The following is a 72,089-nucleotide window of genomic DNA, read 5'->3' as shown; positions in this document are numbered from 1 at the left end:
CAGATGAGAAGTTGCCAAAGGAGGGCGGTGAGGAAGGGGTGACTACTACAAGGGAATTTCTAAATCCTAACTGTAGTGGTGGCCACACAACTGTGTGTGCTTGTCAAGACTTGTAGAACTATACACTGAAAGGGTGAATTCTACTATATTTGTGTCTCAATTTAAAAAGTAGGGGGAGAAAGGGCAGCTTTTAACTCTAAGAAAAACAAATTATACAGAACAAATACAATTGTTGTATACTATATGGCTCTGCTATAAACAATTATATCTCATCACTATCATCATAATGTAAATACCTAACACCAACAGTCAAAACTGATATAAATACATAAGGAGAATGATGGAGACCAAATGTGTGGCACAGGGTGCTGTGAATTAAATCCTAATCTCTACAAGAGGAAGAAAATAGATAATCTCTAAAACTGTAAAGTCAAGAAATAGCCTTATAAGCATGTTATTTACAATGCTGGCTTTCCTGTTTCCTGGACTCTTCCTCTATAAAAGAAAACAGCTACAGTGTGGGCAGTGGTTGCCTGGGGAGGGTGGAACTTGGGGTGAAAAGTGGGGGCACTGCTGTTATTTGTTACAAGGTTCATGATACCCAGAGATCCTCCAAATTGTATTCAAAATACTCAACTTCACATGGAATTTCTTTTACTACTACTAGTTTGTCTCACAAGGCATTTACTCTCATTTAAAAATAAACATCTGGGGCTTCCCTGGTGGTGCAGTGGTTAAGAATCTGCCTGCTGGGGCTTCCTTGGTGGCGCAGTGGTTAAGAATCTGCCTGCCAATGCAGGAGACATGGGTTCAAGCCCTGGTCCAGGAAGATCCCACATGTCGTGGAGCAACTAAGCCCATGAGCCACAACTACTGAAGCCTGCACTCTAGAGCCTGCGAGCCACAACTACTGAGCCTGTGTGCCACAACTACTGAAGCCCGTGTGCCTAGAGCCCGTGCTCCTCAACAAGAGAAGTCACCGCAATGAGAAGTCTGTGCACCTCAACGAAAGAATAGCTCCCGCTCGCCGCAACTAGAGAAAGCCCATGTGCAGCAACGACCCAACACAGCCAAAAATAAATTAATTAAATTTTTTTAAAAAAGTATCTGCCTGCCAATGCAGGGGACATGGGTTCGAGCCCTGGTCCAGGAAGATCCCACATGCTGCGGAGCAACTAAGCCCGTGCACCACAACTACTGAACCTGCGCTCTAGAGCCCGCGTGCCACAACTACTGAAGCCCGCGTGCCTAGAGCCTGCGCTCTGCAACAAGAGAAGCCACCGCAGTGAGAAGCCCGCGCACCGCAGGTAGAGTAGCCCCCACTCGCCACAACTACAGAAAGCCCACATGCAGCAACGAAGACCCAATGCAGCCAAAAATAAATAAATTTATAAATAAATAAGATAAAAATAATCATCTGGATTTTGTTTTCCTTGTGAACAGCTGAGTAGCGTGATGAAAAGAGCCACCATCCAGGCATCTTCAAAGTTGAATTTTTGGCAGATGTTGTATGGGTTTCTTCTCTCGGAATACTTGTGGTTTAACAGTTTACAGGAGTGATAATCTCTTACATCATGCTGCCTAAGCTGTCAACCTGTTTAGTGAATGTGACACTTCCAGACATTTACAGTTTTCATTGACTTATTTTTGTCTTTACTGCTTTTCTTTTTAAATAATTAAAGGCTGAATTCCATAAACATAAAATGTATATCTTACTTGTTTAGTCCTAAGATATCTAATGCCTCAAAATGCATTAAGTGCAAGTAAATACCCTTCTTAAAGAATAATTAATGAAGATTAAATACCTTTAATTAATGAAGATTAAATACACTTATATTATTCTGATAACAAACATTAACCAATGAATGCTTGTGTCTACTTTAATGGGATTTGTTTTAATAAAAGAATGAATTTTATGGTTTGCGAATACAAAAACTGTTTAAATATTATTCATATTTTTAATTAATGAGAATTTATCCTATCTACAGGGTTTTCGATATCAAATTATCCTTGACAGGCAAAGAGACTGTATTTGACTTGAACCGCTAGGTTTCAAATGCTAATGCTCAGAACAAGGTTAAAACAATTGTGCCAACTGAAATTAAAAAAAAAAAAAAGAGGAGTCAATCTAAAAAAATATATATGAAGTAACACTCAAGTAGAATTTAGATATGCCAAAAATCACGAAGGACGCAATGACCGGAAATTTGGGAAACAAAACAGGATGCCAGGGGCTTCCCTGGTGGCGCAGTGGTTGGAGTCCGCCTGTCGATGCAGGTTCGTGCCCTGGTCCGGGAAGATCCCACATGCCGCAAACAAAACAAAACAAAACAAAACAAAACAAAAACAGGATGCCAAAACCTAGCCTCTCACCAGATTGCCAAACTGAAGTAGTATCTCTAGGTGCGGTAGGTCATGACCTGTGTGAGTTGCTTTGCCTAGTCTATCCCTTTCCCTCAATTCCTACTGATTGTGCAGAGTCTTGTGCACCCCTGGAAAGGAATCTGGATTTGATTCCAACTGCAATGGGATGCCATTGGAGGGTTTTAAGTAAGGGATTATAAGATCTGATTTGCTTTAGGGATCAAATGTGCTGATAAATGTGAACAGGCTCTGTAAATGCTAAAGCATCATACCAGCATATTTTATTACCTTGATAGAGGTCAAACTGAAAGGGAGAGATGAAAATAAGGAACATTAAAATCCAAGTAGGACAAGGCCCATTCTAAATCATGTGGCCTGGGGTCTTCTCCCAGGCTTCTCTCAAGTTCTGTTTGGGACTTGAGGAAGATCAGGTTTGGTGGAAGAGGAATTAGGAATTGTATTTGCCATATTAAGTTCGAGGTGACTATTAGACGCCTAGGTGGAGATCCTGAGAAAGTATCTGGATATATCCAACTGGAGCTAAAGAGAGAAACCAGGATGGAAATAACAGATTTAGGATCTATCAGAATATAGTTTTGCTAAAAACGATAGTTGCTAATCTTTATAGCATGCTTACTATATTTTAGACACCATTTTAAGTGCTTTATGTATAAACGCTCTTGGTCCTTACCACAGCTTTAGCAGGTTAGGTCCCATCATTATCTCTATTTTAAAAATGAAGAGGGCTTCCCTGGTGGCGCAGTGGTTGGGAGTCTGCCTGCCGATGCAGGGGACGCGGGTTCGTGCCCCGGTTCGGGAGGATCCCACATGCCACGGAGCGGCTGGGCCCGTGAGCCATGGCCGCTGAGCCTGCGCGTCCGGAGCCTGTGCTCCGCAACAGGAGAGGCCACAACAGTGAGAGGCCCGCGTACCACAAAAAGAAAAAAAAAAAAAAAAAAGAAGAAGAAACTGAGGCACAAAGAGATTAAGCTACTTGTCCAAAGACACACAGCAAGTATGTACCAGAGCTGGAACTCAAACCTAGGTAATCTGACTCCAGAACTCCTTAAAGCCATGGGACTGTTTGGGATATACAAAGAGACAGGACTGAGGAAGAGGAGGACAGAGCCCTCACATACAGTATTTCAAGTCAAACAATTTCCTGAGTCCTGAAGATCAAGTGACTGGCGCTGTTTCAGGCTCTGCAGACACAAAGAAAAATAAGACACAGTCTCTCAGGAAGCCCACTCTGATGGCTATGAGCTGATGGCAACTATTTACTGAACATTTACTATGTGCCACACACTGGCCAAGCTTTTTAGATATGTTATTTCACTCCTCCTAACAGCCCTATGAGGTAGATGTTACTACAGCCATTTTAGAAATAATGAAACTGAGGTTCAGAGAGGTTAAATAATATAACCTAGTTATAAGTGACAGAACTAGGATTCAATCCAGGTCCATCTTACTTCAAAATCTGGTCTTTTCCAAGGAAATCCTGTTACATGCTATAACATGGATGAACCTTGAGGATATTATGCTAAGTGAAATAAGCCAGGCACAAAAAGACAATGTATGATTCCACTTATATGACGTATCTAAAGTAATCAAATTCATGGAAACAGAAAGTAGTAGAATGGTGGTTACCGGGGGCTGGGGGAGGGGAAAAAAGTAGTTGTTTAATGGGTTGTTTCAGATTTGCGAGATGAAAAAATTCTGGAGATCTGTTTCACAACAATGTGAATACTTGACACTACTGACTGCACACTTAAAAATGATTAAGAAGGTAAATTTTATGTGTTTACAACATAAAGAAAAAAAATTTTAATCTGGTCTTTCCAAGTATACCACATGCCATAATGGATATGCTTACTGTGCTATGGAAATACTTGTGAGGATATAATTTATTCTGCAACGTGGGGGTGTAGCAAGGAAGAGATCAAAGAAAGTGACTAAGAAAGGACACATCTGAAAGATGAAGGTCCCCACTTTATCTTCACTATAGTTTTGGGAAGGTACATCCATCTCAACCTCTGAAATAGCTCCCATTCCTGTCTGTATACAACTACTGATTACCACAATAACCAGACTAGATCAGGCTCAAGAACATTCCAGCACCTTCTATCTGGTGAGCTTCTTCAGTCTCCTCCCATTTCAAGTCATCCAGCACTGGAAACAAATTAAGTGTACTAAATTTCCCCATTCATTAAGTTAACTTCCGTGGCTCCCTATTGCCCTCAGAACATAGAGGATTATCAAGATGAGTGCTTAGGAGCAAATTACCTAATTTTTCTGAGCCTCAGTTTCTTCATCTGTGTTGAGATGAGTCCCGACACTTGGTTCAAAAGATTGAGAATTAAATAAAGACACTGTATACCTTGCACAATGCTTGATCCAAAATATGTGCTCAGTAAAGGTGAGTTAGTTCCCTTTCTGCCCATTCCTACATACCCAGCTCAGTAAGGGTCTTTGGGTTAAAGGATAGAGCAAGTATTTCCAGAATCTTAAGGCAGACAGAGAAGAATGCAAAGGGAAAAAAGTTGCTCATCTATGGTTAACTGATGTTCAGGAAAATACTGTTCACCCAGAACTGCTTCTTCATCTGTAACCCTCCACAAACACAGACCACCTGGTCTTTATCTTATATTCTGTCCTTTTAACCATATGAGTAATATTGAAGTGGTTCAAAATTAAGTTCATATATAAAGTTATACTGTGAAAAGTCTCACTCTCACACTCTCCCTCATCTACCCAATTCCCACTCCACTCCCACCAATCACTTTATTACTATTCCTGTATTTACTTAAAAAGTTTCTTTACGCAAAAGCTATCCTTAAATTAAACCAATGCTTTACAGGTGTGTTTGCAACGTAAGTTCTGGGAACATGGGGGCGGGGGGAGTAGAGCAGCGAGCAGCCTAGGTTTATTCATCCCGCTTTACCCTAAAGCAGTGTCCTTCATTCATTCAAAAAAAAAAAAATGCTAATCATATATTGGGCACTATTTAAGCCGTATAGCATTAATATTAACTGATTATTCTTCAGCTTTTTACTGTGCACCAGAAATGCATTTAACGCTTTTACACAAATCAGGAAACAGGCACAGAAACGTAACTTGCCCAAGCAAGAGAGAGCAGGGTTCTGAATCCAGGCCTGACTCCAGAGCCCTAGCTCTTTACCATGACGCTCTACTCTGGCAAACCAGATACAGTCCCTGCACCCGCTGGAGCTCAGCCTAACGTGGGACACACGCGAGAAAAAGGACAGACAACAAAGAAATATGTAATTACAGACTAAGAAAGTAATGTGGACGGAACGAATTCAGGGCTGTAACTGAATAACAATGGGGACCCACTTTTGAAGAGGGAGGGTTGTGTCGAGGAAAGGCCTCTCTGAGAGAATGACATTTATGATGGCTTGGGAACCGTTTGGGGTTTGCAGTGATGACCCACCGCCCAAGTCACGGGGAAGAAACTCGCGGCCCGTAGAGGCTACAGCAAACTCGCCCAGGGTCCCCCAGACGTGCAGACGTGGCGCAAGGAAGGGAGGATCTAGGAGCTGGGCCTAAGACTCGTACACGCCATCAATGCCCGATGCAGCCCAGCCCTGCTCGGCCCCTAAGCCGGAGCCTCTAGCCTGCCGCTGCCCACTGCCCCGCCGCGGCTGACAGCGTCGCGACAGCCCACAGGGAGGCCCCGCGGCCAGCCAAGAAGGGTCGGGCCCGTACAGTGGCGGCCTGAAAAGGCCTCTTGCCCGGCCCCCCCGCCAGCTCCCGCCCGGTCCACCCCGCCCCGCCCCTCCGGGCCGGCTTCGTACCTGCACGGCCCGGACCAGGCCCCGGCCGGTCAGCTGGCCCTGCCGCAGCTGCAGCAGAATGTTACCAGGCCGCGGCCGGCCGCCCCATCCGCCCCAAGCCGCCACAGTTGCCGCCGCCCGTCGCCCTCGGCCGACCCCAGACCCAGCAGCCGCCGGCGCCGCCGCCATGTCTCCTCGTCCGACAAACAGGAAGCAAGCGGCCCCGGGGCCGCGGAGATTCCTACGGGGCGGCGGACGGGTCGCCGCAGCGCCCCCAGTAGGCCGACGGCGGAGGCGCAAGCCGCGTGGCAAGGGGCCGTGCGCGCCGCGGGGACTGCTGGGAAATGTAGTCTTGCTCTCAGGAGGGCAGGTGCGAGAGAGCGATGTGGCGTTTCTTAACGCCACTCGTCCTTCTGGCCCCTCAGTCCAGCATGTCAGTGAGGTCCCCCGAGGTCGAAGACAGGTCCTCGCGTGTGCATTCTCCCATTTCTTGCCTATTTGGGGAGGTTACAGCTAACTGGCTAGGAAAAGATCTTGGATACCAGACCAGGAATCTGGCCGTCTGGTCTGATTTCCCGCCTGCTTCTCTCTGCCTCTGACTCGCCACGGACCTCTCTGAGCCTCAATTTCCTCATTAGTTCATTCAGTCAGTAGTTCCTGGGAGCCTAAACAGCCAGGAAATAGTTCCTTGGGGCCAGCTCTGCGCCCAGCACTGAACGGTCCCTGAGAAAACAGTGGTGAGCAGAGCGGAGTAACTAGGTCCCTGTTTTGAAATGCTGGTTACAGGGAAGACAGCACATCCATACACAGACGCACAGTAACAAACTGGGTAACTTGTGTAACTGGGTAGGTTGTTGTGATGTTAAATGGAATAATGGAAGGGAAAAGGATTGGTAAATTGTGACATCATATTCTCTGTCAGAGGACTCTTGTCCTGATTTCTCCCCACCAGATAGTATGTTCTGTTCTACTCTGAGCCCAGGTAATCATTTTTTTGGCAAACTTCTGTGCCCGGATCGTGGCATCTCCTCTCCTTTTTTCTTCCTGGGAGGGGGTCTTGTAACATAAATGAAAGAGGAATGCTGGGTGTGATGCAATAAGGAATGGTGGAGATTGTGACCCATAACTTACTGCCCAAACCAGAACTTTTAAGAATGAAAGGATGCTATTAATTACAACGGGACAGCAGGCGTGTAAAGGGACTGTTCCTGGCAAACTGTGATTGTGGTCACCATCCCCATGCCCATCTACAAGGAGTGGTCTCTACTCGCCTCCTGCAGATTGTTGCTGAATTGTCTAGTTTTTCCAGAAAGGCCAAAAGTCTGGGTTTTTATGTGAAATCCCTCAATTTAAAAAACTCCATGGGCCAAATAAAACCCTATTTATGACCCCTGGAACAGGGAGACCAGGATCAGGTCCAGGTGTACATGGAAGTTTAGCATGTGGTAAGGGAGACATTTCAAATCAATGGGCAAAGAAAAAAAAAGTTAGGTCTTAAACTTTACACCAAGTTAAAAGGAATCTCAGACATACTAAAAGCTATGTATAACAAAATCAAAGTGTAGTTCTAAAGCTGGATTGTGGTAATAGTTATACAACCTTAAGTTGACTAAAAATCATTAGATTGTATACTCAAAATGGGTGAGTTTTATGATATGTAAATTATACCTCATACATTTATGATATGTAAATTATCTGATATATTAAAAACCAAAGTATAAAAATAGTACAAGTGGGAACTTCCCTGGTGGCACAGTGGTTAAGAATCTGCCTGCCAATGCAGGGGACACGGGTTCGAGCCCTGGTCTGGGAAGATTCCACATGCCGCAGAGCAGCTGAGCCTGTGCGCCACAACTACTGAGCCTGCACTCTGGAGCCCATGAGCCACAACTGCCGAGCCTACGTGCCACAAGTGCTGAGGCCCACGAACCTAGAGCGCGTGCTCCACAACAAGAGAAGCTACCGCAGTGAAAAGCCCATGCACTGCATAGAAGAGTAGCCCCTGCTCACCGCAACTAGAGAAAGCCCGCACGCATAGCAACAAATACCCAACGCAGCCAAAAATAAATAAATAAATTTACCAAAAAAAAAAAAAGTAGAAGTTAATCTATGGGAATACTTTTACGATTTGGGGATAGAAAAGTTCTTCTCAATCATAAAACCCAGAAGTCATGGATAGGAAAAGATTGACAAGTTTGACCTTAACAATGTTAAAATTTTCTGTACAAGACACTATGCACAACCATAAAAGGCAAGTGATATTCTGGGAAACAGTCAATATCCAGAATGTATGAAGGACTTACTGCACCCTCTGCCTGAAGTTCTCATCCCCAGGAAGCTCTCTGAATGGCTTGCTTCCTCATGAACTCCAGGTTTCTATTCACGGAGAGATCTTCCCTACTATCCATATAAAAACAGCACTCCTTAAACTCACCATCTTATTACCTGCTTTGTCTGTTTCTATAGCACTATCTCCACATGACATAGTTGTTTACTTTTTGTACCCCTCCCCCTGACTGGAGTATAATCTTGGTCTTTGTTCATTGCTGCATTTATCTCCAGCACATAGAATATTCAGCTGACACACGGTAGGTGGTCAAATATTTGTTTATTGGTTCAAAAAATTAATGAACAGATGCATGAACACCTACAAAAATCAAGGTAAAGGGTTCCTGGTGGTCCAACGGGTAAGACTCCGGGCTCCCAATGCAGGGGGCCCGGGTTCGATTCCTGATCAGGGAACTAGACCCCGCATGCATGCGGCAACTAAGAGTCCGCATGCCACAACTAAGAAGTCCACATGCCGCAACTAAAAAGATCCCGCATGCTGCAACGAAGACCCGGTGCAGCCAAAATAAATAAATCAATCAATGCTTTTTAAAAAAATCAAGGAAAAAACCAAACAACCCAATAGAAATATAGGTAGAAAGGAAGAGGCAATTCGCAAAAGCTAAATAAATGGCCAGTAAATGTGTAAAAAATGCCCACCCTCGATTTTATGAATAGTAGAATGTTTATGGTGAGAACATAAACTGATATATCTTTCTGCAAAGAAATTTTTTAGCAATATGAATTAATCATAAAGAAATCCAAACTTTTTGACTTGATAATTACTCCCTAATGATATTATTTGATATGATGATGATTTAATGCAAAAATGCTTATTACTGTATTATTTGTGAAAGCAAAAATAGAAAAAAATGTAACAATAAAGTAGGATCATGGTTAAATCTAGTGTTTCAATATAATGGAATATTTGAGCCATCGAACATCATCGTTTACAAAATAAAATACTAAGATTTCAAATAAAATTAAATATTCATATACTTTGATCTGCTTCTAGGAATTTATGTCTTAGCAACAGCTAAACAAGTATACCAAGATGTATTACTAAAATATTCAGTGAGATATTTATATATCAAAATATTGGAAAAATCTGAATAGCCATCAATAGGTGACTAGTTAAACGAACCACGTTTCATCTACTCAGCAGAATATTGCACAGTCACCGAAACGAATAGGACACACACACACACACACACACACACACACACACACACACACTGACATGGGAAGATGTTCATGACACAGTTAAGTTAAAAAAGCTCATAGAGGGCCTTCCCTGGTGGTGCAGTGGTTGAGAGTCCGCCTGCTGATGCAGGGGACACTGGTTCGTGCCCCGGTCGGGGAAGATTCCACATGCCGCGGAGCAGCTGGGCCCGTGAGCCATGGCCACTGAGCCTGCGCGTCCGGAGCCTGTGCTCCGCGACGGGAGAGGCCACAACAGTGAGAGGCCCGCGTACCGCAAAAAAAAAAAAAAAAAAAAAAAAAAAAAAGCTCATGGAGGGACTTCCCTGGCGGTCCAGTGGTTGAGACTTCGCCTTCCAATGCAGGGGGTATGGGTTCGATTCCTGGTCGAAGAGCTAAGATCCCACATGCCTTGCCGCCAAAAAAACAAAATATAAAACAGAATCAATATTGTAACAAATTCAATAAAGACTTTAAAAATGGTCCACATCAAGAAAGAAACAATCTTAAAAAAATTGTTTAAAACAAGCGCTCATGGGGCTTCCCTGGTGGCGCAGTGGTTGAGAGTCCGCCTGCCCATGCAGGGGACACGGGTTCGTGCCCCGGTCCGGGAAGATCCCACATGCCACGGAGCGGCTGGACCCGTGAGCCATGGCCGTTGAGCCTGCGCGTCCGGAGCCTTTGCTCCACAACGGGAGCGGCCACAACATTCCTTTCATTTTATTATAAGCGTAGATAACTTTAATAATTTAAAATATAAATTTAAAAAAGTACATATCTATAACTGGATAGGAAGGTGCTCACCACACACTCTTGAAAGAAAAATAAAGCAAGTTATAAAGGAAGAGGTATATTATGACCCCATTCATGTATAATTAGACATTCATACTCTATATGGTTATATGCACAGAATTACCTGAAAGAAATGTTACCAAAAATGTCAACTGTGGTTATCACAATGTAGACAGACTTCAGGTAATTTTTACTTTATTAATATTTTTCTTAATTTTTTACATAGTCTATGTATCATTTTTACACTCAGGGAGGAAAAAAAGTTCTTTTAATGTTAGAAATTAAGAAAAAAGAAAGGGGGCTTCCCTGGTGGCGCAGTGGTTGAGAATCTGTCTGCCAATGCAGGGGACACGGGTTCGAGCTCTGGTCTGGGAAGATCCCACATGCCACGGAGCAACTGAGCCCGTGAGCCACAACTACTGAGCCTGCGTGTCTGGAGCCTGTGCTCTGCAACAAAAGAGGCCGCGACAGTGAGAGGCCCGCGCACCGCGATGAAGAGTGGCCCCCGTTTGCTGCAAATAGAGAAAGTCCTTGCACAGAAACGAAGACCCAACACAGACAAAACTAAAATAAATAAATTAATTAATTTTTTAAAAAAAGAAAGGAAAAAAAATCCATTCCAGGGCCACAAAGCTGGACATTGGTCAGCTGTCTGTGAAGCAGCCAGCCTTCCCTGGACAGCCCCAGGATTTCACCCAGAGCTCTTCCTGAGGCATATGGTGGAATATACTCTCATCCTTGTCACAGCAAGGAGACAGGATCCTGACAAACCTTACAGTTCAAATGGCCCTTCAGGTTTCCCTTGGCACTCATGATGCTAGGAACAAGTCTTCGCACCTCAGTTTTGACCCAACTACAAATGTCACTTTACATTCCTAAATTTGAACCTTCCTCAGCCCAGCCTGGCCCAGGCATTCCCCAAAGCTGGCTATTCACTGAGTCAAAAATGATCACATCAAGTTCAGTCCTAAGGTCACTACTGACTAGGAAATAAGGAGATAGGTTTCCAGAAACCTCTGGGCAAAGGTACTCTCCACTTCATCTCTGTTCTGCTGGCCCGTTCTGTAGAAACCAGATGAGTGTCTTTCACCACCAGAGGGCAGAGCATCCCTCCAGTAAGAGGCCAGTTGATGTCAATTTAGGTCAGGGTTAGAAAAACTGAAGCTCCTTAATAGGCTAATTTCTTCCCCCACAATAATCCCAAATGGCTTAACGAAACATGCTGATATTACTCAGAGAGTATCACTTCTTGTAAATGAGTTACCAAACTCAACTAGGCAGATGGATTTTCTGGGGCAATTTTTTAGATCATATTTTTGAATCATAGAAAAGTCATTTTAATCAAAGCAACTGGCACAGTTATATTCAGACCACAGAAACAGCTGTTCGTGCATCGTCCTTTGGTGTTATTTCCGACTGTTATATTCTTTCACATTACATTTCTAATGTACAATCTCTCAAGGATTTGTTTCAAAAAGGTTTGTTGAGTACCATTTCACCTGCCAGGCACTACTGTAGGTGCTAAATAAAAGAAACAAAGTCCCTGCTCTCATGGAGCTTATACACTTGTGTAAGACCCACCCTTCTTTCAGCATGTACCGTTGGCCAAGCACCTTATTTGCAATATTTTATTTTCCCTCAGCTTTTTGGGGGGAAATTTTCAAATCTACAGAAAAGTTGAAAGAATAATACGATGAATACTCATATATCCTTGCTTAAACTCACCAATTGTTAACATTGCTTTATCTATTTCTTCTCTATCTACATGTGTATATATACATATATATCACATTTTTGCCAAACCATTTGAAAGTAAATTACAGATATCATGATACTACACCCCAATATTTCAGCATCTATCTCCCAAGAACAAGGACATACTCCTAATAACCATGACACCATCACACCCAAGAAATTCAGTGTTGATATAATATTACCTTACATTCAATTTTCTGCAATTGCCCCCCAAAATGTCCCACAGAGTCTTCCCCGCACATTCAGGATTCAATCAAGGATCACTCATTGCTTTTGAATGCCATGTCTCTTTAGTGTCTTTTAATCTCTAAGACTCCCCTCATCTTTTCTGTCTTTCATGAAAGTCCCTTTCATTTTTCTGTCTCTTCAGTGTATGACAGTTCCCTTTTCTCTACATCCTCAATAACATTTGTTTCTGTTTTTTGTTTTTTTTATTTATTTGGTTGCACAGGGCCTTAGTTGCGGCAGGTGGGCTCCTTAGTTGCGGCTCACCGGCTCCTTAGTTGTAGCATGTGAACTCTTAGTTGCAGCATGATGTGGGATCTGGTTCCCTGACCAGGGATCGAACCTGGGCCCCCTTCATTGGGAGCATGGAGTATTAACCACTGTGCCACCAGGGAAGTCCCATGCCAACGTTTGTTATTTGGGTTCCTTTTGATGACAGCCATTCTGATTGGTGTGAGGTGATATATCATTGTGGTTTTGATTTGCATTTCCCTTATGATGAGTGATATTGAGCATCTTTTCATGTGTCTTTTAGCCATTTGCATTTCCTCTTTGGAAAAAATGTCTACTCAGTTCCTCTGGCCATTTTTTAATTGAGTTGCTTTTTTTCTTGATGTTGAGTTGTATGAGCTGTTTATATATGTTGGATATTAACCCCTTATCAGTCATGTCATTTGCAAATATCTTCTCCCATTCAGTAGGTTGCCTTTTCATTTTTTCAGAAAGAGAAATTAAGGAAACAATCCCATTAACCATCACATCAAAAAGAATAAAATACCTAGGAATAAACCTACCAGAGGAAGTAAAAGACCTGTATGCGGAAAACTATATGTAAGACACTGATGAAAGAAACTGAAGACAACACACACAGATGGAAAGATATACTGTGTTCTTGGACTGGAAGAATTAATATTGTTAAAATGACCATACTACCCAAGGCAATCTACAGATTCAATGCAATCTCAATCAAAATAAAATGGCACTTTTCACAGAACTAGAAAAAATAATTTTAAAATTTGTATAGAAACACAAAAGACCCCAAATAGCCAAAACAATCTTGAGAAAGAAGAACAGAGCTGGAGGAATCATGCTCTCTGACTTCAGACTATACAACAAAACTACAGTAATCAAAACAGTATGGTACTGGCACAAAAACAGAGACATAGATCAATGGGACAGAATAGAGAGCCCAGAAATAAATAAACCCACACTTATACGGTCAAGTAACCTATGACAAAGAAGGCAAGAATATACAATGGAGAAAAGACAATATCTTCAATAAGTGGTACTGGGAAAACTGAATAGCTACATGTAAAAGAATGAAATTAGAACATTCTCTAACACCATATATAAAAATAAACTCAAAATAGATTAAAGACTTAAATGTAAAACCAGATACTATAAAACTACTAGAGGAAAACATAGGCAGAACACTCTGACATAAATCACAGCAATAATTTTTTGGATCCGTCTACTAAAGCAAAGGAAACCAAATAAAAATAAACAAATGGAACCTAATTAAACTTAAAAGCTTTCGCACAGCAAAGGAAACCATGGACAAAATGAAAAGACAATCTACTGAATGGCAGAAGATATTCGCAAATATGTCCAATAACAGGTTAATATCCAACATCATTATTGTTTTTAATGCTCAAATTGTCCCAAATTTGACCAGTGGTAGTCCTTTCAAGCCAGTTCCTGTGTCCTTTTGATATTTTCTGGGACAATCCTAATTTTAAATGGTCCCTGTGAGACTTGAACTTGTTCAACTTTGTCACCTGATCTGAGTTCAGAAAATACAATCACTCTAGATCTCTGCTCCAATCCCCACCAATGTAGATTCTTTCCTCGCTTCCAGAGCCAATCACTCCTTAATCTACAACAGCACTTCCTAACTTTTTGAAGGGCTGAGGACCCTTCTATGATGAAAGCTTAAACGCCTTCTCCCCAAAAAGATACATACACACACACACACACACACACACAAATTTTGCCACAAGGTTCTTGGCTTGGGCTTCAAACTAGTTATCTCAAGGCTGTTCATGGAACACCTGCTATGTATCAGAAATTATGGTAGAAATGCAAAGGGAAGAAAGGAAGAAAATTAACATTAAAAAAGACCTACTATGTATGTTCCAGACACTGTGTCAAAAGTTAGATACATGTTATCTCAACAAAGAGACATAAAATAGGGAGTTAATAAACTAACCAACAAATCGTCATAGCAAGATGGAATACGTGCAGTTATAAATAAAGGCATATGGTCATTAAATTTCATTCACTCACCAAATATTTATTGCAAACTTACTATGTGCAGGCACTCTCCTAGGAACTGGAGATATATCTGTGAATAAGATAAACATGGTTTGTGCCTTCCAGGGTCCAGAGTCTAGTGGAGGAAGACAGATAGATAAGCAATTCCAATCCACACAAGCATTATAACCTTGAACAAGTTACTTAACTTTCTAAAGCCTCAATTTGCTTATGTGTAAATGGAGAAAATAGCAGCATCAACCCCAATGGATTGTTCTGAGTTTTATATGAGATAATAGATATAACACAGGACCTGGCACAAAGTAGACACTAACAAAATATTAGCTATTATTATTACATTATATTTATCACATAAATTTTCTTGTTCAAAAATATGTAAAATTCAGTGGCTTTAAACTGGCATTTTTAAGGCTCTACACAATCCATGTTTACCCCTAAGTATTCAATCCTGATTCCCACTGTTCTTCCACATCCCCCTCCACGTTCCAGGCAGACTGGGATCCTTAGAGACCTCCTGTCATGCTAAGGATGAGAGCCTCCAACTCCTGCAAATCCCACATTTTCTTTAAGACTAAGCTCCTACCCTTTTCAGAACTCTGGAAGCATTTCTGATCAGACTCTCACAACTTAACCCTTGCTCACAAACCGTTTTAGTATTGTTCAATACTTAGTTCTTATGGTTTCTTTCAATTTCGTAGATAGATTGCATCTAAGAGCAGGATAAAGTAACAAGATTACTTTCCCCTCCTTTTAACACACATATAGTTCAAAAGATATTCAAAGCCTTATTTCCTTGACTTGTATAATTATCCCCTTTAAAAATCCTTTTTGGAAAGAATCCAAAAAAATCTCTTTTAAAAAGAAAGAAAATTCTGAGTAAAAGCCACTGCCTCTGAGTCTTTATTACAATTCTTGGGAACCTCTTGACAGGCAACAAATTCGAATTCTCTGGTGGATTCGAGTCTTACAAACAGCCCAAAGTCCTTCTGAGTGGAGCTTGATGAATAAGTGGATTATTAATACCGTTTTTTCCTGTTCTTTATTAAGAAAACTTCTAATTTGGAATAACTTTAGATTTACATAAGAGTTGCAAGGATAGTACAAACAGTTCCCGTACTGTTTGTAAGGGAACAAACACACCTGTAACCCAGCTTCCCCAAATATTTACGTCTTACGTGACCATCATTTTTCTGTTTGTTTTTTAAGCTGCAGTACAAGAAATCCCACATTGACTGTTGTGCTGCAATCCCAGAAAGCAATCAATCAAATTAGAACAGACTCTGTGAAAAAAATAGAATAGATTCCAACCAGGAATTAGTGTCAAAAATTGAAAGGAGGAACATCATTTCAGATTCTTCAGCAAGATATAATGAACAAGAAGAAGATTGTAAGAGGATATAATGAACAATTTTATGCCTAGACATTTGAAAATTTAGATGAAATAAATAAATTTCTAGGAAAAAAAGCCATACCTAAATGGACACCACAAAATTGGAATAATCCCATATCTATTAAGAAATTGAATCTATAAATTAAAAACCTTCCCACAAAGAAAACTCCAGCCCTAAATGGCTGTGATATCTACTAAACTTTCAAGGAAGAAATAATACCAGCAATACACAATTTCTTCCAAAGACCAGAAAAAGAGTTAACATTCCCCGACTGATATTACGAGGGGAGCATAACACTAATACCAACATAGGAGATAAGGTGCAATAAAAATCTCTAATTTTATTTCATTTAATTCAAACTGCTTTCATTAATAAGGTCTCATCAATTTGTTGCAACAATGATGGGGACATCCAATACCCTGGTTCTCAAACTTAAGCTTGTATCAGAATCACCTGGAAGGCTTGTTGAACCACATATTGCTGGCCCTACCCCAGAGTTTCTGAATCAGAAGGTCCAGGGTGGAGCCCAAGAGTTTGCATTTGTAAGAAGTTCTCTGGTGATGCTGATGCTGCCGGACCAGGGACCACATTTGAAAACCATGGATCCAGTGGCATATATATTGAAATCTTGTTGCCATAGCAGTAATATTATTTGAAATGCTTGGATAGGCTTGAAATGTTGGAATGGGTTTCCCAAGAACTTTCTAATTTAATTCACTAAGAATGTTAAAAATATATATCAAATAGGCCAACATTGTTACTCAAAAAAAACTTTGAAAAGATTTTCCAAATGAGATTGCTTTTTGACTAGAAAAATATGAATTTCACTCTTGTATTCCTACAATGTGCTTTGGACTTTCCTTTAAGACAACCAACTAACTTTGATATGATAAACTAAGTGGTAGGTCAGCTCTAAGCCCCGAAAAAGTGTTGTTTTTTTTTTTAATTAGCTATTTTGTCAGCTTCCTTTAACAAAATTAACAAGAACATACACATGAATTTCAGCAGAATCTCTGTTTTCCAAAGATTTACAACATATGAAAGAGTATGCCAAATAACATTGTTTTTAGATGCTTCTAAAATTTTTAAATGCCTTTGTTATATTTTCATTTTTCCAGACTAATTTACATTGACCAAAATTGCACTTGTCAATTCTGTAAACATTTTAAATCAAGTTTTGTGTGAAGAGGTTAACTAAACACCTAACAAGACCCTCCTTAAAATGGCCTTACCACTCATATCAGACATAAACTAAGTGTTGTGCAATTTGCAACTTGTCTTTCTCAAGTTGGATCACAAAATCTATACCAGACTGTAATAGCATAACAAACATTGCTTCTAAAATCTGCAACAGCAAAGATTCAAGGAGAAATCGTCTTATTGCTAAGACATATTTTTATCAGTTGATCTACCATAAAAACAGTACACACCAAAATACATACCAGAAGATTAAAACGCTTTTGCACAGGGAAGGAAACCATCAACAAAACCAAAACGTCACCTATTGAATGGGAGAAGATATTTGCAAATGATATATCCAGTAAGATATTTGCAAATGATGTATCCAAAAGATACAAAGAACTCATACAACTCAACATCAAAAAACAAAATCACTTGATTAAAAAATGGGCAGAGGATCTGAATAGACATTTTTCCAAAAAAGACATACAGATGGCCAACATGCACATGAAAAGATGCTCAACATCACTGATCATCAGGGAAATGCAAATCAAAGCCACAATGAGATATCACCTCTCACCTGTCAGATGGCTATTATCAAAAAGACAACAAATAACAAGTGTGGGTGAGGATGTGGAGAAAAGAGAACCCTCGTGCATTATTGGTGGGAATGTAAATTGCTGCAGCCACTATGGAAAAGAGTATGGAGATTCCTCAAAAAATTAAAAATAGAACTACCATACAATCCAGCAATTTCACTCCTGGGTATCCAAAGAAAATGAAAACACTAATTCAAAAAGATATATGCACTTCTATGTTCACTGCAGCATTATTTACAATAGCCAAGATACAGAAGCAACGTAAGTGCTCATCAATACATGAATGAATAAAGAACACGTGACATATATATATATTTTATATATATATATATATACACACACACACACACACACACATACATACATACACACACACCATGGATATTACTCAGCCACAAAAAAAAGAATGAAATCCTGCCATTTGTGACAACATGGATGGACGTAGAAGGTATTATGCTAAGTGAAATAAGTCAGAGAACGACAAATGCTGTATGATTTTACTTATATGTGGAACCTAAAAACGAAAACAAAAGAACAAACATAACAAAACAGAAACAGAGTTATAGATACAGAGAAGAAACAGGTGGCTGCAGAGGGGAATTGGGAAGGGGAGGAAAGAAATAGATGAGGGAGATTAAGAGGTACAAAATTCCAGTTACAAAACAAATGAGTCAGGGGTATGAAATGTCCAGTGTGGGGAATATAGTCAATAATTATGTAACATCTTTGTATGGTGGCAGGTCGTAACTGGACTTAGTGTGGTGAGCATCTTGCAATGCACAGAAATATCAAATCACTATGTTGTGTAACAGGAACTAACATAGTTTTATAGGTCAAGTATACTTCAGAAACAAACTAACTCAGGAAAAGAGATCAGTTTTGTGGTTACCAGAGGCAGGGGGTGAGGGGTGGAGAACTGGATGAAGGCAGTCAAAAGGTACAAACCTTCAGTTATAAGATAAATTAACACTAGGGGTGTAATGTACACCATGATAAATATAATTAACATGGCTGCATGTTATAGAGGAAAGTTGTTAAGAGAGTAAATCCTAAGAGTTCTCATCACAAGGAAACATTTTTTTCTATTTCTTTAATGTTGTATCTATATGAGATGACGGATGTTCACTAAACTTATTGTGGCAAACATTTCATGATGTTTCTAAGTCAAATCATCATGCTGTACACCTTAAATTTATCCAGTGCTGTGTGTCGATTATATCTCAATAAAACTGGAAGAAAAACAAAAACAAAAAAATATATATGCCTAAAGAATAATTTTTTTTCAGGAGCCATGTGAGCAATTTTCCCTTTAGACACATAATATACAACCCAATACAATGATAACAAGGTTTTCCCACTGACAGGTACATCATGACTCAGAAAAATTTGCCCATCACAATATATATATTTTTTCTTTTTCTGAAAATATTTAAGGGACTAAGTCAGCATGTCATGTTTCCAAGTATATTTTTAATATTGGTGGCTTTAAGTTTTCATTGGCAAGTGTATCATTACAAATAACACACTAGTATATGTCACTTTTTGGTTTTGCACATTTGATAAAGCCATATATATATATATATATATATATATATATATATATATATATATATTTGGCTGCATTGGGTCTCCATTGCTGCGTGGGGGCTTTTTCTAGTTGTGGTGAGCGGGGGCTGCTCTTCATTGAGGTGCACGGGCTTCTCATTGCAGTGGCTTCTCTTGTTGCAGAGCATGGGCTCCAGGCACACGGGCTTCAGTGGCACGTGGGCTCAGTAGTTGTGGCTCGCGGGCTCTAGAGCACAGGCTCAGTAGTTGTGGCACACGGGCTTAGTTGCTCTGTGGCATGTGGGATCTTCCCGGACCAGGGCTCGAACCCGTGTCCCCTGCATTGGCAGGCGGATTCTTAACCACTGTGCCACCAGGGAAGTCCCAAAAGCCATATTTTTTAAGAGCTGTCTTACTAAACTTACCCTTTCCTTTTTTTTTTTTTTTTTTTTTTTTTTTTTTTGCTGTATGCGGGCCTCTCACTGTTGTGGCCTCTCCCGTTGCGGAGCACAGGCTCCGGACGCGCAGGCTCAGCAGCCATGGCTCACGGGCCCAGCTGCTCCGCGGCATGTGGGATCTTCCCGGACCGGGGCACGAACCCACGTCCCCTGCATCGGCAGGCGGACTCTCAACCACTGCGCCACCAGGGAAGCCCTACCCTTTCTTTTTAATGAGGCACAAATAAAGGCACCATCTGCTGACTAAGGTCAGTACTTTCCCCAATATCACTATTCACTGTTCCCATATTTTTCACCTTCTCATTCTCATTTTTTGTAGCATTAAAATAATTATTTAAGGGCAATTTGAAATAGTGCAATAAAAAAATGCTACATTTTTCCACACATTCAAGATTTTCCTGATTATGAACTTTCTGAGAAACCACACTGCAAATTCCTAACCAAAACTCACTTGAAAGTCATGGCAATGTTGCCAAAAATAAAATTCTCCCACACTTTCATTCACAACTAACTTCAAATTATGTTGCTATAAAGTTAAACAATACTCAATTCTCCCATTGTAGGGTGATGATCATATTACTGACAGTCATAGACCAGAAAATCAAAGTAGATGCTAGTCCACTGAATAAAACAATCTGCTCCTAACCAATGTATATATTTTTCACATTCCATCTGTGTCTCTCTCCCACAGCATGATGCAGTTAGCCTTAGTATTGCCAATGCCCTTGATTCTTGTCAAGGATCAACATGATACACTCTAACAATTTCTAATCCATTCTATTTCATTACTGTAAAAGTTAGTTGTGACTCATTATATTTATTTCTTGACCCGCTGAAGGGTCATAAGCTGAGTCTCAAAAACACTGCTCTAAGGCACTAAACAAGCAAGAAAGTTTGAAAGTATATATAAACAGAATAGCTTATGTCTGCGCATGCAGAATGCTTCCTTTGGTAAATTTATTTTCCAGGTATGGATTTAGACCACTCTGTGCCTGCAAATTGCTGCTGCTTCTTGAGAGAGTGTATGTTCTTTTTCGTTTCCTTGTTTGTTTGTTTTTTTTTTTTGCTTTTAAAAAAAATTGAGATATAATTCATATGCCATAAATTCACCCTATTACAGTGTACAGTTCAGGGACTTCCCTGGTGGTGCAGTGGATAAAAATCCACCTGCCAATGCAGGGATTGGCAGGTTTGAGCCCTGGTCCGGGAAGATCCCACATGGCGCGGAGCAACTAAGCCCGTGCGCCACAACTACTGAGCCTGCGCTCTAGAGCCCGCGAGCCACAAGTACTGAAGCCCTTGCTCCTAGAGCCGTGCTCCGCAACAAAAGAAGTCCCCGCTCACCACAACTAGAGAAAGCCAGCGTGCAGCAACGAAGACCCAACGCAGCCAAAAAAAATTTTAAAAATAAAGTGTACGGTTTAGTAGTTTTTAGTATATTCACAAAGTTGTGTAACCATCAACACTCTCTAATTTTACATTTTCATCACCCACCAAAAAAAACACAAAAAACCCTATGCACATTAGGAGTAACTCCCCATTCCTTCCCCCCTCCCCCTGGCAACTAACGATTTACTTTCTGTCTCTATGGATTTGTCTAGGTTACGTGCTTCATATAAGAAGAACAATATGATAAGTGGTCTTTTGTGTCTGGCTTCTTCCACTTAGCATATATTTTCAAGGTTTAGCCACGTTGTAGTATTTATCAGTACTTCATTCCTTTTTGTGGTTGAAAAATATTCCATTGTATGGATATGCCACATTCTGTTTATCCATTTTTCAGTTTACGTATATTAGGGTTTTTTACACCTTGGGCTATTATGAATAATGCTGCTATAAACATTGGTGTTTAAGTTTTCATGTGGGTATATGTTTTCATTTATCTCAGGTATATATAAACCTGGGAGTGAAATTAGTGGGTCATAGGTTATTCTATGTTTAACTTTTTGAGGAACTGCCAAACTGTTTTCCAGACCAGCTTCCCCATTTTGTATTCCCACCTCCAACATATGAGGGTTCCAAATTCTTCTTAACATTTGTCTTTTTTTTTTTATTATAGCCATCTGCAATGGACTGAATGTTTATGTCTTCCCAAAATTCACATGCTGAAATCCTAACCCCCAAGGTGATGGTATTAGGAGGCGGGGCCTTTGGGAGGTGATTAGTTTCACCCTCATGAATGGCGTTAGTGCCCTTATAAAAGAGGCCCCAGAGAGATCCCTCATCCCTTCTGATGTGGTTACGGTGGAAAGACAGCCATCTAGGAAGCAGGCTCTCAGCAGACACGGAATCTGCCAGCACCTTGATCTTGGGCTTCCCAGCCTTTGGAACTGTGAGAAATAAATTTTTATTGTTTATAAGCCACTTAGTTTATCGTATTTTGTTATAGCAGCCCAAACAGACTAAGACACTGTCCTAGTGGATGTGAAGTGGTATCTCATTGTGGGTTTGATTTGCATTTCCTTAATGACTAATGATGTTAAACATCTTTTCATGTGCTTATTGGCCATCTGTATACTTCTTTGGAGAAATGTCTATTTATCTCCTTTGCCCATTTTTTGATTGGGTTGTCTTTTATTGTTGAGTTGTAAGAGTTCTTTATATATTCTGGATACTAGACCCTCACCAGATATTTGATTTGCAAATATTTTCTCCCATTCTGTAGGGATAGTGTCCTTTGAAGCACAAAGTTTTTAATTTTGAGAAAGTCCAATTTATCTGTTTTTCTTTGTCTACATGTGCTTTAAGGTGTCTTCTAAGAAGCCATGGCCTAATCCAAGGTCACAAAGATTTATGCCTATGTTTTCTCCTAAGAATTTTATAGTTTTAGCTCCTATTTAGGTCTTTGAGTCACTGAGTTAATTGTTTTTAATATGGTGTTAAATAGTGGTCCAAAATCTTTCTTGTGCAAGTAGATATCCAGTTGTCCCAGCAAAAGTTGTTAAAAATATTCCCCATTGGATTGCCTTGGCACCTTTTTCAAAAATCAGCTGACCACAAATATAAAGGTTTATTTCTGCACTCTCAGTTCTATTCCATTAATTCATACATCTATCCTTATGCCAGCACCGCACTGTCTTGATTATTGTATCTTTGTAGTAAGTTTTGAAATCAGGACGTGTGAATCCTCCAGCTTTGTTCTTCTTTTTCAGGATTGTTTTGGCTATTCTGGGTCCCCTGACTTTCCAAATGACTTTTAGGATCAGCTTGTCAAATTCTCTTTAAAAAGCAGCTGAATTTTGATAGACATTGCATTCAATCTGTAGACTAATTTGGGTAGTAATGCCATCTTAACAATATTGTGTCTTCTAACCCATGAACATGGAAATATTTTTCTATTTATTTAGGTCTTTAAAGTTTTCTTTTAACAATGTTTTATAGTTTTCAGTGTACAAATCTTCTTGTACTTCTTTTGGTAAATTTACTCCCAAGTAATTTATTCTATTTTATGCTATTATAAATGGAAATGTTTTCTTAATTTCATTTCTATATTGTTAATTGCAAATGTATGGAAGTAAACTGACTTTTGAATATTGATCTTGTATCCCACAACCTTGCTAATCTAATGTTTTTCTTTTATTTGGGAGTGGTGTAAAGATAATGATTAACTTTAGACTTTAAATTAAAAACATGTACCAGTCAGAATGGTCTCTAGGTGTAACAGTCAGGCACCTGACAGGAAACATATGGCTCATTCAAATTAGGAACATTAGAGGAGGGTTTAATAAAAAGACTATTTACAAAGGTATGGGCAGAGTGTAAGAGAACCACAAAGGATAACTCAGGAATCTGGGGCTACTAACAGCACAGCAATTACCATACCCAGCCTGAAAGAACAAGGGAATGGAAAGGTTACCATTTCCTGAAAAGAAGGAGTTGAGAGAAACAGTGACCTTCAATTGAGAGACTAGCCAGCCTGAAGCACCCCGGAAGGAAGGAAGCCAGGGGGGACAAATATCATGACATCATTCTACTCCCTTTTGCCAAATTCCTGCCTGGACGCCCCATTGACTGGACCCAAGTAGAAGCCAGAAGGAAAGTGAACCCACTGGGGTAGTTCATACAGGCTACAGGAGTAGAGAACAATTCACCCTCGTGGGGCACAAAGGGTGGAGAGTACTTCTGGAGGAGCAAATGGAAGATACTCTACAGACTAGGTCATGCCACAGTAACCAGCAACCTCATCAGAATCACTCAAAGAAAGTATAAGAAAGAAAACAATAAAAAATACTGAATCACTATGTTGTACACCTGAAACTAATATAATATTGTAAATTATACTATACTTCAATAAAACATAAAGTACACCTGATTAGTAATAAAATATGAAAGTATTAAAAAAAAGAAAGAAAATAATAAAATAAAAGCAAAAATTAGGACAATAGAAAATAAATATAACAATTGACAGTAACAACCAAGTCAAAAGTTTGTTGCTGGGCTTCCCTGGTGGTGCAGTGGTTGTGAATCTGCCTGCTGATGCAGGGGACACGGGTTCGAGCCCTCGTCTGGGAAGATCCTACATGCCACGGAGCAACTAAGCCCGTGAGCCACAACTGCTGAGCCTGCGCATCTGGAGCCTGCGCTTCGCAACAAGACAGGCCACGATAGTGGGAGGCCTGCACACCCCGATGAAGAGTGGCCCCCGCTTGCCGCAACTGGAGAGAGCCCTTGCGCAGAAACGAAGACCCAACAGAGCCAAAAATAATTAATTAATTAAAAATGAATATCTGTTTATAAAAAAAATGTTTTTTGCTGAAAAAAGAATAATAAAATTAAAAATCTCTGGCAAGACTAATCAAGGCATAGATAACTAATATTAGGAATAAAAGAGAACAACTTTAGGGCTTCCCTGGTGGCACAGTGGTTGAGAGTCCACCTGCCGATGCAGGGGACGCGGGTTTGTGCCCCGGTCCGGGAGGATCCCACATGCCGTGGAGCGGCTAGGCCCGTGAGCCATGGCCGCTGAGCCTGCGCTGTGCTCCGCAACGGGAGAGGCCACAACAGTGAGGGGCCTGCGTACCACAAAAAAAAAAACAAAAAACAACTTTATGCTAATAAATTCCTAGAAAAACACAAATTTCTGTGGTGATCATTTTGTTATATATAAAAATATTGAATCACTATGTTGTACACCTGAAACTAGTATAATATTGTAAGTCAATTATACTTTAATTTAAAAAATGCAATTTTGTAAGTTGGGGAAGTCGATGGGATTTGGGGAAGGACTTTCCTTCCTCTCTCTGGCCTAGAATCTAGTGTGTTGACTGATGATCAAGGGTGTCCCTGAGTGTGGGGTGAGCTGGCCTCGGCCACAAAGAAGCCCTGAATAACGAGTGAGGTGGATTGTGGTTCTATGAGCAGCCATAGCTAATGGTAATTGTTAGTTTCTAGATGTTGTCATGTCCTCAACTTTCAGTCAAGTCTTGTTAAAGGTTATAGCGGTTCTTATATGTGCTGTGGGGAATTAAGAGTAGGTCTAGGTCCCTATTCTGAGGCAAAGTAATAAAAGGAGGGCAACAGGTATCCTTGTCTATCAAAGTGGCCACAGAGGCTTGTCCTGGAACTGCAGAAGATAATCAGCAGCTGAATTAATGAAGGTTCAAGGGCAAAGATGAGGCTGGCAGATAAAACCAGACAAGCTGCTGGTAAAAAGTCACCTCCCCAGCTATTAGAGAAATGGTCAATTCTGGGATGGGGCAGGAAATATATAAGATGAGCCTGAAACATCTTCTTTTACCAGAAAGCAAGGAAGCTATCAAGGATGACTGGGGTTGCATTAACAGGACTCAGGAGCTAACTTGAAGAGAGGCTTCCATTGGCCAGAAATGGGAAAATTTGAGTTTTGATTCAGTGGACTGAAAACCATCAAATGAGTTTAAATCCAAGTTTGAAGTACTTTTTATAAAAACTTCATTGTCACCTTTGGAGGATGTTAGGGAATCTGCTCATTATTTTGAAAACTGGTAAATAAAGGAAAAGAACCAAGACTTTTCTGTATGAACTATACCTCAAGGTAGCCAACTAGTGAATAAGGAAAAGTCTTTCTTTAGAGAAGTATTCTAGCCAAATCAGAATATCATGATATTGTAACCCCTACTGAAATAATGAATGTAGGCAATGGTCAACAAAAGGCTGTTAGTAATTGAGACAACCAGATACATGTGCCTCCTGATTGAAGTACACAACACTATTTATGAAACATTCTTGAAAAATAAAAACAAAATGTAAAAATCTGAATCTGGGGACTTCCCTGGTGGTGCAGTGGTTAAGAATCCGCTTGCCAATGCAGGGGACATGGGTTCGAGCCCTGGTCCGGGTAGATCCCTCATACCGTGGAGCAACTAAGCCCATGTGCCACAACTACTGAGCCTGCGTGCCACAACTACTGAAGCCTGCGTGCCTACAGCCCGTGCTCTGCAATGAGAAGCCTGCACACAGCAACGAAGAGTAGCCCCCGCTCGCTGCAACTAGAGAAAGCCCATGTACAGCAACAAAGACCCAATGCAGCCAAAAATAAATAAATATTTTTTAAAATGGCTCTTAGGATAACATATTCTAAATGGAAAACTTAAAAAAAAATCTGACTCTGATTAAGTCTCTAGATCTTAATATCAATTTACCAAAACAAAAACACCAGGGAGACATTAAACAATCAATTCCACAGGGATGCAATTAGCTAAACCCATAATATGGGAAACTATAGGACAAACAACCCAGTTTCTTCAACAAATAAATTGCTGTGAAAGTAAGAGAGAGTTCAAGAAAATGAAAAGACAAGCCACAGACTGGGAGAAATATTTGCAAGACATATACAATAAAGGACTGTTTTCCAAAATATACAAAGGATACTTAACAATTAAAAAAACCCAACAACTTGATTAAAATGTGGGCCAAGAACTTAACAGACACCTCACCAAAGAAGACACACAGATGGCAAACAACCATATGAAAAGATGCTTCACATCAAATGTCATCACGGAAATGCAAATTAAAACAAGGAGATACCATAACTGAGTCACTTCGCTGTACAGCAGAGATTGGCATAACATTGTAAATCAACTATACCTCAAAACAAAACAAAACAACTCCCTCCCCCCTCCCCCCCCCAAAATAATGAGATACCACTACACACCTTTTAGAATGGCCAAAATTCAAAACACTGACAATATCAAAAGCTGACAAGGATGTAGAACAACAGGAACTTTCAGTGCTGGTAGAAATGCAAAATGGTACAGCCACTATGGAAGACACTTTGGTGGATTCTTAAAAAAAACTAAATGTACTCTTACTATAATATCCAGCAATCATGCTCCCTGGTATTTACCCACAGGAGCTGAAAACTTATGTCCACACAAAAACCTGCACACAGATGTTCATAGCAGTTTTATTCATAATTGCCCAAACTTGGAAGCAACCAAGATATCCTCAGTAGGTGAATGATTAAATAAACTGATATATCCAGACAATGTATTTTTTTTAAAAATGAGCTATTGAGCCATGAAAAGGCATGGAGGAGACTAAAATGCATGCTACGAAGTGAAAGAAGCCAATCTGAAAAGGCTATATATTGTATGACATTTTGGAAGGTAAAATCATGGAGACAGTAAAAAGATCAGTGGTTACCAGGGGTTAGAGAGAGGAAGGGATGAAAAGGTGGAGCACAGAGGGTTTTTAGGGCAGTGAAACTACTCTGTATGATACTATAATGGTGGACACACATCATTATACATTTGTCAAAACCCATACATACAATGTACAACACCAAGAATGAATCATAATGTAAACTAACAATGTACAACCTCCCAAGACTGAATCAAGATGAAATAGAAAATATTAAAAGATCGATTACCAGTAATGAAATTGAATTAGTAATTTAAAAAAAAAAACTCACAACAAACAAAAGTCCAGGACCAGATGACTTCACAGGTGAATTCTACCAAACCTTTAAAGAAGAGGTAATACCTATCCTTCGCAAACTATTCCAAAAAACTGAAGAGGAAGGAATGCTTCCAAACTATTCTACTAGGCCAGTATCACCCTGATACCAAAACCAGACAAAGGCACACACAAAAAAGAAAGGTACAAGCCAATATCACTGATAAACATGCAAAAATCCTCAACAAAATATTAGCAAACTGAATTCAACAATATATTAAGAAGATCATACACCATGATCAAGTGGGATTTATCCCAGGGATGAAAGGATGGTTCAATATCCATAAATCAATGTGATACATAAACAAATTGAAGGATAAAAATGATATGATGATCTCAATAGATGCAGAAAAAGCTTTTGACAAAATTCAACATCCATTTGGCTGCTCTCACCTTCTGAGACAGCCCACACTCTGTGGAGACTGTTTCTCCCAGGGCTGCTCTCACTTTTTAAAAAAAAATAAATCTATTTATTTATTTATTTTTGGCTGCATTGGGTCTTCGTTGCCGTGTGCGGACTTCTCATTGCGGTGGCTTCTCTTGTTGCAGAGCATGGGCTCTAGGCACACAGGCTTCAGTAGTTGTGGCGCACAGGCTCAGTAGTTGTGGCTCGTGGGCTCTAGAGCACAAGCTCAGTAGTTGTGGTGCACAGGCTTAGTTGCTCCACGGCATGTGGGATCTTCCCGGACCAGGGCTCAAACCCACATCCCCTGCATTGGCAGGTGGATTCTTAACCACTGCACCACCAGAGAAATCCTGCTCTCACCTGCTCTCACCTTTTGAGATGGACTGCATTCTGTCTATGGAATGTGTATCTCTGCTTTCACTTTACTATGGCTTGCTCTTGAATTCTTTCCTGTGTGAAGCCAAGGACTCTCACTTGGTGGCCTGTCCCAGGAACTTGCCTGAGACCTGAGACATGACCATCCTCTTGTGCCCCATATTCCTGCAACATCTTTACAAAGGAAGAGGAAGAAGTTGGTCTTCTCCCCCTCCCAACTTTTCCTTTGATTATAAAGATGTAGCCCACTTAGTTCTCAGGGCAGAGCCCTCTTGCCTGCCCACTTGTATCCTTTAAGAGCATCCTAAATTATAAATCTACTTCTTGCCTATCAAAAAATATTCAATATCCATTTATGATAAAAACTCTCAACAAAGTGGGTATAGAAGGAACATATCTCAACATAATAAAGGCCATATATGACAAATCTACCATCAATATCATACTCAATGATGAAAAGCTGAAAGCACTTGCTGTAAGATAAGGAACAAGGCAAGGATGCCCACTCTTGCCACGTTTATTCAACATAGTATTGGAAGTTCTAGCCACAGCAATCAGACAAGAAAACAAAATAAAAGGAATCCAAATTGGAAAGGAAGAAGTAAAACTGTCACTGTTCATAGATGACAAGATATATCTATAGAATCTATATATAGAAAATCCTAAAGATACCACCAAAAAAACTATTAGAACTAATAAATGAACTTTCTCATACCATGTTCAAAAAGAAACTCAAAATGGATTAAAGACTTAAACATAAGACCTGAAACTGTAAAACTCCTACAAGAAAATATAGGCAGTATGATCTTTGATACTGGTTTTAACAATATATTTTTGTTTTGGATATGTCTCCTTGGGCAAGGGAAACAAAAGCAAAAATAAATAAATGGGACTACATCAAACTAAAAAGCTTTTGTACAGAGAAGGAAACTATAACAAAACAAAAAGGCTGCCTACTGAATGGGAGAAGATGTTTGCAAACAATATATCTGATAAGGGGTTAACATCCAAGAGATACAAAGAACTCACACAACTGAACATCAAAAAAACATACAGAGATTGGTTCAAAATGGTGGAGTAGAAGGACATGCGCTCACTCCCTCTTGCGAGAGCACCAGAATCACAACTAACTGCTGAACAATCATCGACAGGAAGACAATGGAATTCACCAAAAAAGATACCCCACATCCAAAAACAAAGGAAAAGCTGCACTCAGACAGTAGGAGGGGTGCAATCACAATAAAATCAAATCCAATAACCGCTGGGTGGGTGACTCACAAACTGGAGAACAATTATACCACAGAAGTCCACCCACTGGAGTGAAGGTTCTGAGCCCGATGTCATCCTTGCCAACCTGGGAGTCCGGCAATGGGAGGAGGAATTCCCAGAGAATCAGACTTCGAAGCCTAGGGGATTTGATTGCAGGACTTCGAAAGGACTGGGGGAAACAGAGACTCCACTCCTGGAGGGCACACACAAAGTAGTGTGTGCATCAGGACCCAGGGGGAATGAGCAGTGATCCCATAGGAGACTGAACCAGACATACCTGCTAGTGTTGGAGGGTCTCCTGCAGAGGCAGGGGGTGGCTGAGGCTCACCGCAGGGACAAGGACACTGGCAGCAGAAGTTCTGGGAAGTACTTCTTGGCATGAGACCTCTCGGAGTCCACCATTAACCCCACCGAAGAGCCTGTAGCCTCCATTGCTGGGTCGCCTCAGGCCAAACAACCAACAGGGAGGGAACTCAGCCCCACCCATCAGCAGACAAGCAGATTAAAGTTTTACTGAGCTCTGCCCACCAGAGCAACAGCCAGTTCTACCCACCACCAGTCCCTCCCATCAGGAAGCTTGCACAAGCCTCTTAGATAGCCTCATCTACCAGAGGGCAGATAGCAGAAGCAAGAAGAACTACAATCCTGCAGCCTGTGAAACAAAAACCACATTCACAGAAACATAGACAAGATGAAAAGGCAGAGGGCTATGTACCAGAAGAAGTAAAAAGATAAAACCCCAGAAAAACAACTAAATGAAGTAGAGATAGGCAATCTTCCAGAAAAAGAATTTTGAAAAATGACAGTGAAGATGATCCAGGACCCTTAAAAGAATGGAGGCAAAGATCGAGAAGATGCAAGAAATGTTTAACAAAGACCTAGAAGAATTAAAGAACTAAATAACAAACAAACAGACATGAACAATACAATAACTGAAATAAAAAATACACTAGAAGGAATCAATAGCAGAATAACTGAGGCAGAAGAACGGATAAGTGATCTGGAAGACAAAATGGTGAAATTCACTGCCGCAGAACAGAATAAAGAAAAAAGAATGAAAAGAAATGAAGACAGCCTAAGAGACCTCTGGGACAACATTAAACACACCAACATTCGCATTATAGGGGTCCCAGAAGGAGAAGAGAGAGAGAAAGGACCTGAGAAAATATTTTAAGAGATTATAGTGGAAAACTATAATCTCTTAAAATATTTTCTCAGGTCCTTTCTCTCTCTCTTCTCCTTCTGGGACCCCTATAATGCAAATGGGAACATGGAAAAGGAAATAGCCACCCAAGTCCAGGAAGCTCATAGAGTCCCAGGCAGGATAAACCCAAGGAGAAACATGCCGAGACACACAGGTTATCAAACTGACAAAAATTAAAGACAAAGAAAAATAATTAAAAGCAGCAAGGGAAAAATGACAAATAACATACAAGGGAACTCCCATAATGCAAGCCAGAAGGGAGTGGCATGATATACTTAAAGTGATGAAAGGGAAGAACCTACAACCAAGAGTACTCTACCCAGCAAGGACCTCATTCAGATTCGACGGAGAAATCAAAAGCTTTACAGACAAGTAAAAGCTAAGAGAATTCAGCACCACCAAACCAGCTCTACAACAAATGCTAAAAGAACTTCTCTCAGTGGGAAACACAAGAGAAGAAAAGGATCTACAAAAACAAACCCAAAACGATTAAGAAAATGGTCATAGGAACATACATATTGATAATTACCTTAAATGTGAATGGATTAAATGCTCCAACCAAAAGACACAGGCTCGCTGAACGGATACAAAAACAAGACCTGTATATATGCTGTCTACAAGAGTCCCACTTTTACCTAGGGACACATACAGACTGAAAGTGAGAGGATGGAAAAAGATATTCCATGCAAATGGAAATCAAAAGAAAGCTGGAGTAGCAATACTCATATCAGATAAAATAGACTTTAAAATAAAGAATGTTACAAGAGACAAGGAAGGACGCTACATAATGATCAAGGGATCCATCCAAGAAGAAGATATAACAATTATAAATATATAAGCAACCAACATAGGAGCACCTCAATACATAAGGCAAATGCTAACAGCTATAAAAGTGGAAAATGACAGTAACACAATAATAGTGGAGGACTTTAACACCTCACTTACACCAATGGACAGACCATCCAGACAGAAAATTAATAAGGAAACACAAGCTTTAAATGACACAATAGACCAGATAGATTTAACTGATATTTATAGGACATTCCATCTGAAAACAGCATATTACACTTTCTTCTCAAGTACACACGGAACATTCTCCAGGATAGATCACATCTTGGGTCACAAATCAAGCCATGGTAAATTTAAGAACACTGAAATCATATCAAGCATCTTTTCTGACCACAACGCTACAAAATCAGAAATAAATTACAGGGAAAAAAACATAAAAATCACAAACACATGGAGGCTTAACAATACGTTACTAAATAACCAAGAAAGCACTGAAGAAATCAAAGAGGAAATCAAAAACTGCCTAGAGACAAATGACAATGAAAATACGACAATCCAAAACCTACGGGATGCAGCAAAAGCAGTTCTCAGAGGGAAGTTTATAGCAATATAATCCTACCTCAAGAAACAAGAAAAGGGCTTCCCTGGTGGAGCAGTGGTTGAGAGTCCGCCTGCCGATGCAGGGGACATGGGTTCGTGCCCTGGTCCGGGAGGATCCCACATGGCACGGAGCGGCTGGGCCCGTGAGCCATGGCCGCTGAGCCTGTGCGCCCGGAGCCTGTGCTCCGCAACAAGAGAGGCCACAACAGTGAGAGGCCCACATACTGCAAAAAAAAAAAAAAAAAAAGAAACAAGAAAAATCTCAAATAAACAATCTAACCTTACACCTAAAGGAACTAGAGAAAGAAGAACAAACAAAACCTAAAGTTAGTGGAAGGAAAGAAATCATAAAGATCAGAGCAGAAATTAAAGAAACAGAAACAAAAAAAACAATAGCAAAGATCAATAAAACTAAAAGCTGGTTCTTTGGGAAGATAAACAAAACTGATAAACCTTTAGCCAGACTCATCAAGAAAAAGAAGGAGAGGACTCAAATCAATAAAATTAGAAATGAAAAAGGAGAAGTTACAACAGACACTGCAGAAATACAAAGCATCCTAAGGGACTACTACAAGCAACTCTATGCCAATAAAATGGACAACCTGGAAGAAATGGACAAATTCTTAGAAAAGTATAACCTTCCAAGACTGAACCAGGAAGAAACAGAAAATAGGAATAGACCAACCACAAGTAATGAAATTGAAACTGTTACTAAAAATATTCCAACAAACAAAAGTCCAGGACCACATGGCTTCAGAGGTGAATTCTAACATTTAGAGAAGAGCTAACACCCATCCTTCTCAAATTCTTCCAAAAAACTGCAGAGGAAGGAACACTCCCAAACTCATTCTACAAGGCCACCATCACCCTGATACCAAAAACAGACATAGATATTACAAAAAAAGAAAATTACAGACCAATATCACTGATGAGTATATATGCAGAAACCCTCAACAAAATACTAGCAAACAGAATCCAACAACACATTAAAAGGATCATATACCATGATCAAGAGGGATTTATCCCAGGGATGCAAGGATTCTTCAATATACATAAATTAATAAGTGTGATAAACCACATTAACAAATTAAAGAATAAAAAGCATGTGATTATCTCAACAGATGTAGAAAAAGCTTTTGACAAAATTCAACACCCATTTATGATAAAAACTCGCCAGAAAGTGGGCATAGAGGGAACCTACCTCAACATAATACAGCCCATATACAATATACCCACAGCAAACATCATTCTCAATCGTGAAAAACTGAAATCATTTCCTCTAAGATCAGGAACAAGACAAGGATGTCCACTCTCGCCACTATTATTCAACATAGCTTTGGAAGTCCTAGCCATGGCAATCAGAGAAAAAAAAGAAATAAAAGGAATCCAAATCAGAAAAGAAGAAGTAAAGATGTCACTGTTTGCAGATGACATGATACTATACACAGACAATCTGAAAGATGCCACCAGAAAACTACTAGAGCTAATCAATGAATTTGGTAAAGTTGCAGGATACAAAATTAATGCACAGAAATCTCTTGCATTCCTATACACTAACAATGAAAGATCAGAAAGAGAAATTAAGAAAACAATCCCATTCACCACTGCAACAAAAAGAATAAAATACCTAGGAATAAACCTACCTAAGGAGATAAAAGACCTGTACTCAGAAAACTATAAAACACTGATGAAAGAAATTAAAGATGACACAAACAGATGGAGAGATATACCATGTTCTTGGATTGGAAGAATCAATATTGTGAAAATGAGTATACTACCCAAAGCAATCTACAGATTCAGTGCAATCCCTGTCAAATTACCAGTGGCATTTTTTACAGAACTCAAACAAAAAATCTTAAAAATTTTATGGAAACACAAAAGACCATGAATAGCCAAAGCAATCTTGAGGGGAAAAAATGGATCTGGAGGAATCAGAGTCCCTGACTTCAGACTATACTACAAAGCTACAGTAATCAAGACAGTATGGTACTGGCACAAAAACAGAAATATAGATCAATGGAACAGGATAGAAAGCCCAGAGATAAATCCACTCACCTATGGTCAACTAATCTATGACAAAGGAGGCAAGGATATACAATGGAGAAAAGACAGTCTCTTCAATAAATGGTGCTGGGAAAACTGTGCAGCTACATGTAAAAGAATAAATTTGGAACACTCCCTAACATCATACACAAAAATACACTCCAAATGGATTAAAGACCTAAATGTAAGATCAGACACTATAAAAACTCTTAGAGGAAAACATAGGCAGAACACTGTATGACATAAATCTTTTTTGACCCACCTCCTTGAGTAATGGAAATAAAAATAAAGAAATGGGACCTAATGAAACTTAAAAGCATGTGCACAGCAAAGGACACTATAAACAAGATGAAAAGACAACCCTCAGAATGGGAGAAAACATTTGCAAATGAATCAATGGACAAAGGATTAATCTCCAAAATATATAAACAGCTCATGCAGCTCAATATTAAGAAAACAAAAAACATAATCAAAAAACAGGCAGAAGACCTAAATAGCCATTTCTCCAAAGAAGACATACAGATGGCCAAGAGGCACATAAAAAGCTACTCGACATCACTAATTATTAGAGAAATGCAAATCAAAACTACAATGAGGTATTTCCTCACACTGGTTAGAATGGGCATCATCAGAAAATCTACAAACAACAAATGCTGGAGAGGGTGTGGAGAAAAGGGAACCCTCTTGCACTGTTGGTGGGAATGTAAATTGATACAGCCACTATGGAGAACAGTATGGAGGTTCCTTAAAAAACTAAAAATAGAATTACCATATGACCCAGCAATCCCACTACTGGGCATATACCCAGAGAAAAACATAATTCAAAAAGACACATGTACCCCAATGTTCATTGCAGCACTATTTACAATAGCCAGGTCATGGAAGCAACCTAAATGTCCATCGACAGAAAAATGGATAAAGAATATGTGGTACATATATACAATGGACTATTACTCAGCCATAAAAAGGAATGAAATTGGGTCATTTGTAGAGACGTGGATGGACCTAGAGACTGTCATACAGAGTGAAGTAAGTCAGAAAGAGAAAAACAAATATTGTATACTAACACATATATGTGGAATCTAGAAAAATGGTATAGATGAACTGCATTGCAAGGCAGAAACAGAGACACAGATGTAGAGAACAAACGTATGGACACCAAGGGGGGAAAGTGGGGGTGGGGTGCGGTGGTGGTGGGATGAATTGGGAGATTGGGATTGACATGTATACACTAATATGTATAAAATAGATAACTAATAAGAACCTGCTACATAAAAAAATAAAATAAAATTCAAAAAAAGAATATATAATCTTTTGTATGTATTCAATAATACATGAACATTAAATGAATATAATGCCAAAACAAACAAACAACCCAATTAAATAATGGAAAGAGAACCTGAATAGACATTTTTCTAAAGAAGACATACAGATAACCAACAAACACATGAAAAGATGCTCACCATCACTGATCATCAGGAAATGCAAATCAAAACACAATGGGATATTACCTCACACCTGTCAGAATGGCTATCATCAAAAAGACAACAAATAACAAGTGTGGGCGAGGATGTGGAGAAAAGGGATCCCCTGTGCACTGTTGGTGGGAATGTAAATTGATGCAGCCACTGTGGAAAACAGTATGGAGATTCCTCAAAAAAATAAAAATAGAACTACCATAAGATCCAGCGATTCCATTTCTGGCATTTATTTGAAATAAACAAAAACACTAATTTGAAAAGATTATGCATGCCTATGTTCATTGCAGCATTACTTACAATAGTCAAGATATGAAAGCAACCTAAATGTCCACCAATAGATGAATGGATAAAGATGTGGTTTGGACGAAGTGAGAGAGTGGCATGGACATATATACACTACCAAATGTAGAATGGATGGCTGGTGGGAAGCAGCTGCATAGCACAGGGAGATCAGCTTGGTGCTTTGTGACCACCTAGAGGGGAGGGATAGGGAGGGTGGGAGGGAGACCCAAGAGGGAGGGGATATGGGAATATGTGTATACGTATGGGTGATTCACTTTGTTGTACAGCAGAAGCTAACGCACGATTGTAGAGCAATTATACTCCAATAAAGATGTTGAAAATAAAAAAGATGTGGTTTGTGTACACACACACACACACACACACACGTGTGCACACGCAGTGGAATATTTACTCAGCCACAAAAAAGAATGAAATCTTGCCCTCTGTAAAAATATGGATGGACCTAGATGATATTATGTTAAGGGAAGAAAGTCAGAGAAAGACAAATACCATATGATTTCACTTATGTGAAACATAAAAAAACAAAACAAATGAACAAACATAACAAAACAGAAACAAACTCAAACTGGTGGTTGCCAGAGGGGTGGTGGGGTGGGGGGAAGAATGAAATACGTGAGGGAGATTAAGAGGTACAAAATTCCAGTTATAAAATAAATAAGTCACAGGGATGTAATGTACAGCACAGGGAATATAGTCAGTAATACTGTAATAACTTTGTATGGTGACAGATGGTAGCTAGACTTATCGTGGTGATCATTTTGTAATGTATAAAAATATCTAATCACTATGTTGTACACCTGGAACTTATGTAATTTTGTAAGTCAACTATACTTCAAATAAAAAGTAAAAAATGAAAATCCCTCCCCCCCAGAAAAGAACTAACAAATACATTTATAACACCCTCCAGAAAATGGGAACTTTGAAAGGAAGGGAGATTCAATTATCAACCCCTGGAGTCTTTTATGTTTAGCTGTTTCTCCAACTGTATGAGAAAAACAAACTAGATTCGCAATTGTTTTTAGCCATGAACCCTTTCTTTGAATGAAATCTCATGAAATGATCCAATATGTAAAATAGAAAACCATGATCATCAAAAGCAGATTTATTGTTATAGTTTAGTTTCAAAAACAAACAAAGTATCATCCAGTGGTTATGAGGAATCTAGGAAAACCTGTCCCAGTAATGCCAACTTTGAGGTAAAGGGCTGACTAGGGCAGCTGAGAAGTGGGATTTTCTGCTTGGTGGGCTTCTTCTCCCTTGCCCGGTCATAGTTTTCAGGGGAGGACAATGTCCCTGGCCCTGTTGGGGGTTCCCATGGCCCTGAGCTCATAGTTTTTTTCTGAAATCTCGACCTATTCCGTTTGAGAGAGTAGAATTCCCTCATCAGATCTTCTACTTCCCACTGCTCTTCCTTCAGCCTCCGGCAACAGTGCAGGGCGGCGGGGTCAATGGGGTGTGCTTCAGTGTTGAAGATGTAACCCCCGGCCCCCAGGATGCACTCCCCGTAGGGGGTTATCACCGCATCGAAGGTGGAGCCATTGTTGTGGATGAAGTTGGTCGGGTCAAACAGCAGGTAGAGGTATTTCACGGTCTCGGCCAGGAAGAAAGACTCCATGCGGTTGTCAAGCTTGTGGTCTCGCAGATCTTTGATCTGCCACGTGGGGGAGGGAAGCAAGTCAGACCAGCATCACAGTACAGCAGAAAGGGTCAGGGGACCCTGTCAGGCATTCCTGCTCTGCCACTAGGTGACTGCAGGCCTTTGGGCAAATCACTTAACTTTCCAGAACTTTGTCCCTAAAGTATATTTATATCATAAATCTTACCTGTCACTCCTTCACGGAAAACCCTCTGTTGACATCCCATTGCCCACAGACTAAAATCAAAGTCCTTATCGTGGCCTAACAGGTCCTTGGTGATCTGGCTTCTGCTCCCTCCCTGACCTCATCTCTTCCTGCTCTCTCCCTGGTTCTCGCAGGTCCAGCCACATGGCCTTTCTGTTCTGTGAACAAGCACATGCCCAGCCCGGTTCTTTTCATTGGTGTCCTCGCAACCTGGAACACTCCTCCTTCAGATGCCCTCCCACTCTTTCACTTCCTTCAGGTCTCTGCTCAAATGCTACCTCATCAGAATGGTCTTCCCTGGCCCCCCTACATGATACAACAATCTCCTAACCCCTTTACCTTACCCTTTTGTGACTCTAAACATTGATCTAATCATTCCCTTCTTAATGATGCAAAAATGTAGCATCATTTACTTAGCTAATCCTCCCTTGACAGACATTAAGGAGGTTACCAAGTTTTTTGCTCTTATAAACAACTAATAAGGAGTCTTTATGAAGAGAAATTCATACTGAGTTTACAGTCAGGGATGAGTAAGTTTACTTGCTACAAATATTTATTTTAGCTTCTCAGAATTAGCAATACGGGACTTCCCTGGTGGTCCAGTGGTTAAGACTTCGCCTTCCAATACAGGGAGTGCAGGTGCGATCCCTGGTCGGGAAGCTAAGATCCCACATGCCTCGCGGCCAAAAAACAGAAGAAATATTGTAACAAATTCAATAAAGACTTTAAAAATGGTTCACATCAAAAACAAATCTTTAAAAAAAAAAAAAAAAGAATTAGCAATACATTTTCTTAAACGAAACTAATTCTCAGTAGACATCTATTTTACACCAAAAAAATGTGACTAAAACATGGACTTGATGTACCAAGAATTATTATTCTCTTGCCCTGTTTGCCAAAGGCCAAGGAGTCAGTTGCCTGTTCCCATCATTCGCCTTGGAAGGGCTCCAAAACACTTCATTTTCATGGAAATAAGTCAAGAGTTCCTAAGGGCCCAACGGGCTCATCCACTTTGGCTTTTCATAAAATACAACATATTAGAAACTAAAACATATCATTGCTGTATATTTCTCCTACACATATAGGTCTTTTCTTTAAAAACATGTATCTATGTTTTACTTATAGAATATAATCACATTACAACTTTTTGAAAAAGAAGGTTTTTGTTTGTTTTTAATTCCTTACCCTAAAAAAAACCTCTGCAGGCTTTTTGGCAAATAGGCTTCCAGGCTATTTGCTTACACATTTGGTTTTTACATGTCTGTAACCACTGTTTATTTCTGTCTTGCCTGCCTGGGTCCTCTCAGGATGTGACATGGCTCTCATCCTTAACCCTTTCAGTCCATTCCCCACAGAGCAGCCAGAGTGCTCTTTCTAAAATACAAATCAGAGCACGTCACTGCTCTGCTGTAAATGCTCCCAAGGCTTATCATTCCAAGCAGAACAAAAGCCAAACTCTTCCCCACGACTTATACAAAGCCCTGCACAATCTAGCCGCTGCCTACTTCTGGGGCTGTATCTCCTCCCACTTTCCTCCCTGCTCACGCCCTCCAGCCACACTGGCCTTCTTTCTGTCTTCCAGATACACATTCTTTGTTTTTTCTACTAAAATGTCAGCTCAGGGGCTTGGTCTTTCTTCATTGCTATAACCCTCAGCCTAGCACAGCGCCTGGCCCGTGAAAGACGCTCAGTAAATATCTGTGAGACCAGTACAGCTGTTCCATTAAGGATCCCTGGGTTTGCAAATAAGGCTATGGGACTCTGTAATTCCCTTCTAGAATCCATTTTACAAGCCTTTTCGCAAAATGTTTCACAATACTCACCCTTGCCAAGTAGCCTATTCTGACAGCTAAAGGATCTATGAAGCAGGGAGAACGCCAAGGGCATGGAGTCAAGACCCCTGGGAACTAATCCTAGCTCCACGTCTACTAGCTCTGTGACCTTTAGCAAGGCTCTCAGCTTCTGCTCCTCAGTCTCCCCATCTATAAAATAAAGGCATTGCTTGTATCTCTAAGGTTCCTTCCAGTGCTAATACTCCAGAGGCTCTTTAGCAGCAGGGGGAGACATTTCCCAATTCTTGGGCCCGTGGAAACACTTACTGTGGCAAATCCACATTCCACCTTGCTGATTTTTTCGATGGATTCCACAGCATCTCTTCCGAGTTCTAAGAGGGTGGGGTCCCCCGTGGCACGGTAGAGGTACATGGCGCTCTCAATGAGTTCTGCAAAGTTCAAAGTAGACCTTCCTTCACCCAGTGGCTGGGCAGAGAAGGCTTGGGGACTGCCTGGGCCAGTGAGAGATTCCTTCTCTCCACACCATGTCCACAGGGTCCAACTAGGGGGAACATGGGACAACTCACTCAATACTGAATCTTCAGAGCCAATATACCCAGTCTGAAGCTTAGTGGACTTAGTGGACCATGGAATCCCATCCCAAGGGAGAGACAGGCAGCCAGGTTCTGGGATAGGGAAGGTGGCAGAGGCGGCTGCCTATCTCCCAATATCTGTTCCCTCCTTCTTCCTTAGTAACAGAAGAGCTAACTTTATCCAAGCACATGGACGCCTAGACTAACAACTATTCCCAGCAGGCAGGTGTGGGATTAAGGTCCCTGCCACCAAAGACAGTCATGTAAGACCAGAGAAATAAATTTCTATTTTATCTAAGCTACTACTTTGTATCTGTCACTTACAGCCTAACCTAATCCTAAAACTTAAAAGAGTACGAGCCTGTCATTACAAGGCCCTTTCCAAGATGCGATAGGCCAAAAGATAAAGGTTAAGATACTCAAGAATCAACTTTCAATCTAACAAAGATGCAGCCATCAGTTCTCTGTGCCCAGAACAAGGCAACAGTCTTGCCCTGTTCTACACCACAACTGGAATTTGACGTTCACACATGGGCCCCATCATAAGATGAATATTCGCCAACTAGTCAACAGGAACTGGACCAGATGGGAATATTTATTCCAGAGAAAAGAAAACTTAGCAAAATGTGTTTGTTGCTTTCAGATATCTAGAGAGCTGTTATGGAAAAGATTTGATTTCTAGGGTGGGCCCAGTAGGCAAAAGCTACAGCTCAACAGACTTTCCTACTTCTTCACCTCTTTTTTCTCAGAGAGGAAAGAACACCTCTCCCCTCCCTATACCAACATCTCCTCCTGATGTTCTACATCCCGTTTCCTCCTAGCCCTTGATCAGTACTTTTCCCCCTTTTGATTTTTTACTGCAAACTCCATTACTTATTTTTGGAGAAAAGATCGCTGCCTATCTCTCCAGTTTTCTCCTACTTCTCTCTCTGTTTACCCCACAGGCCTCTAGACACTGGCTAATCTAATCACTCATATTCTAAGCAAAGATTGGGGCACATTTACTGGTAGATGAACACACTGTGTGTGTTCAAAGACAGAAAAGATGGTGTCCTCATGGGAAGCCTCTCCTTATGCTTCTCACAGCTGGCTGACTCAGTATACTCAGTAAACAAGATACTCAAGTATCTTGTTCCTTGTTTTCTCTTCCTCATACATGGGCCTGTGTATGCTAGTAAAGGCTTTAATTTCCTGTATATCTAGCCAACTCTCTAGAAGAGGGTGACAGCCCAAGGTTTAGATTTGGACTTAGGTGGAGGTTAAGCCCTTCAGAGGCTTTTAGGCTAGGTTCTGTGCTCCAGCACTGCTGATCGGATACATGCACCAGAGCGTCAGGGACTGGCCAATCTAATCATAGAATAGTACCTTATCTCCCATTTGCTATTGTTTTGGGATAGGAAGGGTGACTGGTCTAAGACATTTCTGGATTCCTGGCTGTGGTACCTTGCTTTCCACTGAGCATTCCTGCAAACAAAACATGTTGCCTCCTTAAGTAGTGAGCCCCCTGTCACTGGTGGTAATCAAACAAAGATGAGCTAACCACTTGACAGGGCTATTGCAGGGGGATTTCGATTAGAAGACCTCTCAGTTTCCCTCTAACCTTGAGAATGCACATGTCTAAGTCTTACATTTAGTCCCAATCTCTGTCTTCATTTTATCTATTGGTAACATGGGATCCAATACCATCTGAGTATTTTCTCTTTAAAAAAAAAAAAATGCCATGAGAATAAATGCATGAGAAATACTAAAAACAGCAGCCTCTAAGGAGTCAAAAGTGACTAATTTGCTGCTTCCAGTTGCTGCTTTACTCCCGCTTCTGGTCCCCCTCCAAGACTCCTACAGCAATCACTTAGAGGACTACAGGGTTAGAGGAGGAAGGAAGTGGAGCCGAGGATGGCAGGATGGGCAGAACCCATTAGAAGGCCCATCCCACAGCTAAAAGGCATTCAGGTAGGAAGAGTCTAAAACAATGGGAATGTAACCTATTTTAGGGGGGAGGGGAGATGACTGTGTGCTGACTCAGCTTCCTTCCTCTGTCCCCCTTTCCCTTCCTCTCCTCACAATGTTTAACTTTCCTTCAGTGAGTCATAAGATCGGAGCTGGAAAGGAACTTAGAAGAGTTCTCAAGTGTGTTGTCTCTTTCTTCTCTACATCTTGACTGCTGACCTGCAAGTGGGGAGGTGGACGAGAAGAGATGATTCACTCCTAAAGTCCATTCCAAAGTTCTAACGTTCCATAGATGCACAACTTATCTGACCTGACCCACTGACTTAACGAAGTGTGCCTCCACATCTGAAATCCCAATGGCAAGAACTCAAAAGGCGTCAGCCTGGCTTTTTCCATCTCACTTGCTTGTCTGGGTTTGAAAGAGCATAAGATGTAATTAGGAGACCTGGGTTCCAGTCCTAGCTCCTATACTTAACAGCCTTGGGCAAGCCATTTCAACCCACTAGGCTTCCGTCTCCTTCTCTGAAAATAAGGGGGATAAATAATTCCTAGAAGGAAAACCATCCAGAGCCACTGGAAGAAGCAGATGGGAAAAAAATGAAGCTGTGAGCACTTGTGAGGCATGAAGCCTCATAGATATGCGAGGGGTTGGGGTTCTGAGAATCAGAGCCTGTGGGCTGGCAGTAGGCCAGAGATGCTGCTTACCCGGTCGAAGCGGGTAACCCTCTCGCTTCTCCACTGTATATCCCTGAGGAATGTTGTAGAATTCCGGGAGCCCCCCAAACTGCTTCCAGACGGTGTAGTAGTTGAGGAAGGTCCTCATGGCATTGTCAATGTCCCCAATGAGGGTCTGTAGGAGAGAAGCGGTTGTCAGGCAAGCAGCCACCAGGCAGGAAACCCACATACAAAACCCCACACACGGGCTTCCCTGGTGGCGCAGTGGTTGAGAGTCCGCCTGCCGATGCAGGGGACGCGGGTTCGTGCCCCAGTCCGGGAAGATCCCACATGCCACGGAGTGGCTGGGCCCGTGAGCCATGGCCGCTGAGCCTGCGCGTCAGGAACCTGTGCTCCGCAACGGGAGAGGCCACAACAGTGAGAGGCCCGCGTACCGCAAATAAAAAAACAAAACAAAAACAAAAACAAAACCCCACACACAACCTCAGGGAAAAGAGGAAGCGAAGGCTTTGGAGCCAAAAAGACCTGTGCTCAAACCCAGAGTCGGCCATTTACTCAGTGTGCTGCCTCAAACCAGACACTTAACTTCTCTGAGCCTCGTCTCTAACATGCAAAATACAACGTATATTTTACATTGTTGTGAGGGACAGAGGCTGTATACAATGTCCCTGCCTACCAGTACGTGCTCAGTCAATACTGGCTACTAACTGCTTTTAAGTAGGTAAGTCAGCCATCTGATTCAAAATTCTAAGAATAAGAAAAAGATTGATTGTACTTAATCTCACTCACACCCTACCCCCCAGCAAATAACCATTTTGCATTAGTTTGTAAACATAAGCAAAGATGTATGAGTATGTATTATTTCCCCCACATTAAATACGGCTTATTAAATATACTTTTCTGTAGCTTCCTTTATTCATTTAACAATACATCTCAATTTTTCCATGTAAGTACATAAAGCACTCCCTCCTCCTATTTATACAGTTGCATAGTATTCCATTGCTTGGACCACAATTTAATTAGTTCCCTATTGATAGCTAGTTGGCTTGGTTCCAATCTTTTGCTACTTGCTACAATAATCAATGCTACAATAAATAACCGCATACATATGTCACCTCAAACATATGTGAAGCGTGTCTGTAAGACACATTTCCAGAGTTGGGATTGCTGAATCTGAGACTATATGCACTTGTAATTTTACTAGGTGCTTCTATGTAGCTATTCGTATTACTGTAAGCTCACAGGGAAACAGCTGACCTTCTTGACATCTCCACTGGATGTCTCAAGGATAGAACAAACTTGACAGTTTCCAAACAAAACTATCGGTCCCTTCACTCTCCCGCAAAGCTGCCTCCCTCCTCTCACCTCTCTCCCTTTTCAGTAAACGGCACCACCTTCCACTGATTCCACTCTGGCCAGATACCTGCTGGCCATCCTTGACTCCTCCCTCTTCCCCCACTCCCACATCCATTCCATCAGCAACTCCTATCAATTCTCTCTCTCTAAAACATCAAGAGTTTTCTCTTTATCTCCAGAGCTACCACCTGTTCACCTGCATCTTGCACTGGGATGACCTCAAAGGCCTCCTCACTGGTCCTACCACTTGTCTTCTCCAGTCCACTCTTCCCAAGGCAGCCAGAGTAACTGTCTTACTCAGTGGCTTTCCACAGGCTCAGTTTAAGGTCAAGACACCTCACCATGGCCCTCAAGGCCCTGAGCAATCTGGCCACTGCTGACTTTCCATTGACTGATCTTTCCCTTCCCTGGACTGTGGCCATGCTGCTTTTGTCTCTGATAAACACCCAACTCTTTCCTGCCTCAGGACCTTCACACATCATGTTTCCTCTGCCTGGAACATCGTCCCCCACCCCAGTTTTCACATATCAGCTTGAGCATCACCACTTCTGAGAGGCCTTCTTATCTAAAGTAAGTCCCCATCCAATAGTCTCTCTTTTAGCCTCTAATTTGTTTCCTTCATTGCAACTTATTATTTTATGAATATGTCTAAGTTTTTCTTTGTGTCTCACCCTCTATAAAGTTCACGAGGACAGGGCCTGGAATACAGCAGGCACTCAAATATTTGTTGAGTAAATGAACAAATTTAATGTCTATAAGCCTCCTTTCTTCATCTATGAAACATCGTTTACCTCGGCGTGTTGTGATGATTCTGTGTAAAATGCCCAGCACATAAATCATTCTTTCATAAATATTTATCACCTCTATGTGCCAGACAGACTGTCAGCTAAATGTTAGCTATTAGTGTTATTATAACCTCATAGAGAAATAACCCCAGGACCCGTTCTTAAAGCAGGAAAAGTGCCACACACAAAGCACACAAATCCTATACAAAGACGGCAAAGTGTGGTATATACATACAAAGGAATATTATTCAGCCTTAAAAAAGAAGGAAATTCTGACACATGCTACAAGCATGAACCTTGAGGGACATTATGCTAAATGAAATAAGCCAGCCACAAGAAAACAAATACTGTATGATTCCACTGATATGAGATACCTGGAGCAGTCAAAATCATAAAGACACAAAACATAATGGTGGTATGACCCAGCAATCCCACTGCTGGGCACATACCCTGAGAAAACCATAATTCAAAATGAGTCATGTACCACAATGTTCACTGCAGCACTATTTACAATAGCCAGGACATGGAAGCAACCTAAGTGTCCATCCACAGACGAATGGATAAAGAAGATGTGGCACATATATACAATGGAATATTACTCAGCCATAAAAAGAAACGAAATTGAGTTATGTGTGAGGAGGTGGATGGACCTAGAGACTGTCATACAGAGCGAAGTAAGTCAGAAAGAGAAAAACAAATACCATATGCTAACACATATATGTGGAATCTTAAAAAAAAAAAAAAAAAAAAAAAGGTTCTGAAGAACCCAGGGGCAGGACAGGAATAAAGACGCAGACGTAGAGAATGGACCTGAGGATACGGGGAGGGGGAAGGGTAAGCTGGGACGAAGTGAGAGAGTGGCGTGGACATATGTACACTACCAAATGTAAAACAGATAGCTAGTGGGAAGCTGCTGCATAGCACAGGGAGATCAGCTCGGTGCTTTGTGACCACCTACAGGGGTGGGATAGGGAGGGTGGGAGGCAGACGCAAGAGGGAGGGGATATGGGGATATATGTATATATATAACTGATTCACTCTGTTATAAAGCAGAAACTAACACACCACTGTAAAGCAATTATACTCCAATAAAGATGTTAAACAAAATAATAATGATGGTTGTCAGGGGCTAGGAGAGGACAGAATGGGGAGTTATTGTTTCAAAGGTATAGAATTTCAGTCTTACAAGGTGAAGAGAGTTATGGGGATGGATGGTGGTGATAGCTGCACAACATGAATATAAATACCACTGAACTGTACACTCGAAATGGTTACCACGGTAAATTTTATGTTATGTGTATTTTACCACAATTTAAAAAAAGAAAAAAATACAATCATTTATTTTTTCTTCCATTACTGGGCATTTGGACCATTTCTAGTTTTTCTTTGTCATGAACTTTGCTGCTGGGAATATCCATGTACAGGTTGCATCTTTCCCTGGTCAATTATTTTCTTGAGGAACATGCATAGAAATAGAATCATGCAAAGTCAAAGGGTGTGATCAGTTGTATGGCTGGGTGGTACAAGCAGGTTTTCCAAGAGGAATGTAGTCACAAATAGTTGTAAGGAAATAGATTTCCTGATCCTTAATTTTCCTAAAATGGATCTGCCTGAAAAGATGCTTACAACACAAAGGCAGGCTACCCATTCTATCTCTTCCACAACTGTCCTACCGTCTTATAAAAGCAAGGTGTACCCACCAACAATCTCCAGCCTTACTGCGGAACACTGTCCTTGGATATAAAAATGTCCTGAGCACTGAACTAGGTTTAATTTAAAATATTAAAATATAATATTTTAAATTATATTTTAATATTAAAATATTAAAATATAATTTAAAATTTAAAATATTAGTGTAGGTGTTGAGAAAAATGAATGGCTCTAACCACTGGGTAACAAATCCTTCTGCAAATCAGACAGCTTTCAATTCTTTGCCTTCAAAAAATTGAAAGAGGAACTGGTCAAGTTGTCAGCAGAGACATCATTAAAAATAATTTTTGATGACAGATCATTTGTGATTTTTTTTAACCATATAAAGAGTGAACCATAAAATACTGCCACATTTGCAGGTCAAAAATGGTTGATGCTGGCAATTTTATATGGTTCAATCTATTAACTCAATGATTTCAAAGAACTGAATGATATTACAATATCAAACTCCTTCCATCTCCATCTACTTATTTATGTGCATAGGCTCCGCGGCACTTACATCTAAAAAAATGAAAAGCAGGAATAAAACTGATGCTTAACAGTGCTCTGTTTTAGCAACATGTATTATTCATGCACAAACACATGAACTACTTAAAAACTTTAAAAAGCCCCAAAAATCTCATTAAGAAATGCACTTCCAATAAATTACTTCCAGGTTTATAATCATCCAAAATTGTAAGCTATAAATGTTGTTTTAATCAGTTACATACTAATGATAACTAAATCCAGAAGAAAACAAATGTAATACTCAGAGCTTATGATCACGGGAAATTTAAAAACATTTTAAATTTCTATGTATGAACAAATTTTGTCACAGAGAAATATGATACGGTGAACAATAAAATGCTTTCAGCATAAAATATAATAATTAGGATAAAATCCTGTTGGAGTGGTAGAATGGAAATATGAGTTGGAGGAGAAAAAGGAATGGTATGCAACTATTTAAACTCATAAGATTAAAAACATGCATGGGGCTCTATAATTTTTCAAAATTCTTTTAGGGGACACTCAGCTAAATTTGAAGATCTTAGAAGAGTTGAACCAATATTTAATGTTATCAACAAGTTCTCTCTGAGCTTCTTTCCCCATCTATAAAATGAGAGGGTTGGCTAAAAGTATATAATGGGGAACAAGTTAAATGAATGACAATATATCTATTCCATGGAATATATGCAACTGTTTAAAAAAGTAAAATTGATCTTTATGCATCAATAAAGAATGATCTCCAAGATACATTCAGTGAAAAAGAATAAAAATGTTCCTATTTACGTAAAGAAAAAAGGGTGCTATAAATACGCATATACCTATGTACATGGATTTCTGGAAAGAGGTACAGAAAACTGACAACAAGGGCTGGATTGGGGAGAGAATCTGAGGGTGGGGGCTTGAGACTTATCATTGTATTCCTTGTTGTGCTTTAAAAATTTACCACCAGGCTTCCCTGGTGGCGCAGTGGCTGAGAGTCCGCCTGCCGATGCAGGGGACACGGGTTCGTGCCCCGGTCCGGGAGGATCCCACATGCCGCGGAGCAGCTGGGCCCGTGAGCCATGGCTGCTGAGCCTGCACGTCTGGAGCCTGTGCTCCGCAACGGGGGAGGCCACGGCAGTGAGAGGCCCGCGTACCGCAAAAAAGAAAAGAAAAATTTACCACCATCTACATGTTACTGCCTTTTCTTAATTTCTTAAGATTAAAAAGAAGTTGTTTATAAAAATATTAAAAATATTTTAGGACACATAGGGGCTGGATTAGATGGGCTCTAAGATCCCTTCCAGCTGCAACTCTATCAGACCACGTAATGGACACACATAATGATGGCAGACAGAGCAGTCCCAGATGCTGTCATGCCCTTTCCTAGGCCCGCTGTCAAGAATGAGGATACGTGACAGAAATGTCCAGTGGAGAAATGGTCATTGCCAATGGCTATTACCGCCCTTTCTACTTTAAGTGGTACAACATTCCACAGCAAGCTGGAAGTTCAGTTCCTGACACCTTAAAGGTCCCCTTGGAAAATTCAGTTTGGCAGAACTTTAAATCTGTCTCACTCTAAGCCCCTCTCCCATCCCCAATCCACCCCTCCAAAAAAAAGTGCTCAAGCACTTTTTTGACTCATACATTAGAATGAGCTTGCTTTGCCGGTTCCATAGAAAAAGGACCACCCTCTCTGATCGTTCCTACCTGAAGACCAGGCCAGTAGGCCTCCAGAGACTGGAAGACTGGCATGGACACAGTCCCCTTGTACATCTGCACCCACAGGTACCAGTCATCGAAGCGGGTGTAATTCCGAATGGCTTTGTTATATTCTGCAGAGGAGATAAGATGATGGACACATCAGTGATGAGGGACACAAAAAGCAGGCTTTGGCAACAGAAGGATGGACTTAAACATTTGCAAGACCCTAGGGTGGCCCAGCCTCAAAGCAGACTAGGATGCAAGGAGGCACAGAGGAAGGAGCATGGGTTCTGGAGGCAAACTTCCAGGCTCAAATTCCAGCTCCAGCTTTACCACTTGTTAGCTGTGACCTCGGGCAAGTTTTTTCCTCGTAAGCCTCAGTCTTATTATCTGTAAAGTGAGGAGAGTAATGTTATATACCTCATGGGACTGTGCAGTCATTTATTCACTCAACAATATTCACTGAGTGCCTACCGGGTGCCAGGCACCTGGGGGGTGGCAAATAAGACAAAGTCCAGCCCTCAGGGAGCTGGCGTTCTAGTGGGAACTTGAACTTATAACTCCCCCTAGACTGTAAATCTATGAGAGCTAGGACTTTGTTTTGTTGATTGCAGAATCCCCAACATGAAGATAGTACATAATAAATATGCACAATAAGCATTATCTGAATGAACAAAGTACCAAAAACATGCAAATAAATAAGACAATCTCAAACAGTGTTGTACGGATGAAATGAAATAGTCCATGTTCAGTGCTTGGCACAAAACTTAACACATCAATGGTACTCAGTAAATATTTGCTGAATAAATGAATGGTAGCTATAATTATTATTAGGTGCCCAACAATTCCTCAGTATCATTACTACTAGTGTCTAAGGGCCTGAAGGGTAAACTGCTTTTATTCAACAGGCATTAATCTACAGCTACCTCCTGCAAAGCACTGTGGGGAGTACAGAAGTATAAGGCCTGGATGCTGCACTCAGTTAGAAGAGCTATAACTGTGATGATAGCTGACTGCAAAAATGATGCCGGGCTTCCCTGGTGGCGCGGTGGCTAAGAATCCGCCTGCCAATGCAGGGGACACGGGTTCGAGCTCTGGTCTGGGAAGATCCCACATGCCGCGGAGCAACTAAGCTCATGCACCACAACTACTGAGCCTGCGCTCTAGAGCCCGCGAGCCACAACTACTGAGCCCACGTGCCACAACTACTGAAGCACGCATGCCTAGAGCCCGTGCTCCGCAACAAGAGAAGCCACTGCAATGAGAAGCCCGTGCACCGCAACGAATAGTAGCCCCGGCTCGTCACAACTAGAGAAAGCCTGCGCGAAGCAACGAAAACCCAACGTGGCCAAAATAAATTAATAAATTTATATATTAAAAAAAAAAAAAGATTCTGAAGGCCCTAAATTCTGAGGAAGAATCAAGCTATTTTCTGGGCAAAGTGACATTTAAGCTGGGCCTTAACGGGTGGACAGAATTTGGACACATAAAGGCAGGAAAAAAGGTATTTTAGGCAAAGGAAACACCATGTGCAATGGCCAGGAAATAAAAATCCAGGGCTGCATGTAGAGAAGCCAGCATGGTTCAGTTGGCTCTTGCAGGAAGGCATGAAAAGGTGTAGTGGCCTCAAGCGGGCAGTGTAAGTCCATGGTGCTTTTGAATGCAGAGCTGATTCTGTAGGCACTTGGGAGCAACTGAAAGTTTATAAATAAACTACATGTCAATAGGGAAAACCATGGGGAAAAGCCCCCTTACCCTGCCCTTTTTACCTAGGAACATGGCCATGAGCTTCTTATCCTGAAGCAGGATGGCTCCTTTCACCAGGTACTCAAAGTAGGAGTCCACGCCAGCCCCAATGCCCGCGTCCTGGGCCACCCACTTGCCAGTGAGCACATCGATGTGGTTGCCGACCTAGGAGAGAGACATGTGGTGTCAAAGGAGGGCCCAAGACCAAACAAGGATGTCCCCACACCCCTGACTGTCCCGTGAGATACAAGGCAGGCACCCCAGTGCTTCTTGGGAGACATGCAGGCTATCGGGGTACAGGGTTGGGGGGCAAGGCTGGATCATGGCCAGCTCTCTTGCATATATGTACAGTGGAGACACATCTCATGCACGTTTAGGAGGACTTAATTATACACACTGGTCAAAAACTGAAAAAAGAACAATGACTTGGAGTGTTCATGCCCTGTCTAGAGTGAGTGCGAGCTGGGAGATGAGAACGTGCTGTTCCCACAATCTGTCTCAGACTTCTCAGCCTGAGAATCTGCATGCGATTCCAGTGTCTAAAGACATAAGATATACTTTCCGTATTTCCATAAATCAACTTGGGAAGGACATCCAAGAAACTGATAGAGTAGTTGCTTGTAAGGAGAGGAACCGGGTAGCTGGAGGACGGGTCACAGATGTCACTGCGTACTTTTTTGTATCCTTTGACTTGTGAACCATTTAAAAATAAATTTTAAAGATTTAAATGAAGAGATATGTTGTCCATATAACTTAGACCCCGATGGAAGCTGATAACTTCACTTGGTACTCATTCAAAGAAACAGCTAATTGTCCTGTGTTAGTTTGGGCAGAGCCCCAGCAAGGAAGCCAGGAAGTAGTTGATTTGGACGGTGAGTCCCTGGAAACTCTGGAAGAGGAGGGGAAAAGTGAGGCAGGGCAGGGAGGCAGCCCTAAAGGGTGTGCTGTCAGGCAAGTTACCACCATGGGAAATGGAGCTCCATCCCACCGGGCAGCTCTGGGAGTCAGTGTAGAGCACGAGCCTCAGCATGGTCCCACCCGAGGGCCGGGGAACAAGGGTGATTGTCCATAAACTCCCAGCAGTATCAGCCACTGGTTGAGAACTGCTCTGGGGTAGCATTTAAGACCTGGCGTTTCCAGCCAAGTGCAAGCAGAGCAGGATCCAGGCACCAGAAAAGGCCCGTAGCCAAAGAGACATGGGTGACGGCAACTGGAAGACAGGCCAGTGTGCACGGAAATGATAAAGGGCTGAGAGGATGTGGGCAGGGTGGTCACGGAGTCACTATGGCTCCCGAGCTGGAGAAAAAACTGCCTGTGTTGGACACTAAGGGGGTTACTCTAGTTCTCCAGAGTGGCACCTTCTTAAGGGACTGTCAAGGAGTCCTCACACAAGTTTCACTTTTCAAGCTGACTTAGAACCAGACTTTGCATAAAACGTGCCTCCACCTGAATCACTTTCGGACAACACAGTCTTTATAAGTCATAATGACTCAGCAAGGAGGTATTAATCCATCCATATTATTGCTGAAGTAACTGTGGATCAGAAAGGTTGAGTGACTTGGCCAGGGTCACACAGTTTCAACATAGTAAGGCTGGGGCTCAGTCTCAGTTCTGACTAAATCTAGTGCTATTTCCTGGACAGCTTTGGCTCAATTACTGTTAGTTTCACTGGATCATCTAGTTTAGGAGCCGAAACCGACCTTAAATTTCCATAGGTGAGTAGGTTTGTAGGGGAAAGAAAAACTCTGGAGTCAAATAAGTTTGTGAAACGTTGAGTTAAGCAAAGTTAAATAGATGAATTTATCATAGGATTTGATAACCTTTAACCTGCTCGTGTTCATTATGACTCTCCAAAAAAAGGATACTATTTATAGTGTTGCCCAAGTTTAATTGACCAGTAATCATTTCCTCATGGAACAGCCATTCAACATCTCTCAAATCTTTTGGTTCTAAGAAACACAGTTTTACAAACAAAAATATGTAAAAATGAGGGCCAGACAGGCTGACGATCTAAGGTCACCGAGTGAGTCAGGGGCATGAAGCATATGACCCGCTCCTTAGATCAGAGAAGCTCAAGGAGCCAGAGCTTATCATGGCCCCTTTTCCTGCCAGAGGATGTGCTCTCATGCTCTCCTCCCCTCTGTGCCAAAGCATGAACTGGAGGCTTGGTCTACTTTTGGTGTCGTGAGCCTAAGCCTTGGATCACTCCTGAGGTCACCCTTAGTTTCCTTCGGCTGGACCGCAACTTGTTGCTCAGAGCCCTGAGCCTCATAAGCAGGGGCCAAGGTGGCCAACTTGAGCTAGACAGGAAGAGTGGCAGCGGACCTACCAGCCCAATATCTGACCGGCTCTCCCAGAGGCGCATCAGGGCCACTCTGGCCACGTCTTCGAACACAGGGTCACCGGTGAGGCTGCTCAGGGTGGCAAATTCCACGATGAAGGTCCCGATCCCTGCTGTGCAGGTGACAGGAGTCTCTCCTGGGTTCACGCCATGAAGCAGGTTCACCGTTCCATACGGCATGCCAGTGGGGGTCTGAAAGGCTGAACAATCGCAAAATTAAGAACCCAGATAGGAGCGGGGAGGTGGGCATGGGTGGACACAGGACCAAAGCCTGAGGCCTTGGCCAGCACTTCCCTTTTGTCTCCTGGGTGACCTGCTAGAGACTGAGCCAGAGAAGGATAAATGTCACAACTGGAGGGCCCTCAGTGGCCACCTAACCCAGATGCTGTCAAACACTGCTCCTCATGCCTTGGGCTCTTGCCTGTGGTGAGCAGGGAAGCAGCAGGCTGTGCTCGGGGGTATCACACTCCACACATGCTCACTTTAGCTAGAGCAGCTCTACTTTTACTTATTTTATATTATGCCTCAGAGCCCAGGCAAGTAACTGAGTGTGAAGCAGGCAGGGCTTAAGCCACAGGCAGTGGGGGAGCTGATGGCACAATGAAAAAGCCATTCATCTACTTCTTAAAACACCATTCTGACCAAATGAAACACAACTGAAGACTGTAAACAGTCCCAGAGCAGCCAGTTTAAGATCCCTGCTCTAAATAAAGAGTTTCAGGGGCTATGTTATTTTCTTTAAAAAGGATATAAACCACAAAACTGCCAATGTGGTCCAACCTTCAATTCACAGGTAGGAAAGGTCAGGCTTGTGAAGAAGTGACTCAGAGATCACAGAGAGAGCCAAACGGAGCTGGGATGGGAATGACTATCACGTGCCCACTCCCCTTCCCCCCGCAACGGGCCCAGTGCCCTGTCCACCTCACCCCAGTGCCTTCCAATTCAAGGCAAGGAACTAAGACAGCAAGTCAGAGGCAGAGATTTCCTCTCCAGGCTGAAAGGTCAAACAACCCCAAAGCAGCCTATGCGTCACCAAACTGTGAACAAAGTTGTCAAAACTTCCGAGAACCACAAGGTCCAGCAACTTTACTGTAAGAAGAGAAACTTGTTATCTGGCAGACATGAGTGGTAAGCAAGGAGGATTCAAGTCACAAGCAAGAAGGGCCCAAAGGGATAGTTCAGAGAAGTCAGGCAGTATTAAAAAGGGGGTGGGGAGGTGACAAAATCTGTTTCTCAGCGTGACTGCACTTTTCAATATGTATATTTCTCAATACAAAAAAAAGAAGGGAGCAACCAGACAGTTTCCCTCCAGGGATGAGTCACACAGGACATGACGTTTGTAAGGAGACATTCAGGCCGTGAGTGAGACCTGAACCCAGTTCGCTCACTCTCCTCAGCTCTTCCCCAAGGATGAGAGGCAAGTCCTGGGTGAAGGGGAGAAGTGAGACGGCCAAGAGGTTGGTGGAAAGCACAGTGTAACGTGTTTGGGTGTGAACAGCTCTCAGAGCCTCCACCACACCCTGAAGAGAACATAGCGTCCCGCTGATGCTGCCGAGCCCAGCTACTGCCCCTCTGGACAAACACTGCAGCTTGGCCTGCAGCCCTGGACATGGCTCAGCTACAAAACAAGTCCCTCTCATGTCTCAGTGGTGTTTGAGGTTCTCCAAGAACTTTCTCCTCTCTGACCTCATTTTACGTCTCCCCAGAGGGAGGCAGGAATTATGACTCCCATTTGATAGACGGGGAAATTGAACCAAGGAGAGGAAGAGCGGCTTGGTCAAGCTATTGGTTGTCAGAGCCGAGTCTAGAACCAGAGGTTCCGAACGCTCAGACCAAGGCTCTTCTCTGGAACCCTTTCATTCCAGTGGCGTGTGGGCCTGGGAGGGGGCAAAAGCACTCACTCAAATAAGGGCAAGAGCCTTCCAGCCACCAGGCTGGCCTTCAGCGCTCCTCGCAGACATTCATGAGGTCAGCTCATCCATCCTAGCCTAGCCGTCAAAATGCCAAGGACTCTCCTGTTTTCCATCGTGGGCGCCAAGAGGTAGAAATACCAAGTGTTTGGGTGAGCAACACGAGCAAATAATTCTGCACAGCCACTCTCTTCTCCAGCAAGAGCAGCAGGACCTACTGGACTTCATCTCTGCCCCATCTCCATGTGGGTCTTACCTGGGAGGAGTTTCCGGGCTGCCTCCTCAGCCATCCTCAGGAGAGGTCCCGAGCAGGGCCATCCAGCCTCCACTTCTACCCCAGCCCTCTTTGATAGCAGGTGAGCAGACAGAAGTCCTCCTACTACTACAGATGGTACAAAAAGCAAGTGTCAGAATCCTAAGGACCAGTCTTTCCCTTGTACAAATTAAACTTAATGCTCTGTTCAGTGGCTCACTGGGAAGGGGCTGGAGCCATGTAGCAAAAGAAGAGTCCTTAACCCCACACACTGGTACAGTGTTAAGTTCATGAAGTTTTTTTTCCTCTTGGTGGGTCACAAAAATTATGGTTATCGGGCTTCCCTGGTGGCGCAGTGGTTGAGAGTCAGCCTGCTGATGCAGGGGACATGGGTTTGTGCCCCGGTCCAGGAAGATCCCACATGCCATGCAGCATCTAGGCCCGTGAGCCATGGCCGCTGAGCCAGCACGTCTGGAGCCTGTGCTCCGCCATGGGAGAGGCCACAACAGTGAGAGGCCCGCGTACCACAAAAAAAAAAAAAAAAAAAAAAAGGTTATCATTTTTTTGCAGTCCCTACTGTATACCAAGCACTAGGTACTACTGTGCCCTCTTCAGACGGAGATACTGTGGTTCAGAGAGGTAAACTGACTTGCCCAGGGTCATCCATCTAGTAGGTGGTAGGGCCAGGTCTGTCTGACTCCAAAGTCCACGCTCGTTGCACTTGGTCACTGTCTCCCCATCACCCCAAGACCAAGGGAGGATACTTATTACCTTCACTTTATTCATTTATCTATTTCAATTTATAACATAATATTTAGGACTTATAAAAAGATACAAAGGTTATCTGGAAATATGGCTAAACAGATATCCTGAATGGCCCTCCCACTGAAAAAACTGGTGACCTTGAGCTTCAGTTTTCCCCTCCTCCTGGCAGACCAGGAATAAGAGACAAAGGCAGGACCTACCCAGAGTGGGAAGTCTGATAGAAGATCCCTCCATGAAGTTGGGATCTGGAAGAATTATATACCCTGTGTAAAGATGAATTAAAAATAAACCCTACACACCTCCCCTAGCATAGAGTAAGGAAAACTGTATACCTCAAATCTCAATGCCAAGTAAAGTGAAGAAAAAAAAATCTCTCCTAAGAATTAATAACCACAAACTGGTACCCACTACGTTTTACAGACTGAATTCACACTAACTGTGTAGTCTAGAAAACCTCAAATCTTTAGCCTAAGGTGGTTTTAGCAGATAATGCCTCCAGCCACATGGCAAGAGTAAACAAAAAATATATCTGGAAAAACCCACATTCAACCCGGGCCTCAAAGAATCCCACAGGTAAAACCTAGGCAATAACTGTTCATTAAAAAATAAATAGGGACATTTAGAGAAGAGCTAACGCCTATCTTTCTCAAACTCTTCCAAAATATAGCAGAGGGAGGAACACTCTCCAACTCATTCTACAAGGCCACCATCACCCTGATACCAAAACCAGACAAAGATGTCACAAAGAATGAAAACTACAGGCCAATATCACTGATGAACATAGATAAAAAATCCTCAACAAAATACTAGCAAACAGAATATAACAGCACATTAAAACGATCATACACCATGATCAAGTGGGGTTTATTCCAGGAATGCAAGGATTCTTCAATATATGCAAATCAATCAACGTGATACACCATATTAACAAATTGAAGGAGAAAAACCATATGATCATCTCAATACATGCAGAGAAAGCTTTCGACAAAATTCAACACCCATTTATGATAAAAACTCTGCAGAAAGTAGGCATAGAGGGAACTTTCCTCAACATAATAAAGGCCATATATGACAAACCCACAGCCAACATCGTCCTCAATGGTGAAAAACTGAAACCATTTCCACTAAGATCAGGAACAAGACAAGGTTGCCCACTCTCACCACTATTATTCAACATAGTTTTGGAAGTTTTAGCCACAGCAATCAGAGAAGAAAAAGAAATAAAAGGAATCCAAATCGGAAAAGAAGAAGTAAAGCTGTCACTGTTTGCAGATGACATGATACTATATATAGAGAATCCTAAAGATGATACCAGAAAACTACTAGAGCTAATCAATGAATTTGGTAAAGTAGCAGGATACAAAATTAATGCACAGAAATCTCTTGCATTCCTATACACTAATGATGAAAAATCTGAAAGTGAAATTAAGAAAACACTCCCATTTACCATTGCAACAAAAAGAATGAAATATCTAGGAATAAACCTACCTAAGGAGACAAAAGACCTGTATGCAGAAAATTATAAGACACTGATGAAAGAAATTAAAGATGATACAAATAGATGGAGAGATATACCATGTTCTTCGATTGGAAGAATCAACATTGTGAAAATGACTCTACTACCCAAAGCAATCTACAGATTCAATGCAATCCCTATCAAACTACCACTGGCATTTTTCACAGAACTAGAACAAAAAATTTCACAATTTCTATGGAAACACAAAAGACCCCAAATAGCCAAAGCAATCTTGAGAAGAAAAAATGGAGCTGGAGGAATCAGACTCCCTGACTTCAGACTATACTACAAAGCTACAGTAATCAAGACAGTATGGTACTGGCACAAAAACAGACATATAGATCAATGGAACAGGATAGAAAGCCCAGAGATAAACCCACGCACATATGGTCAACTAATCTTTGATAAAGGAGGCAAGAATATACAGTGGGGAAAAGACAGCCTCTTCCAATAAGTGGTGCTGGGAAAACTGGACAGGTACATGTAAAAGTATGAAATTAGAACACTCCCTAACACCATACACAAAAATAACCTCAAAATGGATAAAAGACCTAAATGTAAGGCCAGACACTATCAAACTCTTAGAGGAAAACATAGGCAGAACACTCTATGACATAAATCACAGCAAGATCCTTTTTGGCCCACCTCCTAGAGAAATGGAAATAAAAATAAACAAATGGAACCTAATGAAACTTAAAAGCTTTTGCACAGCAAAGGAAACCATAAACAAGACCAGAAGACAACCCTCAGAATGGGAGAAAATATTTGCAACTGAAGCAACTGACAAAGGATTAACCTCCAAAATTTACAAGCAGCTCATGCAGATCAATAACAAAAAAACAAACAACCCAATCCAAAAATGGGCAGAAGACCTAAATAGACATTTCTCCAAAGAAGATATACAGATTGCCAACAAACACATGAAAGAATGCTCAATATCATTAATCATTAGAGAAATGCAAATCAAAACTACAATGAGATATCACCTCACACCGGTCAGAATGGCCATTATCAAAAAATCTAGAAACAATAAATGCTGGAGAGGGTATGGAGAAAAGGGAACACTCTTGCACTGTTGGTGGGAATGTAAATTGATATAGCCACTATGGAGAACAGTATGGATGTTCCTTAAAAAACTAAAAATAGAACTACCATACGACCCAGCAATCCCACTACTGGGCATATACCCTGAGAAAACCATAATTCAAAAAGAGTCACGTACCAAAATGTTCATTGCAGCTCTATTTACAATAGCCAGGACAAGGAAGCAACCTAAGTGTCCATCATCGGATGAATGGATAAAGAAGATGTGGCACATATATACAATGGAATATTACTCAGCCATAAAAGGAAATGAAATTGAGTTATTTGTAGTGAGGTGGATGGACCTAGAGACTGTCATACAGAGTGAAGCAAGTCAGAAAGAGAAAAACAAATACAGTATGCTAACACATATATGTGGAATCTAAGGAAAAAAAAAAAAGAAAAAAAGGGTCATGAAGAACCTAGGGGTAAGACGGGAATAAAGACACAGACCTACTAGAGAATGGACTTGAGGATATGGGGAGGGGGAAGGGTAAATTGTGACAAAGTGAGAGAGTGGCATGGACATATATACACTACCAAACGTAAAATAGATAGCTAGTGGGAAGCAGCCACATAGCACAGGAAGATCAGCTCAGTGGTTTGTGACCACCTAGAGGGGTGGGATAGAGAGGGTGGGAGGGAGGGAGACGCAAGAGGGAAGAGATATGGGAACATATGTATATGTATAACTGATTCACTTTGTTATAAAGCAGAAACTAACACACCATTGTAAAGCAATTATACTCCAATAAAGATGTTTAAAAATTAATAAATAAATAAGGGACTTCCCCGGTGGCTCAGTGGTTAAGAACCCGTCTACCAATGCAGGGGATACGGGTTCGAACCCTGGTGCAGGAAGATCCCACATGCCGCGGAGCAGCTAAGCCCGCGAGTCACAATTACTGAAGCCCACGTGCACAGAGCCCATGCTCTGCAACAAAGAGAAGCCACTGCAATGAGAAGCCCATGCACAACGAATAGTAGCCCCCACTCGCCACGACTAGAAAAAGCCCACCCGCAGCAACAAAGACCCAACGCAGCCAAAAAAAATAGTTAGTTAATTAATTTAAAAAAAAAGAATCACTGGGTCAAAATTCATTGAAATGTGTAGATCTGTGCATTTCAGTATATGTAAATTTACCTCAATAAAATGAATGATTCATTAAAAAAAAAAAAAAGATTCATTGGGAACCTGCTAAAAATACTGACTGTGGGACCCAACCCAGAGATCCCAATTCATTAGATTTAGAGTGGAGTCTACACAGCTGAACTTTTTAAAATGTCCCAAATGCTTCTGATGGGCAGTCAAGTTTGGAAACTAATACCTTAGCCTTGTACTATGTAACACAGTAATTAGTAACCACATGTCACTATTTAAATTTAAATCCATTAAAATTAAATGAAATTTAAAATTCAGTTCTTCAGTTGCAGTAGCCACCTTTCAAAATGTTCAATAGCCACATGTAGCTAGTGGCTACTGGACTGGACAACACAGATATAAAACATTTCCATCAACAATGCAGAAAGTTCTAACAAACTTTCAATAGGCAATAAGCTACAAGAAGGCAAGGATTACATCTTTCTTGCTCTTGGATGAAAGCCTGGTACCAAATATATGTTAAATATGTGAGTAATCCTGGCATATTTCTTTTCAGTCTTTTCTCTGTCCCCTGCTCACTTTCATGTCTGAAACTGATGAGGGATCCCGAGACCTCCCTACCCAACCCTACAGGAGGGAAGACTCTGTCAATCTGGCTTGAGTCAAGTGCCCTGGCAAGGCTGGCACTTAAGAGCCTGTTTATCACCTCTTGGTTTACACAGAAGCCAAAATTCCACATTCTCCTTTCTTCCAAGGGCCCTAGAAGGCAGCCCTCACCTCGGATGTTGGTTTCAAACACAGAGGCGTTCACATCAATATCAAAGTCCACGTTGTCCTGGAGCACTTCAACCACTCTTTGGAATTCTGAGACATTCCCCAAAATCTGAAGGAAAGAGAGACCTGACTGTGAGGCTCTCAGGCTTGTGGGCACTGAAGATGCTAGATTCAGAGTCTAGGATCCTATGCTGGTGTGAATCCTACTTATTCAACTTCAGACCTACAGTTTCTGTTCTAGGACTGCTGGTAACAGGAGAAAACACTGAGAGCTGGAAATCACACAGACCTAGTATCAAGAGACTGGTAAAGTAAATTCTTTGGTACCAATTTAAGAATTTTTATGTACTCATTTAAATGAAACCAATATAAAGACTGTAGACCACATAAGGAAATCTTAGCTTGACATTTACAGTGGATATTTATTGTTTTTAACCTTGTCACATTCAGCCTTATAGAAAATACTGCAGGTTGGTTGGCCCAACATTGATTCTCAATCTTCTTTACCCTTGTAGCTCCCAGCCATAGAGGCTAGAAATCCACATATTTGCTTTCTCAGTCTCATTTGCTACTGGGTGATTGTGTTACCCAGTCAATTCTGAGCTTTGTAAAGTCTACTAGGGGCACTTCTCAGAAAGCTCCTGTTTTCCTAACAGAAAGGGACAAGACACAGTTGGCATGGCTTTTACTCTTTTTCTTTCTGCTTTGAAAGCAGACTTGATTTCTGGAGCTGTGGCAGCCATCTTAGGCCATGAGGTACTAAGCATGAGAATGAAAGTCAGTATACTAATGATGGTAGAATGGAAGGATACAAAGAGCATGGGGTCTCTGATGCTAGAAATTACCTTCATTCAGATTTTCTTATACTTGAGAAAATTAAACCCTTTTGTTTAAACCATCAGTCAAATGCAATCCTGATGCCTTTTATTCTGATATCAGTGTTCCAATTTTCCCTTGAGGAATCACCCTTCTTCCACAGTCACTCCTGTAATTTGAAGAAGCTGACTCCATCCCTTCAGCTGCAAGAATGGGCACTTCACCTGGACCAGCCAATGTACTATACCCCTTGGCCAACTGATTGATTCAGGGATAGATGTGTAACCCAAGCCAGATCAGTGAGACTCAGTCCACGGAATTAATGGAAAAGGACTAATTCTCTCCACACACAGGTTACTAAATAAGTGGGATGTGCGTCTGGAGTTACCATTGGCTACCCTGCCAGCTTAAGGAGAGCCTGAGAATACAGCCAGCAAGGAAAGTAGAAATAAGAGATGGAGAAAGAGATTCCTAATGACGTTATTTAAATGTCTGGAACCAGCTGGGTTTGAAGTCAGTCTTTACCTGGACTTTTTAGTTATCTGACTCAGTAAATTTCCTTCCTGTCTAAATCAGTTTGATCACTTGCAGCTGAAACAATCCTGACTATCTCAGCATTCAAAGCCCTCTATGATTTAGACCTAATCTATCCTTCTAACCATGTCTCTCACTGTTCTTCTGTCGACTTCAGTACCCACTATTCCCTGATTTTCTGCCCTCAGACATGCTGTTCCCTCTACCAGAAATCTCACTCTGTGTCTTCCCATTTCCAAATCCAACCTATTTTCGATTATCTAAATCTCACCTTCTCTAGGAATCCTTCGATTCCTCCAGCTGAAATTAACCTCTTCCTCCTTTAAAAGACTCCAGCAAGTTTATCCCCACAACTCTCAGGGCATCTATTTCTTTCCACATTACGAGAATCTTTGCATAGGCAGGAGCCTCCCTCATTCCTGCACTCCCCCAGAGGGCTGAGCACAGTGCATGAAGCAATTACTCATAAAATGTTTGTTAAATGATGACATGAATCTTTCTCCACATTGTAGCCAGTGATCTTCTCAAAACAGGAATCTCATTTCCTACCCTCTTCTTGAAAAAAATTCCACTGGCTTTCCACTGCCCCCAAATTAAAGATAAAAATGAAAGATGAAAATAAAAAGCCCAGGTGAAGAATTCACTTTTCACCCACAGTCAAGCTACCAAAAGAAGAAGGATATTGGTCATGCAGTGTTGGAGAGGAAAAGGAATAGATGAGACACTTACCAACAAGGTGTCCAGAGCATCAATAAGAGTCAGAGAAAAACTGTAAAAGGACAAAAACCCCAGCTGCTTAGTAAGAAAATCAAACAAACACCAGTTATTAAGGCTGCCCCAGATCAGAGACCCCAAAAACTAATAAGTGAAGCACAGCGATGCCTCTGCCAGTCCCACCTGAAATCACAACAGAGAAGCCATCGTGAAAATCGCCGGGAACCTCTGACCCATTTAACGTACCTGGGAGGTGGGCTGATGTATAACATCTCATGCAAATAGCTTGACTGTAGTTAAACACATTGCCTATATTCTCTGGCATTCTTCTCCACCATAGGGAGGCAGTATAAGATTGTATCTCAGAGCGCAGGCTTTCCACATCTAAGAATTTATCTCGCAGTGCACAGAACTGTAGCCTTGAGAATGCTCATGGCAATATTGTTTTTAGAACAGCAAAAAGCTAGAAATAACCCAAATGTATACCAGTTGAAAAGTGATTAACCAAACTGTAATACATTCAAACAATGTGAAACTATGAGGTGGTCAAAAAGATTGTTAACAAGAGTTCTATGGGCTAAGGGGAAGACATTCAAATTATATAGTTAAATGAAAAAGACAAGGTACAGAATAGGCAGTGTCGTGTGTCGTATTCTAACTGCATTTTTCAAAAAGAGACAATATAGACAGAAAGCAGATTAGCGGTTTTTTGGGCCAGTGGTGGTGGAGGGATTATTATTTATTATTATTTATTTATTTATTATTATAAAGGGCCACCAGGGAACTTTCCAGTGTGACAGAAATGTTCTCTATCCTGTGATGGTGGTCACTACACACTTAAAATGGGTGCATTTTATATAAGTTACACCTTTAAAAGGTTATTTTAAAAGATACACATATACATACCTATATGATGGTATAAACCAAAAATATTTCTGGAAGGATACACAAGAAGGTTAACAGTGGTTGGAGTTCTAGGGTATGGGAGATATTTATTTTATTATATGATATTGGACTGCTTGAATTTGCCATTTACTTGTATTACTTTTTTCAACTAAAAAACGAAAACCAGCACAATTTGTGTTGAGCTTCATTTCTCCAGTCCCTAGCATATTCATTTGTAAAACAGAGATAACAGCAATTAACTCCTAGGGGTGTTAATTAAATGAGATGACACAAGTAAAATGCTTAGCACAGTGTTTAATCAAGGTTAGCTTCAGCTAAATGCAATGATTCTTCACTTACTCAGCAAGGAACAAGACAGAGAATTCCATCTCTCACAGATTTTTCTTCTAGTGGAAGTGAGAAAGACAAACTAACACATAAGTGAAAATGACAGTATAAGAGTGAGAAGTGCTACGAAGAAAATAAAAAGGGTGGTTTGTGAGAGTGACCTGTTGGGGTGGGTATTTAGGGGAACTGATGCTAAGGTGACAGTTTGAGCTGAGATCTCAAGAAGCAGTCAGGGATGTGAGGGTAATGGGGGAAGTGGGTTTCAGTTACACTAACAACAAAGGCTCTGAAATTTCATGTTTAGGAGAGTTACATCCCCTCCTAGGCCTGTTTGCCCACTTATAACATGAAGGGGTTGGGTCTTCTGACTTTTTGAAGCCCTTCCACATATCCTAAGCCTCCAGAGATTTGCCCAAGTCCTAACAGCTGGTGTCTGTCACTGCTGTGGCCAGAGCCCGGAGGTCCAGACCACCAGGCTAACCCAGCCTTTTTCCACTATGGGAATCCAACTTTCCAGGAGGCTGGGTGGATCCTGGTGGTGCTGGCCTGAATTAGGGGGAACGCGACCCCACGCTAGCTAGGAGGTTTTTCTGGAACCGGTGAGATCATGAAGCCACCAGCTCCAGCATACCCGCCCGCCTAGGACCGGACTGCCAGACCCAGGCCGCCCCCTTGCTCCTCCGCTCGCACTACCTGCCCCAGGTGTCGTGCCCGTCACAGGTGAGAGGTCGCAGCTCGTCGTAGGGAAAGGCATTCTCCAGGTAGCTGTCGTAGGCGTGGTAGAACATGGCCTTGACTCGCGCCCTGGTGCGGGGTACGAGAAATAAGTCAGAGGACCACCAAACGAAACCAGGCAGAGGAAAGGACAAGAATTAGGGCGGAAAATGGTCATCACCACCTGATTTCTGCGAGGAGCCCAGTGGCGGGGTCCCAGCAGGTCGGGGGGGTGGTCTGGGATGGAGGGAATGGGGAAGGGACCAGGTCTGGGATTCCCATTCCCCAACTATGGAAGGGCAGGGAGCCTGACCCCCTTCACCTGTAGTGGGCGGGGTCGGGCGCGGTGCCATCCGGGCCGGGCGCACCATGGTGCAGGGGTAGCAGCGCACACAGGAGGCCAAACGGGACGAGCAGCCGGAAAGGCATAGAGCGCGTGCCCTGTCAGCGCCGCCGCTGCAGCAGCAGCCGCAGCCACCCGCACATCCTGCGACCCTCTGCTGGTTCTTCCGGGAATTAGGAGCACTGCGCCTGCGGGCCGATGAGTCATCCATTCACTTCCGGACTACAAGCCCCAGAATACAATGGGCGGTGAAACCCAAGCAAAGAGCATCTTGGGACATGTAGTCTCTAAAGCGGAGATCAACGTGTCTTAAAAGACAGTGGCTAGTACAGCTACTATTATTAATTAATGTTTTAGCAACAGCATTTTTAAAATATTTCTTAAATTTAATTATTTTTATTTAAGTATAGTTGATGTGCAATATTATATAAGTTACAGGTGTACAGTATAGTGATTCACAATCTATAAAGTTTATAACTCCATTTATAGTTATTATAAAATATTGGCTATATTCCCTGTGCTATACAATATATCCTTGTAGCTTATTTGATACGTAATAGTTTGTACCTCTTAATCCCCTACACTTATGTTGCCCCTCCCCCCTTCCCTCTCCCCACTGGTAACCACTAGTTTGTTCTCTATATCTGAGTCTGTTTCTTTTTTCTTATAGTCACTAGTTTATTGGTTTTTTTAGATACCACATATAAGTGATATCATACAGTGTTTGTCCTTCTTTGTCTGACTTATTTGACTTAGCATAATGCCCTCCAAGTCCATCGAAGTTGTTGCAAATGGCAAAAGTTTCATTCTTTTTTATGACTGAGTAGTATTCCATTGAATACATATACCACATCTTCTTTATCCAGTCATCTGTGATGGACACTTAGCTTGCTTCCATAACTTGGCAAATGCAAATAATACTGCTATGAACATTGGGGTGCGTGTATCTTTTTGAATTAGTGTTTTTGTTTTTTTCAGATATATACCCAGAAGTGGAATTGCTGGGTCATTTGGTCGTTCTATTTTTGTTTTTTTTGAGAAACCTCCATACTGTTTTCACAGTGGCTGTACCAATTTACATTCCTACCAACAGTTTACAGAGGTTCCTTTTTTTCCACATCCTTGCCAACATTTGTTATTTGTGGTCTTTTTGATGATAGCCATTCCTTCAGGTGTGAGGTGATATCTCACTGTGGTTTTCATTTGCATTTCCCTGATGATTAGCATTGTTGAGCATCTTTCCATGTGCCTGTTGGCAATCTGCATGTCCTCTTTGGAGAAATGTCTATTCAGATCTTCTGCCCATTTTTTAACTGGGTTTTGTTTTTTTTTTGATATTGAGTTGTATGAGCTGTTTATATATTTTGGATATTAACTGCTTATTGGTCATATCATTGGCAAATATTTTCTTCCATTCAGTAGGTTGTCTTTTTGCTTTCTCGATGGTTTCCTTTGCTATGCAAAAGCTTTTAAGTTTGATTAAGTCCTATTTGTTAATTTTTGGTTTTATTTCCTTTGCTATAGGAGACTGATCCAAAAAAACATTGCTATGATTTATGTCAAAGAATGTTCTGCCTATGATTTATTCTAGGAGTGTTATGGTTTCAGGTCTTACATTTATGTTTTTAATCCATTTTGAGTTTATTTTTGTATGTGGTGTTAGAGAATGTTCTAATTTCATTCTTTTACATGTAAGTGTCCAGTTTTCCCAGCACCACTTACTAAAGAAACTGCCTTTTCTCCATTGTATATTCTTGCCTCCTTTGTCATAGATTAATTGACCATAAGTGTGTGGGTTTATTCTGGGCTCTCTATTCTGTCCCATGGATCTATGTCTCTGTTTTTATGCCAGTAGCATACTATTTTGATTACTGTCTTTGTAGTATTATCTGAAGTCAGAGCAAATGGTTCCTCCAGCTCTGTTCTTCTTTCTCAAGATTGTTTTGGTTATCCAGGGTCTTTCGTGTTTCCATACAATTTTTTAAGATTATTTGCTCTCGTTCTGTGAAAAATGCCATTGGTAGATTCATAGGGATTGCACTGAATCTATAGGTTGCCTGGGGTAGTATGGCCATTTAAAAATATTAATTCTTCCGGGCTTCCCTGGTGGCGCAGTGGTTGAGAGTCCGCCTGCTGATGCAGGGGACACGGGTTCGTGCCCCGGTCTGGGAAGATCCCACATGCTGCGGAGCGGCTGGGCCCGTGAGCCATGGCCGCTGAGCCTGCGTGTCCGGAGCCTGTGCTCCGCAACGGGAGAGGCCACAACAGTGAGAGGCCCACGTACCACAAAAAAAAAAAAAAAAATATATATATATATATATATATATATATCTATATATATATAAAAATTCTTCCAATTCAAGAACATAGTGTCTCTTTCCATCTGTTTGTGACATCTTCAATTTCTTTCTTAGCAACAGCATTTTAAAGGACTTGTGTACTAAGACTGTATGGGTACTTTAAATATATTATCTTTTTTTAAAACCACCTTATTAAGCATGAAGGCAGAGACCAGTGGGGCCTCAATATTTATTAGTGGATGTATTTAAAGATGGATGAAGAATGTTCAGCCTTTATCATAATTAGAATTTTATTGAGTTTCCCAAACGAGTTCCTTGCTAATCATGTAAGAGACAACTTACTTCCAAAGCTGCAACTCTCAAGATTTTCAGAAATCCCTTCAGTTCTAGGAATTCATGAAATCTTGACATTCCTTTCCTCCCATTTGGGACATGGTCACATCATCATGGTCTCTTCAGTCTCCATCCCAATGCAGAAGCTACCCCCTCCCAATCCCCTGGACCATCTCAGCCCTACACCTCAGGGCTGCAGCCCTGTAGGTTACCCCATGTGAGAATGAAGACCTGGGACACTATAGCTTTGAGAAGGTTGTGACCCATTTTTCCATTTTCCTTCTTGCAAGTTCCCAGAGTTTTGTCAGCCCTTTGGACCATAGCAACACACATGACTTTGGGCAGTGTGATGTGCAGTAGAATCAACCCTAGATTTGAAGTGCGACCAGGACTTCAATCCCAACTTTATCACTTAAAGCCTCTATATGTGACCCTAGGCAGGGCCCTCCCCTTTTGTGAGCCCAGCTTCTTCATATGTAAAATGAGGAATTTGAACAAATGGATCTCTGAGGTCCTTTTAACCTGAGCTTTCTGTGATGCTAGGATTGGCCATCCTCTGCTCTTTGCTAAAAAATGGCAGCTCAGTGCCTTGAGCTGCAATGAAGGCATGTTTGGTCTCCTTTGGTCCAAAGTCCTTGAAAATATCCCTCAGATATATATATCCTGAAATTTCGCCAGTAGATACGAGAATTAAAACCTTGACTTACCCCAGAGATCTTGAGGTAGTACAGTACAGAAGTTAAAAGTGTGGGCTTTAGATTTGAGCAGACCTGAGTTGGAATACTAGCTCCATCACCTGTTAAGAGTGTGGCCCCACCAGCTTTTCTTCTGAGCCTCATTTTACTCATCTGTAAAATAGGAATAATATTAGTATTATATTCACCTAATAGGATTATGAGGGTTCAGTGAGCTACTGCATATAAAGTGCTTGTCACAGTGCCTTTCAGAAGAGACAAACAAAAGATATTAGGATGCTTTTGGAAACTCTTCTTGGAAGTGCCAGATGGAAGGGAAAGGAGATGACAGTAAATTGAGACTTGGATACCAACACAGGGGCACGGTGTTAGTTTTCTGTGACTATGCTAACAAATTATAATTACCACAAACTTGGTGTTTTAAAGCAACAGAAATGTATTCTCTCACAGTTCTGGAGGCCAGAAGTCTGAAATTAGTTTCACTGGGCCAAAATCAAGATATTGGCAGGCCCAGAGCCTCTAGGGAAGAATCTGCTCCTTGCCTCTCCAGCTTCCCAGGGAAAAGAGAATGTTACTGACATTCCTTGGCCTGTGGCCGTGTCACTCCAATCTCTGCTTCCATGTTCACATCACCTCCTCCTCTGTGGATTAGTATCATATCTCCCTCTGCCTCTCTAAGGACACTTGTGACTGCATTTGGGCCCTACCTAGATAATACAGGATAATCTCCCATCTCAAGATCCTTAACTTGATCACATCGGCAAAGACCCTTTTTCCAAACAGGGTACACTTAAAGATTCCAGGAACTAGGACCTAATTGTCTTTAGGGGGCCGTTTTTTTTCAGCCTAGCATAATAGGTACTAAGCATTTTTTGGGTCTGGGCCCTTCCATGCTATGAAACTCAGCCAGGCCTAAGTGTCCTTCTCTACATAAGTCCTGTCACTTATCTTCTTGTCTCCATTCAAAACTCTCATGTGGATTAAATGTTTGCAGGGAGAGTGGGGCCAGGTTGCCTGGATTTGGTAATGATCGGTCTCTTTTGATGAGCAAGATTGAAATACTCATAATTTTTCTTTGTTTTCTGTTTCTAGCTTGATAAAAATGTGCATTTCCACACTGTCACAGAGCAAATACAATCATGACTTATATTTTCACAATTTATATGGTTGATTTCATCGTTTTTCATGAGAAAAACTCTTTTTTTTTTTAACCTTTTGGAATGTATTAGGTCTCTTCCTTCTTGGCTTTACCTCTCACTCTGTGATTATAATACTAGATTCTAAAAGGTTGTGGTCCATCAGAGAAATGTCAATCTTGAATATTTACTCATGAAGACTCAGAGTAACCTTAATTTCCTGATTCAAAATCTGGAAATCGACAATGCTACAAAGGGTGTCTGGGGATTAAATGGGATAGTGGTGAAAATTCTAGCACAGTGACTAGAACGTATTAATTTCTTAATAAATATTCTCTTCCCTGCGCCCCATTCCTCTTTTTTAAAACGTGGGGGTATGTTAATTAGTTCCATTTATTGGGCATCTGTCCCTAATAATCCCAGCTGTTATAGGCAATAATTTCTGCCCTCAAGAACTTGAAGCACAGTGCTGGGTATACAACGAAGATTACAAGTCAAGCCACCGAACTTTCCCTTGAAATGCCTGAAATTTTGCTAGAAAGGAAAGACATCTTTTGGAGAATACCTGGAATCATAGAGTGTTCAAGTTTTCCTGTGCATGTTTGGAGGATGGGCAGAGTGTATTAATACCCCAGGTCAGTATTCTTGAACTCTGTGTCGAGTGGAGCAAGCCGTGGACTCGTGGTCAGAAGTCCTTCGTTCTATTACTGGTTTAGTCGTTGTCTCTGTGTGATCTTGGGCAAGTCACTTTCCCTTTCGGGGATTCAGTTTCCAAATCTGGAAAATGAGAGAATGAGACTACCTTTCATACAACGAAAATGTTAACAGATTCATAGAGTTATTGCAAAAAATCAAGAAGCAGAATTCAATACACATTAACTGCAGAAATTTCCCCCCAGAAACAATCAAGAAGCAGAATAAAACTGTAGGATGACACTCCAAATAAAATTTGATTATTTCCCAACTGAATAATAATAATAATAAAGAAGAGGAGAAGGAGAAGGCCAAAATGTCTAGATAATAGCAAGAATTTATATAGCAGTTACTATGTCCCAGGCTCTGTTCTTGGGACGTTCGTCCTCACCACGATCCTCTGACACAATACTATTATTATTACCATTTTAAAGATTTTAAAAATTGAGACACAGATTTTAAAAATTGAAGAGAGGTTTAGTAATAATCAACGTCTCACACTGAATAAGTTGTAGAGCCAAGATTCAGACCTAGTCTATATTCTACTACATTGATGAAATTAATGACAATTGTATAAATAAAAGTCCAAAACAGAATTAAAACGTGGGGATCTGGGCTTCCCTGGTGGCGCAGTGGTTGAGAGTCTGCCTGCTGATGCGGGGGATGCAGGTTTGCGCCCCGGGCCGGGAAGATCCCACATGCCGCGGAGCGGCTGGGCCTGTGAGCCAGGGCCGCTGAGCCTGCGCGTCCGGAGCCTGTGCTCCGCAACGGGAGAGGCCACAACAGTGAGAGGCCCGCGTACTGCAAAACAAAACAAAACAAAACAAAAAGTATGAAAATTTGTGACTTACAAAAATAAAATGAAGAAAGGAAACAGAGGCAATTTGATTCCAAGTCTAATTAGTCAATATCACTGTCTTTAAGTATTTAAATAAATGTTTAAAAAAAAAAAAGTGGGGATCTGATTGACTTCGGCAGTATCCTCTAACTTTAGCTTCATGCGATTCTACATTCACCATTCCCTTCCTTTTTGCTGGAAAGTCAGAATAAAAGGTTCAATTCCCTGAAGCTGGAAGCCCAGGCATTTTAGTTTTCCTTTGACCCAGTACTCTTAACTACTTTTAGCAGGGAAGTATCTGGAAGTTCCTTTTCTAGCATCTGGAGGTCATATGGTTCAAGCAGATTCTCTCAACTCCCAGAGCAGAGCTTGCATACTACATACTTTTGGACTGCCAAGACATAGCTAGTTTGTTCCTGGGAAATTTCCCATCTGTTGCTTTGTAGAAATGCTCGAATTTCCCGTCCCCAGTATATACAAAATCTAGAGCACGTCAGAGCCCTAGAACACGTTTTTTTTGTTTGTTTGTTTTGCGGTACACGGGCCTCTCACTGTTGTGGCCTCTCCCGTTGCGGAGTACAGGCTCCGGACGCGCAGGCTCAGTGGCCATGGCTCACGGGCCCAGCCGCTCCGCGGCATGTGGGATCTTCCCGGACCGGGGCACGAACCCGTGTCCCCTGCATCGGCAGGCGGACTCTCAACCACTGCACCACCAGGGAAGCCCTAGAACACGTTTTTAATGCTCATATTCCATGTAAACATTCTCTAGGCTAAATCTGCCTAGAGAAACTTAGTCATCCTGGTTATATTTAGGCAAAAGTACAAAATCAAGAAATGACCACCCACAGATGGTCTCATAGTCTGGTTAGTCCCAGGCCCTGAGCCAGATTATAATCTTTGAGATCTCAAGCCTTGAAAATGGTGTCCATCCCTCATATGCAATTCAAAACAAAAATAATCTTATTCTATAAAATAAAGGGAGGTGATAGCCAAAAGATGGAAGCAATGCAAGCATCCATCAATGGATAACAGGATAAACAAAATGTGATATAAATACAATGGAATATTATTCAGTGTTAAACAGGAAGGAAAT

General features: G+C 41.4%; 2 protein-coding genes across 3 annotated transcripts in view; both read right to left on the bottom strand.

Moving 5' to 3' along the window:
- TRPC4AP (transient receptor potential cation channel subfamily C member 4 associated protein) overlaps positions 1-6,352 on the bottom strand; it is a 68,542-nt gene extending 62,190 nt beyond the window's left edge. The window contains exon 1 of the mRNA XM_060032966.1: positions 6,180-6,352. Coding sequence (XP_059888949.1) covers positions 6,180-6,347 — 168 coding nt within the window. The 5' untranslated portion in view covers positions 6,348-6,352. The remainder of the gene's footprint in view (positions 1-6,179) is intronic.
- A 31,042-nt stretch (positions 6,353-37,394) lies between these two features.
- Positions 37,395-65,216, bottom strand: EDEM2 (ER degradation enhancing alpha-mannosidase like protein 2). Of its 2 annotated transcripts, XM_060030921.1 has the most exons (11): positions 64,981-65,205; positions 64,638-64,748; positions 62,727-62,766; positions 60,651-60,756; positions 55,411-55,536; positions 53,233-53,444; positions 50,927-51,068; positions 49,164-49,288; positions 43,168-43,312; positions 40,250-40,371; positions 37,395-37,960 (listed from the first exon to the last, which is right to left on the bottom strand). In XM_060030921.1, the coding sequence occupies exons 1-11, from the start codon at positions 65,085-65,087 to the stop codon at positions 37,460-37,462; spliced, it is 1,737 nt and encodes a 578-aa protein (XP_059886904.1). In that variant the 5' UTR covers positions 65,088-65,205; the 3' UTR covers positions 37,395-37,459. The 2 variants fall into 2 exon arrangements, with proteins under 2 accessions (XP_059886904.1, XP_059886906.1); XM_060030923.1 differs by lacking the exons at positions 60,651-60,756; positions 62,727-62,766 and having other exon boundaries at positions 64,981-65,216.
- Between the last annotated feature and the right edge of the window lie 6,873 nt (positions 65,217-72,089).

The sequence above is a fragment of the Delphinus delphis genome, chromosome 15 (genome assembly GCF_949987515.2).
Source record: "Delphinus delphis chromosome 15, mDelDel1.2, whole genome shotgun sequence".
NCBI lineage: Eukaryota > Metazoa > Chordata > Mammalia > Artiodactyla > Delphinidae > Delphinus > Delphinus delphis.
Note: the sequence above shows the minus strand (reverse complement) of the source record. Positions and strands in the feature narration are given on the sequence as shown.

Excerpts from the sequence above, each read along its gene's own strand:
- EDEM2 (XM_060030921.1), bottom strand. The coding sequence starts at position 65,087 with ATGCCTTTCCGGCTGCTCGTCCCGTTTGGCCTCCTGTGTGCGCTGCTA. Across the intron at positions 51,069-53,232 it reads GCCGGTCAGATATTGGGCTG|GTCGGCAACCACATCGATGT; the intron begins GTAGGTCCGCTG and ends TCTCTCTCCTAG. Across the intron at positions 49,289-50,926 it reads GCTCATGGCCATGTTCCTAG|AATATAACAAAGCCATTCGG; the intron begins GTAAAAAGGGCA and ends TCTCCTCTGCAG.